The following is a 72,089-nucleotide window of genomic DNA, read 5'->3' on the forward strand; positions in this document are numbered from 1 at the left end:
ACCATATTGAGTACAAAAAAGAAAGAAAGAAGTGATAAGCTCTGAGAGCAATTTGAAGCATAGTTTTTATCTTGCTTAATTTTTTTTCTTGTGTGTATGCTACATGACTAATATGAAAATATGCTTTACATGACATCACTCATACAATCAATATCATATTGTGTGTCTTCTCAAGGGGTGGAATGGGGTATGAAGGAGGGAAAGAATTTGAAATTCAAAGATTTCTAAAATAATTTTAAAACTTTTTAACGTGTCATTGAGAATTATTTAATAAATAAAAATAGATTTTAAAAATCTCCCAAAACAAATAAACAAATTAATCTGCAGTTAGGAAACAAGTTCATATACAACATCTGTGCTCTTCCTTAGGAGCTGGGAAATAAAAAAACTCCATATGGTGCATTTTTCTCATAAGTTATTTTGGATCAAAGCTGCTGGGATATTCTGCAATCTTTGGTTAACAAATGTTTCATGTCAATCATCAGGTGGAGATTGAGTTTTAGTATTTCTCTTTTATAACACCTACCTGAGATAACTGCAATTTAATGCACTGTGAAGACTTGTCTGGGGGATAAAAAGCTGAGTAGTCAAATGGAAATTGATGTGTTACTCTTATAAAATATATGTCATCTCTAAAAAAAAATCAGCTGTATTTTGTTCTTATCCTTTTTAGTTTAAAAAATGATTGAATATTAAATATATACAATTTTGAACCACAGTCTTGTCTAAAGCCTAATTTTTAGTCTGTAGCCTAAGAGAGAGAAAAAAGCCCTGTAAACTCATGGGGAAGAAATAGAAAGATCTGAAAATGATGAAATATTTCATAAGCAGAAATAACATTTCTCATGCCATCTTTAAAAGACTGTTTACATGAGGCAGCTAGTTGACACAGTGGATACAGCACAGTGTCTGGAGTCATGAAAACATGAGTTCAAATCTATCCTCAGATACTTATTAGCTGTGAGATCCTTGGCAAGTCACAATGCTGTTTACCTAAATTTCTTCATCTGCAAAATGAACTGGAGAAGGAAATGGCAAACTATACCAGTATCTTTGCCAAGAAAAAAAAAAAAGCTGGATAAAACTGAAAGGACTGAACAATGAGTCCCAAAGCATTATATTAGGTTCATCCCCATATAAAATTATGTCTTTGATAACATTTCTAATATGCATTCTGTACATAGTTTACATTTTTTTCTGAAATCCTATTATTCCCTCATTGACTAACATATAGCATCCTTGGAAGGATATTAGGGTTTAAAGGCAGTAGAAATATTCAAAATATTCCTGAATGTGATCCAACTACATCTATAATTTCTATTCAATTATAGGCCCAATTCATGGTCCATGTATAGTATTTACTCAAGACATATCAAATATGTTGTGATATGATATGGTGTGTGTGTGTGTGTGTGTGTGTGTGTAAGTTTACCCAGAAAGTTTGCAGACCAGATAAAAGTTTTAATCTGGGCAATAGATAGCATTCATCCAATTTGTTTTTCTCATATGGATAATTAAACCGGTCTTTCAACAAATATGGATTACACTAAAAAGAATTTGTAACTTTCCAAAGTTCAGATAAAACAGCATATGCAAATATGAGCATTTGAAGACACCAGCCATCAATAGGATAGCTAATCTTCTTTATTTTTGTATTTGTTTTTAGCTTGTGTGGATATCATCTTTCTTTTTTTTTTCAGGGCAATGAGGGTTAAGCGACTTGCCCAGGGTCACACAGCTATTAGGTGTCAAGTTTCTGAGGCCGGATTTGAACTCAGGTTCTCCTGAATCCAGGGTCAGTGCTTCATCCATTGTGCCACCTACTTGCCCCAAATATCATCTTTCTGGTGAATATATCAACATACATCATCCTGATTCAAACTTTCCCTGATGTTAAGACTTTATGAGTAGCTGAAAAATGTTACCTCCATAAATGTATCAGTCATAGCTTCTATTATTTTTAATTTTTTTTTAGTATTTTAATTTTTTATTATATTGGAACTATAAGTACTGAATATTCTTTTTTTTCTTTTTGAATAGAATTTTATTTTCTAAAATATATATGAAAACAAATTTTAACATCAATTTAAAAAAAAAATTGTTCCACCTTCTCTTCCTCCTCCATTCCCACCCCCCACCCACTAGAACTCAAGCATTTCAAAATAAGTTATAAATCAGTAGTCATGGAAAACATTCCCACATTAGCTAGGTTGTGAGAGAAAACAGTCAAAAAACTCCCAAAACTTTAGACTGAGGAATTGTCAAAGAGAAAAAATTATTTTTTTTTTAAATGTGTTTCCAGGGGCAGCTAGGTGGCACAGCGGACAGAGCACCGGCCCTGGAACCAGGAGCACCCAAGCCCAAATCCGGCCCCAGACACCCAACACCCACCAGCTGCATGACCTCAGGCAAGCCACCCAACCCCAATTGCCTCAGCAAAAAAGAAAAAAAAAAAGAAAAGAAAAAAAATGTGTTTCCATCTATTTTCAGATACTATCACTTCTTTCTCTGTAGATGGGTTGCCATTTTCATAAGTTCTTCAGGGTTATATTGGACCATTGCCTTGCTGAAAATAACGACATGCTTCCCAGCAGATCATCTTACACTATTGCTGTTATTTTGTATACAGTGCATTTCACTCTGCTTCAGTTCATGTAGGTCTTTCCAGGTTTTTCTAATAGTATCCTGTTAATCATAACCTAAATAAAGTACCTTAAACTTGACAAAGAATTTTCTTCATATTAGTCCAGCAAAGTCATCATAACTATTTCCCTCCATACTATTCCCTTCCCATGATATTTACTCTATTTTCTATCTTCTTTTAACCCATTCCTCCTCAAAAGTGTTTTACTTCTGACTGTCCCCTCCCCTACTCTGCACTCCCTTTTTTTTTCACCCTTCCTTCCTTATCCTCTTCCCCTCATACTTTCTTTCAGGGTTAAATAGACTACTCCTCCCAACCAGGTGTGAATGTTATTCCCTCCATGAGCCAACTCTGATGAGTTTAAAGTCTTTGAGCTAATTCTATGTTCCAAATTTTCTTCCTCCCTCTCTCCTCAACCCTCCCTATGAAATCAAGCAATTCAATATTTCATACTTGTGCTGTTATGCAGAACATCTTTACCTTCCTTGAAAGTAATTTGCTTTTTACTACTCTCTCCCTGAATCTGCCCTTCCCTCCTTCCCCCCGCCCCTTATCTCCCTCCCCTCCTTCAGGGCAAAAATATATTACTATACCCACTTGGGTATGTATGTATGTTAGTCCTTCTTTGAGTCAATTCTGATGATATTAAGGTTCACTCACTCCCCAATTCCTTCCCCCTCTTCCCCTCCCCTCCATAAGCTTTTTTCTTGTTTCCTTCATGTGAACAACCTCTCCCCAGACCATCTCTCCCTTTCCCCCTCCCCCAGTCTATTTCTCCTACACCTCAACCCTATTTTAAGGATGTCATTATGGGTTAGTTAGGTGGCACAGTGGACAATGCACCAGCCCTGGACCCAGGAGGCCCCAAGCCCAAATCCGGCCCCAGACATAAGACACCCCACACAGAACAAAACACAACATCCCTTCGTATTCAGTTCAGACCTGTGTCCTCTATTAAATCCTTACTACTATAGTTCTTATGAGTTTGAAGTATTATCTTCCCATGTAGAAATATAAATAGTTTGATCTTTTAATATCCCTCATGAAGTCTTTTTCCTGTTTATCTTTTTATGCTTCTCCAGGGTCTTGTATTTGAAAGTCAAATTTTCTATTCAGTTCAGGTCTTTTCATAACAAATGCCTGAAAGTCTTCTTTCTCCTTGAAGTTCCATGTTTGCCTCTGAAAGATGATGCTTAGTTTTGCTGGGTACATGATTTTTGGCTGTAGTCCCAGTTCCTATGCCCTCTGGAATATCATATTCCATGCCCTCTGGTCCTTTAATGTAGAAGCTGCTAGATCTTGCTTTATCCTTATTGGAGCTCCAAAGTATTTAAATTTCTTTTTTCTAGCTGCTTGCAATATTTTCTCCTTGAGCTGGAAGTTCTGGAATTTGGCTATAATATTCCTGGAGGTTTTCCTTTTGGGATCTCTTTCAGGAGGTGATCGGTGGATTCTTTCAATTTCTATTTTAGCTTCTGCTTCTAGAATATCAGGGCAATTTTCCCTCACAATCTCTTGGAGGATGGTGTCTAAGCTCTTGTTTTGGTCATGGTTTTCAGGTAGTTCAATGATTTTCAGATTATCTCTCCTAGATTTATTTTCTAGGTCAGCTGTTTTTCCAAGGAGATATTTCACATTGCCCTCTATTTTTTATTTCAATTGGATTTGCTTTACTGTGTCTTGGTTTCTCATAAGGTCACTAGCTTCCATTTCTTCATTCCTAATTCTTAGGCAATTATTTTCAGCAGACAGTTTTTTAATCTCCTTTTCCATTTGGCTTTTCAAAGTGTTGACTTTTTTCTCATGACTCTCCTGCATCGCTCTCATTTCTCTTTCCATTCCTTCCTCTCTTTCTCTACGTCTTCGTTCTATCTCTCCTACTTTCTCTTCAAAGTCCCTTTTGAGAGCTTCCATGGCCTGAGACCAGTTCATATTTTTCTTGGAAGCTTTGGATGTTGGAGCTTTGACCCTATTATTATCTTCTTCTTCTGAGGATGTATTGTGGTCTACCTTTCCCCAAAAAAAGTTTTCGATGGTCTTCTGCTTTCTCTGCCTACTCATCCTGGCTTACTGTTTCTTGACTTTTTACTCCTTAAAGTGGAGTGCTGCTTCCAGGACACACTGTTCATGCTACAGCATGGCCCAGGGGGTAATTGGGCTTCTTCTCAGCCAGCCTGGCTTGTGAGTAATCACAGCAGCTTTCTCTTTGACCCGGAAACAGAAGTCTGATTGAACTCTGATTCTCTATGGTCTGAAGCTTGGTGTGCTTTTACCCCTCCCCCACTGGGCTACCACCACTCGATTTAGCTCACTGATTCAGACCCAGGGTGCTTTGCTCCAACTCCAGTAGATACTGCCTCCACTTCACCCCGGCCTACCGCCGAACCCCCTCACCAGTCCGTTATCAGAGTCTCACAAGCTGCTGGTGCTTAAGACTCTGACATGCGCTGGAAGCAGTGTGCCTGGCTGGGTCCGGACCGCATGCTGAACTGTTCAGCCTGATCAGTAGGTAATCAGAATTGCCCTATTTTGCGGAGAAATAGTCTCACTCTGTCCTTATGTGCATTAAGCTGTTCTGGGTTTTGATTTTTACTGCATTATTTGGGTGTGAATGGACGGGTTTATCTGGAGCTTGTGGGAGTCACAGCCTCTCCTCCGCCATCTTGGCTCTGCCCTCCTATTATTTTTTTTAATGAGTATGGAAGATGTCTTCTATTAGGAAAGTTTTAAAACTGTGTTTTGTTCTACTTAAGGATTTTGCTTAAATAAATAAATAGATAGATATATGGATGGATGGATGGATGATAGATAGATGAATGAAGGAATGAATAAATAAATAGGTGATTAAATAAATGCATATATATATATTCATATTAAACAAGGTAGGATATTATATTTTCTTTCTTCATTAAATTATATCTAAAATATATTTGGTAGTATAAAATCAACTGTAGAAGCCTATTTCCCTGTCATATTTTCTTTAAGGATACTCTTGATATATGAATAAACCATTCTCATAGTGATTTTATAGAGATATTAAAGTAGGCATATGGTTTATTAATTGTTACCTTCTTATTTGCTTTTTAAAATGCCATCTGTCATTTTGTATTTCTTTGGATATTTTCCCTTTTTAATATATATTAAAAATCCATTCTCCAAGGGGAAAAATTCCCTGTCCAAGACAACTCAGAAGGTCAGTAGGAAAGGACTGTTACTCCAGGGTTAGAGTGGTATACAGTCCAACCAACACAGACCTGTCCTAAGCAAACCAGGAGCAGGCATTTGGGGGCAACTGAATTAGTATCTATAGTGCTGGTTTCTAGACTTCTCAGACTGCAGATGGTAAGAGGGTTAGACAAGTAGTCAAAAGGACATAACAGAGGTCTCTTTGCTGGCATTGGAGGGAGGGGCAGACCTTTGTTGTACTGTCAATACTTGGATCTCGGTCACGGTCCTGAGTCATAGTCCCAGTTTAAGGAGCACTATTACACCAGAGCTTGTGGCTGCAGGGGATCTAAGACCCTATTCACTGTTCCAGGGTGGAAAAGAGTGCTTGTGGCTGCTCAAAAAACAGTAAACAATATAAATGAATTAAAAAGAAAACACCTCTCTCTAGGTTTTACCACCTTGGAAGAATCTAAAGCTTACAGATCCTCAGAATTACCTCTGAAAACAGCTGAACAAAAAAAAAATCTCTGAAACTTAGGACGATGTTCTCTCCACTCCAGAATTAGAGAGCACCATTATAGCATAGAGTTAAGAATAGGCAGGAAAATGAAAAGATTCTGACTATAGAACGTTATTATGATAAAAAGGAATATCAAAACACAAACTCAGAAGACAACAAAGTCAAAACACTTACATCCAAAGTCTCAAAGTAAAACATGAGTTATCCTCAGGTCATGGAAGAGCTCAAAACATTTTAAACATCAAATTCATGAAGTAAAGGGAAAATTGGTAAGAGAAATGATAGTGATGCAAAAAAACATGAAAAAAATTAACATCTCAGTAAAGCAGGTGCAAAAAGTACTTAAGAAAAAACACCTTAAAAACAGAATAGGCTAAATGGCAAAAGGGGCACAACACACCAATTAAGAGAAGAATGCCTTGAAAAGCAGAATAGAACAAATGGGAAAAAAGATATACAAAGATTCACAGGTTAAAAGAACTCCTAAAAAAATAGAATTCGCTAAATGGAAATGGAGGTACAAAAGCTCACTGGAGAAAATAATTCCTTAAAAATTATAATTGGGGGGCACCTAGATGGTACAGTGGATAGAGCACTGGCCCTGGATTCAGGAGTACCTGAGTTCAAATCCGGCCTCAGACAATTAACACTTACTAGCTGTGTGACCCTGGGCAAGTTGCTTAACACGAATTGCCTCACTAAAAAAAAAAAAAAGCAAGAAAACAAAAATTATAATTGGACAAGTGGAAGCTAAAAACTTTATGAGACATCAATAAACAATAAAATGAAATCTAAAGAATAAAAAAATACCAAGAAATGTGAAATGTCTCGTTAGAAAAACAACTGACCTGCAAAATAGATCCAGGAGACATAATTTTAAAATTATTGTACTGCCTGAAAGCCATCATCAAAAAATATCCTAGATAAAATTTTTTAAGAAATAATCAAGAAAATTCCTCTCATAATCTAGTACCAGAGGATAAAATAGAAGTGGAAAGAATACACCAATCACCTTCTGAAAGATATCCTAAAATTAAACCCCCAAAAATTTTGTAGCCAAATTCCAGAGCACCCACTTCAAGGAAAAATTGTTGTAAGCAGCTAAAAGAAAACAATTCAAATATCATGGGGCCATAGTCAGGATGATATATGATTAAGAAGTTTCTGCATCAAAATATCAGAGGGGTTGAACTATGATATTCTGGATTGCAAAAGAGATAGGATAACAATCAAGAATCACCAATACAGCAAAGCTATAATCCATCAGGGAGAAAAAGAGATATTCAACAAAATGGATGATTTTTAAGTATTTCTGATGAAAAGACCAAATCCAAACAGAAAATTCAACTTTCAAATATGAAAGACTATAAAGATTTTTAAAAAACCTTTATCTGCAAAATATTTATAGCAGCCCTTTTTATGGTTGCAAAATATTGGAAATTATGGAAGCCTATCAATTAGGGAATGACCAAACAAAGTTTTCTATTGTGTGCTAAGAAATGATGAGCAGGAAGATTTCCAAAAACCTGGAAAGACTTTTATGAACTGATGCAAAGTGAAATGAGTAGAACCAGGAAAATATTGTACACAGCATCAGTGACATTGTGTGATGATCAACTATTAATGACTTATCTCTTCTCAGAAAAAGAATGATCAAAGAAAGTTACAAGGAACTCACAATGAATATTCTATCCACATCCAGATTAAAACAAACAAGCAAACAAATGTTGGACTCTAAAAATAAAAACCATAAATAGGAAAGAGAAATCATAAGGCATTAGGTAAGTTTAAATAGTTTATATTCCTTCATGGGATAATGATACTTTTAACTCCTAAAAACTTTCACATTATTAAGGCTGTTAGAAGGAGTATACATAGACAGAAAGTATGGGTATAACTTGATTATGATGGGATGATTATCTTTAAAAATAAATTTAAGGGGGGCATCTAGGTGGCACAGTGGATAAAGCGCCAACCCTGGATTTAGGAGGACCAGAGTTTAAATCCGGCTTCAGACACTTGACACTTACTCACTGTGTGACCCTGAGCAAGTCACTTAACCCTCATTGTCCTGCAATAAATGAATGAATAAAATGAATGGATAAATAAATAAATGGATGAATAAATACATATAAATATATATACATATATAAATGAGTGAATAAATAGATAAATGAATGAATGAATAAATGATGTGATAGATAAATGAACAAACAAATGAATGAATAAATAAATAGATGAATGAATGAATGAGAAAATAAATGAATGAATGAATGAATGAATTTAAGGAGTGAGAAAGAAAAATTCACTGGGAGAAGTGGAAAAGTTGAAGTAAAATGGGGTAAATTATCTGACATAAAAGGGGCCTGAAAGAGATTCTATAGTAGAGGGGAAAATAGGGGAAGAGGGAAGAAGAATTTATGAGCCTTACTCTCATGGGAATTGGCTCAAAGAAGGAATAACATACACACCCAGTTGGATGTAGCAAACTATTTTACCATACAGGAAAAGAGGAGAAAAAAAATATAAGAGCAGAAGGGGATGATAGAAGGTCAGTTTAGAGGAGGTAAACATGAGAAGCAAAACATTTTTGAGAATCGATGGGGTAAAATGAAAGAAAGTAGGATAAATAGAGATGAAGGATGAAAGAAAATAAACAGTTGTTCATTATTACTATGAAAAAAGTTACAGGAAATTACTCTGATAAAGACCTTTTTTCTCAAATATATAGAGAACTAAATCCAGTTTATACAAATAAGTCATTTTCCATTGATAAATGAGCAAAAGATATGAACAAATAGTTTTCATATAAAAAAACACAATCTATAGTCATATGAAAAATGTTTAATGACCTATGACATATGAAAATAATAGATGTTGGAGGTGGTGCTGGAAAATTAAATTTCTAATGGACTCTTGTTGAAGTTGTTTATTGATTCAATCATTCTGGAGTGTAATTTGGAACTATTTACAAATGGCTATAAAACTATGCATACCCTTTAACCAAGGAATACTACTATTATATCTGTATCCCAAAGAGTTAAAACAACAACAATAATGAAAATGTATTTATAGTAGCACTTTTAGTGGTGGCAAAGAATTGGAAACTGAGGGGATGTCCTTCATTTGAGGATGACTGAACAAGGTATTGTATATTATTGCGATGGAATACTATTATATTATATAAGAAATGACAAGCAGTATGCTCTCAGAAAAACCTAGAAAGGCTTACATAAATTGATGCAAAATGAAATGAGCAGAACCAGAAGAACATTGTACACATTAATAGCAATATTTGTGATAGTCTATCGTCAATAACTTAACTATTCTCATTGATAAAATGATCCAAAACAACTCCGAAGGACTTAAAATGAATGGTCTTGTCCATCTCAAGAGAAAGAACTGGGAGATCCTGAATTCAGATTAAGGATAATTTACATTAATTTATTTTTCAGAAAACCTACAATTAAACAAAGAAAAGTTAGGCAACTTTGAAAAGAAAGTATAGTATTTATTATATAGGTTTTCTTGAAATGGAAATTTATTATTTCATAGTGAATTCTCTCATGTTCTGCTATGTACATGGCAATGCTGTTTTTCTTTTCTCATTTTGTGTTTAAGCTTAAAAAGATTCTAAAATTATAAAAAAATAAATTTTTCCCCTTGGGACTTTTTGTGTTTTCTTTCACAGCATGGCATACATGAAAATGTGCTTTGCAAGACTACACATGCGTGAACTAAATCAAACTGCTTTCATTCTCAAATGGGGTGAGTGAGAGAATTTGGAACTCAAAATTTAGAAAAAAGGAATGTTAAAATTTTTTTGCATGTAATTGAGAGAAAATAAATATTAAACTAATTTTAAAAAAAGAAAATCAGTTCTTCAAAACTGACAACTTTATCACACATTTCTTCTGTATGTGTTTGATCAAGTCCAAATACTTGTTTTTAATATTAACATAAAGTATAGTTAGCAATGCAAATGTTGTGGGTAAAAGAAAAATATTGTAATTCATACTTTATTTTTTTGTGAGGCAATTGGGGTTATGTGACTTGCCCAGGGTCACACAGCCAGTAAGTGTTTAGTGTCTGAGGTCAGATTTGAACTCAGGTCCTCCTGACTCCAGGACTGGTGCTCTATTTACTGCACAACCTAGCTGCCCCATAATTCATACTTTAAATGCACAGTGATCTAAATTATATAGGTATTTCTTCTATTGGTGCATAGTTCAATACATCCTTCCCTTCTAATCCTGTATGATTCTTATCCACATATTCTGAAATATTCTTCAAAGATGATCTACCCAGCATGCTAGATCCCTTCATTTCAGAATTCAATTTCATTTAATAATCACAATATTCTAAACAATAAAAAGTGCATGTATGCTTTAATACTTTTATATAAAAATGATCTTAGTAATAGAAGTATTCCCATTCAATGCTGCATATAACAGTCCATACTTCTATGTAATCCCTATACCAAACCCCATTAATATGGGACTCTCTCCTTGTAAGCGGAGATGTATATGTATAGGTGTATTGTATGTGTATGTGTATGTATCTATGTATCTGTACATGCAAATATGTGTGTATGTGTCTTCTCTGATTTCTATTTTGCTATGATTTGAATTACTTATTTAGCATTTTATTTCCCCCAATTACGTGTAAAAATATTTTAAGCATCCATTTAAAAAACTTTGTGTTCTAAATTCTCTGCCTCTATTCCATCCCTCCCTCTCCACCCTACCCCTTTGAGAAGGCAAGCAATTCAATATGTTTTACATGTGTTGTCATGCAAAAACATTTCCATGTAAGTCATGTTGTGAAAAAAAACAGAAAAAACATCTCAAGAAAAATATATTTTTAAAATTATGCTTCAATCTGTATTCAAACACCATCAATTCTTTCTCTGGGAATTAATATCATTTTTTGTCATAAGTCCTTCAGAGTTCTTTTGTATTATTGTATTCCTGAGAATAGCTAAGTCATTCATAGCTGATTGTCTTACAATATCTGTTTTGCTAGAATTTGGAAATAATGTACTTGTTAGCTCTTCTTTATGTGTGTTCATTGTGCAACTGTTATTAGGTGGTTAAAGAGGTCAAGGCTTGGATATAGAGTCATCAAAAGCTAGATGGAACATGATCATATCCCCTAGACTTATAATATTTAAGGGAGCAGATACCCCTCCTCTGAGGAGTACAGTGATTACAAGTCAAACCTCCTGCAAGAAGGATAGACTCTCTTAGAAAAGGGAGGTGGGTGGAGAAGAGGATAGAAATAACTATTCTGTCTCCCTTAGAATTACACAGGGACAGGTTTGTTGCCACAGATGAGTTTACATACATCTGTGGGATGCCCATGCTATCAATACACCTGTGAGACTATGCCATTCCATACTTCCCCCACAGATATTCCACCCAATGTATTTTAGACTTTCCTCTTAAGCTCTCAATATTTCATTAATAGTAATGGAACACAGCATACAGGATATTCAACAGTTACCCCTTACTCTCTATATGACTGGTCCTCCTCCTATTCCAGTCATATGCTTCTCTGATGACATTTTCATTGTTTCTCTTCTTTGTTAAGGAATTGTAACTTGGTCAGACTTTCCATGTACCTCTCTATCACCATTTGACTGATTTACAACATTAAGTCTTCAGAGACAATGGTATTCCATGACTTGCAGCCATATAGTACCTCTTCAGTAATACTGACATGTAAAAGAAGGCTCATAGTTTCAGAGAAAACTGGTGATCTTGAAAAAGAAAGGTAAATTAGTGTACTTTTTGCTCTTTCAGTTTTCACTTAGAACAGTGTTGATTTATATTGTCTGTCTGATATATTTGTAGTAATTGATCAGATGTATGGACTATGTGTCAAAGTGTATTATTACAGTCTTAACAATTAGCATTCTTTTTTCCACTTCAGTTTTCCTGTATAAATAATTAAGCTGAAATATTTTAATGTTTCATGGATCTCCTTTAGTAACCTTTGTATCACAAATCCTGGATTCACATTTCAGTTTCATTACTTACTACTTTTGTGTCCTTGATTAATTCACTTAAATACTCTGGCCCTCTGGTATAAATCTGGGCTCTAATATGCTTTCCAACTCTAAATCTATGATCCTATGATACAGTAGAAAACAAAAGCAACTGAGTGACCTCATATTTTGTAAGTAATCCCATTTTCATTTGGACTCTTAGCTAGACATTCTGTTATTATAATAACAAACTTTTTTTTTGGTGACCATACAAATGTCCGTGGTATGCCTCACTTGATAATTCTAAAAATCCCCAAGTTGTTGATCCATTTTTTGATAGGTATCTGATTTAACAGATCTATCTTTTAAGAAATCATTTGTGGGTTTTTTATCTTTTTATGTAGTAGTAGTAGTAGTAGTAGTAGTAGTAGTAGTAGTAGTAGTAGTAGTAGTAGTAGGCCTCCACCAGTCACAGAGGACCATGGCTCAGCACCTCGAAGAGCCACAGGCCACAGTGTGGCTGTGCAGTTCCGATATAGGAGCCACAGCTCCTGGGTGACTTATAACCAGTAACTGCCATATCCCATGGTTGTATCTACCCCATGAAGAGTAGCTGGAGTATCCTCTCCAGGGCGCTGGCCTGGACAGATCAATATGGAAAATAAGCTGTTGCCCATGAAGCCGGCTTTCCCTCTCCACAACATTGGTGGATCCAAAGGAGAGGCATAGCCAATACAATTTGGCACCAATGCCACCGTAGGAATTGCCAAAGGGATGTGATGTCCAACATCCAACTGCCTAAGGGACTCCGACTCTGGATTTTTCCTCAGGGTTAACTCCCAAAGCCTTTCCCATATATGGGTATAGCCACAAAGCAGCAGAGGTTTAAAATCAGGGTTTCCTTCCCGTAGGTGGGTTGCCTGCCAAGGCTAATGAGCCCCACCTGTAGGTTTTTATATATGTAAAGCCATTAATGTTCCATTTTTCCTAACAAATCAAAAATGTAAATAGACAAACAAAAATTCATTGAGAAATATTAATCTTCTTATTCCAGACACTTGTGTTATTAGAAAGTTGTGCTTCACCATAAAACTTTGCAAAAGCCTGGCTCTTCCTTTCTCATATTTTATCAAAAATGTATAATTTATTTTTGTTCTGAGTTTTAATATTTTATTGATATATTTTTGCTTTAAAATTAGTTATATTTTCCTCATATTCTTCCTCTCTCTGTTCCAAGTGAGTCAAATTTTATAAGGAATTTTCTTTTTCAAGAAATAGAAATTCAGAAATCTAAATTTTTGTTCATAGAAATTTCCAATTATCTACCAATTTCTTTACTTTGAATAAGCAGATTAGTTATAGTGAGAAGAAAATAGCAATGGAAGAGTACCAGATCTGGTACCATGTGCCTCCTTTCTCTCTCTCTTATTCATAGACCTCTTTTCATCCTTCAGAATATGTTTCAATAATGAGAAGCAATTTTTTTAGGTCAAAAGGGACTTTTTAAAAAGTGGCATAGAAGCAAAATCACAACAATTAATTTCAAAATATAATTTGTTAACAAAGAAAAAAATTGTTGAAGCAAGTATCTTTCTTAAAGGTATCATCTGAAAGTTCTATTAAGGAACTTCAAATTTATAAGAACAAAATCTATTCTCCAATAGTTAAATGGTCAAAGGATATAAATAGACAATTTTCCAATAAAAATGTCATCTATAGTCATATAAAAATACGCTAAATGAATATTAATTAGAGGAATCCAAATAGAAACAAATAAAATATTCTACCTCATTCCTATGTGATTGTCAAAAATGATGTAAAAGGAAAAGGAAGATTGTTAGAGGGGTACATGAAGATAGGTACAGTATTGTTTGAATTGGGAAGCAATTTGTTACAATGCCCCCAAACTCACTAACTAGGGTTATACCTAAAAAAAAAATCAAAGAAATGGCCATATATACAAAAAAATAACATATCAACTCTTTTTGGTGGGAAATAATTGGAAATCATGAAGTTAACCACCAATTTAGGATGGTTGAACAAATTACAGAATATAAATACAATGGAGTAACATTGGGCAATAAGAAATGATAAATGGGAGTCATGATTCAGAAACAAGATGGTGCAGTAAGGACAGGGACTCACCCAAAATTTCTCATATTTCTCTCCAAACAAGTTTAAAATAATACCTAAAGGGGCAGCTTAGGTGGTGCAGTGGATAAAGCACTGGCCTTGGATTCAGGAGGACCTGAGTTCAAATTCGGCCTCAGACACTTCCTAGCTGTATGACCCTGAGCAAGTCACTTAACCCTCATTGCCCTGAAAAACGACGTCATCATCATCATCAACAACAACAAAAACAACAAAAACAAGTAAAAAATAATAATAATACGTAAAACTCAATTCTGGAGAGGCAGAGCCAACAAAATGAAGGATTTGAAACAGTTTTTAGCCCAAGAAAACTTAGAAGGTTGACAGAAAATCCTATCTCACTAGGGTGATAGTGGTCCACAGGCTATATCTCAGTAAACAAACAGCAGGGTTATGGGGTGACTAAATCATCTGTGACAGCTTCCAGAAGTCTAAGCCCACAGAAGTTAAGCAGGTCAGACAATTTGTCAGGAGATTACAAGGACCCTTTGCAGGCATTGGTTACAGGAATCTATTGTATTGTCCATATGTGGTCCTGAGCTCCAGGCCTATGGCTGGGAGGAACACTAGAAGTATCAAGGATCCTGGACACATTTCCAAGGTGGAAAAAAGTGGTTATGGTCAATCACAGACTATAGCACAGTCCAGGTAAACAGTGACTACACTTTTCCTTGGCTCATACCACTTTGGAAGAATTGAACACTTTCTGCACACTAACAGCAGTATTGTACAATGATCAACTGTAAATGACTTTATTATTCTCAGAAGTTCAATGATTCAAGAATTATAAAAGTACTTAAGATCAAATTATACTTTTTTTACCTTATTTTCCTTCTTTTTAAGATTATTTTGTCATAAGCTGACTAATATGTAAACATGTTTTGCAAGTATATGTCAAATTGTTTACCTTCTCAATGAGGGGGGGTGGGAAGGTAGGGAGGAAAAGAGTTTGGAACTCAAAAGTTTTTTTTTTTACAGAGATGTTAAAATTGTTTTTATATGTAATTTGATCAAAATTTAAAAATATACCTATTCCCATCTAAATATGAATGAGTTCCTAAACTTCCTATAAAACAGAGGTCTTTAACCTAGGGGGCATTTACTTATTTAAATATGTGTGTTCTTACAATTATTTCAATATATATTTTTCCCTTTGGTAATCCTTTGCATTTTTTTCTCTAAAAAATATTCTGAGAAGCATTCTATAGGCTTCAAACTGCCAAAGGGTTCCATAATGCCCAGAAAGAAAAAAAAAAGTTAAGAACCCTGGCTACTGAGAAATTCAATAAGGAAGTTTTGGTAGGAAAAAAAATAAATGAAAAATGGGATGATTTCAGAGGAAGCTGAAAGTTTAATGAACTCATGCAAAAGAAGAGAATATAACCAGAAACACAATTTATCCTATAAAAATATTTTAAAATGGAATATTTTGGAAATTCTTAAAAACTCTGCTCAAAGCAGTTACCATGATTCCAGGAATCAACTGATTAAAGCTACTTACTCCTTGAAAGAGAGGTGATTTACCCCCCCAAATATGCAAGATATAGAGGTAGAGATATAGATAGAAATAGAGATAGAGATAGATGATACAGAAATAGAGATAGAAATACATAGAGATATGTGTACATATGTATGTACACATATATGTATGTGAAAGTGTATGTGTATATATATGTGCAGGTATATCTATATGCATATATATATATATATGCACACACATACATATTATATATAATGGTTTATGTGGATTTATTTTCACTTGGCTATACTTCTTTATTAGAAAGATTGTTTTCCCCCATTTGGGGGAAAATACAAAAAATTAAAAAAGAAATGAGGGTCATTGAAATACCTTTTGAAATGCACAGAAGAAACATAAAGTTCTGATGGAAACACAATTAACATTGACTTTATAACAAACAAGGTACAAAAAAAGTTTCAAATATCTAATCTTAATTCTTTATATATGGAGTTGTACTCTTTTGGAGCAGTTTAAGCTCAGATTATTTTTTTAAAGCAGAGGCAATAATTTTATATGTTGCACTGTGATGAATTTAATGGATAAGTTGTTGAACATAATTACCTTTATTTTAGAATAAATTATATCTACAGAAAACCACTCCTCTGACTCAAAAGGCATGTTCTAATATGAAATGTATTCTTAACATAATTTGCTGTAAGTTTATCTAATCTTTTTTTTAACAAAAAGAAGGTAAAATTTCACATGCTAAATGATTGTGCTAAAAATGTTTTTGGTCTTCAAAGCTATCACTAACATAATGCTATAAGAAAATTACTCATTGTGCCTACCCTGCTCAATCTCTAGTCTTCCAGGCTGTCAAAATAAATCACATCTGTGTATTCAAATCTCAAACGGTCACAAAAGGAGATATTGGATTGTCTAGGATGTGACAAAGTTAATTAATTGATGGGAAATAGATGCTAAGGAAGAAATATTTTTATTGTTCAAAAAAGTTGACAAGAAAAATATGATAACCATTTTACAGTGGTAGAGGAAAAATGGAAGGGTAGGGACTATTCATAAATCAGTGATCAAGAAAGTAGCTATCCATAAATAAGGAGTGCAAAAATAATTGTTGCTTGGGGAAATTAGTGTAAATGTCACCTTCTCCATAGTGTAGAGATTTGGTTGATTGTGGAATGTAGTACATAGTTCATCCATGTTACCCCAAATTTCCAGATTACTTGTGTCCCTCTTTATTCCCCATTCTTAATTATTAAATGTCTTCCACCTTTGCTTTTTGACCTTGATTTTCCCATAACGTGTCTTCACAATCATGATGGTATCTTTAAGAGGTGTGCTCTATACAGATATGGAAATTGTCCCTGTCATTTATTTTGCTATTTAATTTAATTTGCTATTTTGTGATTTATTTCTTTTTTTGTTACCTCTGGGTGTCCTGGAAAAAAGAAATACATTGGTAAGAACTCAGAAGCTACTATTTTGAATGATTTCTGACCTATAAATTGTCCTTAAACTGGGATAAATTTCCAGGATCCCATGTGCAAGAAATACTCAGGGCACAACCTTTTATTCAGAATTACTTATTCTAAAAATATGATTAGGAAACATGAATGATGTTTGTTTTTAGTGGAATTGATGTACTGTACCTTTTCAAATCTAATGGCATCATCATTGATGGTTATATGATCATTTTGTGAATGCTAAAAATAAAAATGGATTAGTGACATACAACTGTGTCTCTTTTATGTATGAATTTTGGAGATAATTATAGGCAGATCCCAATTCCCATAATTAGCTGATGTCACAGGTATTCTAGTCCATTCACTTATTGCCATGCCAATAATTAACCATCTGCGGTAGGAATTTTTTATTCCAATATGCTCATTCAGTCAGGTATCAATAACATTGCCATTAATTCATTTAGTCCTAACCTTTCTGGTGCCCAAGCTAGCTCTTAGGAATCTATAGAAATATATATGATGATAGATAACACTCAGTCCATCCTTTCCATCCAACCTTTCATTAATGACAAGACAGTTTCTCTTCCAAGAACCCTATCCTAGTCCCCAATCCAAATCTACAGTTATTTAACCTTTAGACTGGATATTTTTTATTCCTGTAGCTAAAAGAAGTTTTCTCCATTCATTCCCCATTTCCCAACCCCAGAATCTTTTAATGTGTAATAAAAGGAAAAAAATTACTAAAATCTTGTTCATCTTTTTATTATTCTGAAGAATATTTATACAGAAGTAAGCAGTAATTAATCTCAGATATTCTATAGAGTGAGACAAAGAAGAGAAAAAAATTGGCTCTTTTATGTTAGCAGTAGTAGCATCATCATTATGATTATTACTTGATAAGAATTAACATTTGTACAGAAATATAAGGCCTGTAAAGCACTTTACAAATATCTTATTTAATACTCTCAACAACCTTGGGAGAGAGGTGCTATTATTATCCCCATTTTATAGATGAAGAAACTGAGGTTAACAGAGGTCTAGTGACTTTCCCAGGGTAGATGGCTAGTACTCATCAGATTATCATGAGAATTTGACAGGTACTTAAATAAATTATTAATTTAAGAACCATTTTACATAGTACATTGCTGTATTTTATTTTATTTTTTAACAAAAACACTGGTTCTGCATTTCAGTCTCAATACCATCTCTGAGGATAAAGGGTGATGTCCCTATCTATCTGCATTTTAAAAAAAAATTCTGAGGTAGGAACAGTTTTGTATCAGAGATTCAACCCTGTCAACCACAGACCAATATCAGTTTAGTAATGTGTTTTTCCAAAGTAGCAGAGTTCTGGAATAAAACTCCAGAAAATAATGTTTCAAATTTCACCTCTGACATTGTCTAGCTGTTCAGCTATGGACAAGCCACTTGGTTTTTACTGAAGCTAAATTTCTTTATATACAAAATAGGAGCAAGTAAATTTTTAAAAAGCCTCCCTCATAGGGTTTTTGTGACATTATAATGAGATAGTAGTATGTAAGGTATTTTCCAAATTTAAAGAGATGTATAAAGACATTTCCAAAGTCCTATTATCTAATTGAAACTGAGTGGAGGTGGGGTAAATTAGTATAACCCCCATTTTTAGGCACCTAGAAGGTAATGGATTGTCAGTTGATAATTATGATATTACCAAGGAAGGTTAAGCAAACAGACTTCTAAAAAAGCAAATTATTATTGCCAACATGATACTCAGCAAAACTCTTCCACAGTAAAATGACACCAGTAGTTATGATTCTCACGTTCACCTTTTTTTGATTCTTTATGGCCCCTTCCCATAAATTGTTGAGGTCTCCTATGTTCAGATATTGGTTTTGCAGTGATAAGAGATATCCAAATATTAATCAAATAGGATTTAGCTGACCTTTAGGAAATTCCTAACACCAATATACTAACCTACGAAACATTACATTTTTAAGGTAAGCACAAATCTTATGTAGAAAGACTTACCTGACAGCACAGAGAAGACTTAGCTATTGTAAAACAGATAATTATGGAAGAAGAAAGTAAAATAAGTAATACTCCATCTCAGAACTAGAAGAAACTTTTCATTATTATGTAATTGACTAAGATGGAAGCAGAGGCTTTCTCTCACATTAAGCATCCCTAGCTCTTCAGGCACTATCCTTAAACATAGATGAGGCTAAGGCCTCTAAAGGGATAAGATGTTGCAATATTTGTCTTTGGAACTTTCTATCCCACAACCTAGAACCCATGGGAATTTTTTTTTCTATCATAAAATTATTTTATTATTTTTTAGTTAAATGTAGAGATGGTTTTCAAAATTTGTTTTTATAAGATTTCTAGTTCCAAATTGTTCTCCTTCCCTCCCTCTCCCCTCCCCAAGACAGCAACCAATCTGATATAGTTTATATATGTACAAGCAAATTAAACATATTTCTTAATTAATCATTTTGTGAAAGAAGAATCAGAACAAAAAGGGAAGAACTCAAAAAAAGAAAAAAAAACAAAGAAAGTAGGAACATTATGGTTCAATCTGCATCTAGATTCCACAGTTCTTTTTTTCTGGATGTGGAGAGTATTTTCCATCATGAGTCCTTTGGAATTAGCTTGGAGCATTGTATTGCTGAGAAGTGTCAAGTCTATCACAGTTGATCATCACACAATGTTGTTGATACTGTGTACAATGTTCTCCTGGTTCTGCTTATCTCACTCAGCATGATTTCACGTAAGTCTCTCCAGGTTTTTCTTAAGTTTGCCTGCTCATTGTTTCTTACAGTACAATAGTATTCCATTACATTCCTATATGAAAAATTGTTCAGCCATCCTCTGAATTTCCAATTCTTTGCCACTATAAAGAGAGCTGCTATAAATATTTTTGTACGTGTGGGTCCTTTTCCCATTTCTATGGGCTCTTTGGGATATAGACCTAGTAGTGGTGTTACTGGATCAAAGGCTATGCACAGTTTTAAAACCCTTTCAGGATAGTTCTAAATTCTTCTCCAGAATGGTTGGATCACTTCACATCTCCACCAACACTAGTGCAGTGTTTCAATTTTTCCACATCTTCTGCAGCATTTATTATTTTCCTCTTTTGTCCTATTAACCAATCTGATAGGTGTGATGTGGTACCTCAGAGTTGTTTTAATTTGCATTCCTCTAATCAATAGTGATTCAGAGCATTTTTTTTTTAATATGGCAATAGACAGCTTTGATTTCTTCATCTGAAAACTGCTTGTTCATATTCTTTGACCATTTCTAAATTGAGGAATGACTTGCATTCTTATAAATTTGATTTAGTTCCTATATATTTTAGAAAAGAGGCCTTTATCAGAAACACTGGCTATAAAAATTGATTGCCAGCTTTCTGTTTCCCTTCTAATTTTGGATGCATTGCTTCTGTTTGTACAAAACTTTTTTAATTTAATGCAATCAAAATCATCCATTTTGCATTTCTTAATATTCTCTACCTTTTGTCTGATCATAAATTCTTCTCCTCTCCATGGATCTGAGAAGTAAACTATTCCTTCCTTTCTTAACTTACCTATGGTATCACCCTGTATTCCTAAATCATGTACCCATTTTGACCTTATTTTGGTATACAGTATAAGATGTTGGTCTACACCTCATTTCTGCCATACTGTCTTCCAGTTTTCCCAGCAGGTTTTGTCAAATAGTGAGTTTTTACCCCAGAAGCTGGAGTCATTGGGTTTATCAAACAGTAGATTACTAAAGTTATTTCCTACTGTGTCTCCTGTGTTTAAGCTATTCCATTGATCTACCACTCTATTTCTTAGGCAGTACCAAAAAAAATTTTTTTTTTGGCAGGGCAATCGGGGTTAAGTGACTTGCCCAGGGTCACACAGCTAGTAAGTGTCAAGTGTCTGAGGCCAGATTTGAACTCAGGTACTCCTGAATCCAGGGCCGGTGCTTTATCCACTGCACCACCTAGCTGCCCCCCAAATAGTTTTTTTATGACTGCCACTTTATAGTATAATTTCAGATTTGGTACAGCTAGCCCACCCTTCTGTGCATTTGAAAATCATTTTTAAAGCTTAGGTTTGCCTTATGTTTGGGGTTTCTCAAGAAAGCAAAAGGAAAGTACTTATTGTATAGTGCAGATCAAGAATAGGACAACTATATATTTCCTTTACATAAAAATAAGTCTTAAACACAAGACTTGTAAGTTTACAATGAAAAATATTTAAAACATGAAACATTAAGCTATAATTACAATTACACTCTCCTAGGAGTCTAATGCTTAAAACATGAAACAATTAAACAAATCATTTAGTAGGCATTTCACCTTCCCCTTTGCTTTGTATTTTCCTGAGCACCTTCTGCAAGGTAAATGTCTGCTGATCATTAAGTATATGGCTTATTCTTATCTTTCTGTCAGATGGAATCTTCTCTAAGAAGGGTATAGTTCTGGAATATTCCTCCCCAGAGTTAGTCAGCTTTATGTAAGGATAACAGAAACTCCAAATCTCCCAGTCCATCTGTTAGTATCACTTTTTGTTTACCTATAGTCAGGAAAGTAACACCAAGCAAAAAAAAAAAAATTCTAGGAAGCACATGTGATTGCTTCTATGCATGAAAATTTGACATAGCTACCAGAATGTTATGAAATATTCCCCTATCTTTCCTCATAGTAAATTCAAGTCAAAGTCTGATTGAGTATAGAATTGGTTCTTTTAATGTCTACCGAGTCTATTTTCTTCTTTCCCATCCCACACTGTCATCATTTGGACCAAGGGATCTCTACATTATCTCAAAGCAAGATGTCCTTTAGACAGAACACAAATGAAACACCAAAAGTGTCCAGGGGTCTCACCTCCACTCCAAAAAAACATTATGTGGAGTGTCTGAGAACATGGGTGTGGGTTATAATTAGCCCCATTAAACCTCTAAGTAAAACAAAACCTTCCAAACCAAAAATATTATTCTATCACTATTAACCTTTCTTTTTGTCAAACTGTTCTACAAAATATTTTTATTATTCCTGCTTTCCTTATTTGCCAACAAGCTAATTTATCATTTGTTGGGTATTAAATACTTGGTCACATATAGAATTGACTAGATAGATTTTGAGGTCCTTTATAACTGTCAAATTATATAACTTTGCTGTAGCAGTTCTTTACAATTCAAAATCCTATTACATTAATGAAAATCTAACCACTGTAATCACAGACATTTATATAAAGCTCTAATTCTTTGATAGTTTACATAAACATTAACTTATTTGAGCCTGATGCCAACTGCATTAAGCAGATTCTACATGTATTATTTATTATCCCCATTTGAAGAAAGAAGAAACTGAGGCTCAAGGAAATAGTTATTTGTGGAGAGTTATAAAAAGTAAGGTGGAATTTGAACTGTCTTCCTAAGTCAGTGTTCAACAATTTGCACCCAAGACCATACTGACTTAATACCCATTTTCCAAGACCCAGTTCAAATGCTATATTTTCACCTCAGGAAATTTTCCCTCATGAAAATACTATTTTTACCTCTTTTACATTCTTTACAAGACTTTCTTTATGCCTTTATCATGAACTGACCAAGTTCTACCATGTACCCTGTTATATCAGCTAATCAATCATTTATTAAGTGCCTATCATTAAGTTGGCATTATTTTTGGAATTAAAGATGAAAAAAGAGTCTTTAACCTCTAGGACATTGTGTGTGTGTGTGTGTATATATATGTGTATATGGGTGTGTGTGTGTGTGTATATATATATATACACACATACATACATATGTGTATATATGCATGTATAAATGTATGTATGCACATACACATACCTATATGTGTATATATGTATAGATATACACACACATACATGTATGTATATGTATATATAGTGTGTATATATGTAATGTAATATATTATATATATGTAAAACATATACTGAACAAATACAATGCATTTTTGTATGAGCTGAGGAAGAGAGAAACTGGGAATGTCATTAGGGAAATAAAAACAAATTTAGGATGGGGCATTTACTCTGAGCTTTGAAGGAAATTATTGGTTTTAAGAAGTTGAGGAGAGGAGGGAATGCATTAGGGACATACAGAAAAAGAAAACCAGGGAAGAGGTCATTTTAAAGGGTTTCAAATGGTACTGGAGTTGTTGATGCACATGTCTAATCTTCCAAAGCATCTGTAGGATCCTTCAAAATATGGTACTATGTGCTACTTATCTTTATGTCCCCTGAAGAATTAGGATACATTTTTGCACAAAGGAAGTATTCTATTGCCATTTTTCAAGAATGGGCAAATATTTAGATATGTTGTTTTCAATATTTGGAAATTTAAATAAACAGAATTTGAATGAATACAATGAATGAAATGAATGAAAAGGTACTATAGTTTTTTTTTCTAATTCTGTTTAGTTTTAATGTAATTTTTTTCCTTTAAATCTGGAATTGGAAGGCATATTACCAATTTGTATATAATGTATAAAAACAATGGTTAGGGTACTACATCGTGGTGAAAAAATAATGCTAAGACACTAAAATAGAATAAAATTAGGATTAAATAAGTGCCTAGTACTAAATGATGTTTGCCATTTTTGGATATTTAAAAACAAAGTAATATAAAAGTAGCCAATGATTTCTTTTCATGAAAAGCTTTTTTTAACCACATAAAGTAGAACTCTTTACTAGCCCTGTACATGGTACTTTGAGTTTTTACATCTTTGTTAGTGAGAGATGACCCCAAACATTTATATTTATAAGAATAATATGAGAACTAGCTAGGATAATCCCTAAATCTTTCCATGGCATAAAGCTAATTTAAATCAAAGTAAAGTGCAATTAGGTTTTGAGAATTTACTGACATCCTGAGATTTATAGTTCAGAGAGACAGCCTTGAGTGTGATATGTACTAACAACATGCCTGAGCCAAAAGGGAGGCTTGATTCATGCCCAGAATATTTTGAAATGTACAGAAATAGTATGAGAGAGAAAACTGAGGGAAAGTAGTTAGCATTACAGTGATTGAGTAGCAACAAAAAAGGGGGGATATAGTATCCATAGATGACCTTTGTACTTAATGAGCTAAGTTGAAAGTTTTTAGAGGACATGGACATTTGGAAAAAAGAGAAAATTAAAGAAGCCCTGAGCAATATCTGAGAGAAGCGAGATTTAGTAATTCCATTAGACCCTTTTAGAAAAATGAGAAGAGAGGACTTTGAATAAAGCTATTACTGAGCAGCTAGATGGCACAAGGGACAGTCTAATCAACTTGGAGCTAGGAAGAGCTAAATTCAATTCCTGCCTTAATTACTTGCTAGTTGTGTGACCCAAGAAAAGTCATTGATTCTCTTTTTTGAATTTCCTCATCTCTAGCAATGTAAATAGTTACAGTGCCTACTTCTAAAAGTTATTATGAGGATCAAATGAGACAATATTTGTAAAGCACTTTATAATCCTTAAAGATAAATGGTGATGGTCCTGCACTGAACTTCAATGACTTTGGAAGGAGTGCTGCTGAAAACTTTGCCTCACTTAAATCCAATTCAGATACAAATCAAAATATCATCTGTGACATCAATGGTCCTCTTTAAAAATGAAGGATAAACAATAATACAAATCTTATAGCAGTATATAAATGTTACTACTTTGCCACTACTATCACTACTACTGCTACTCCTATGACACACCATGATTATGATGCCAATGCCAATGCCAATGCCAATGATGACTACTACTACTACTGCTGCTACTACTGCTGCTACTACTACTACTACTACTACTACTACTACTACTACTACTACTACTCACCACTTAGTGGTTGATGGAAAAACTTCCTCTTCCCATGACTACCTACTAACAGGAACTTTATTATATTATTTTTTAAAAATTTTTTACCTAAGCATTTCCTGCATCCAGATTTTTGCTTCATATGTGTAGAAGTCAAAGTTCACCTGGAAATAAAATTTTAATTAGAACCAAGAGTCAAATCTTCTTTGAATGTTAGATTTTTTTTCTAACTGGGGCCTACGTACAAGATTTTTCTGGTAGTTACTCTTCCTATGAGAGATATTTAACTACAGAGATCTTATGTCAGTGTCTATCTTGACAACCTTGGGCAGGATCTAAAAAATAGAAAATCCAATTAGGGGGAATATAAAATCTTATTTGTTTTCAAAACAATCTTCATAGATAGAAAATTGGAGGAAGTATACATGGGTTAAACAGTAGTTCTTGATTTTTTTCTTCCCAAAATATGATCTGATAGTTTTAATACTTTTCAGTCTCACTATCACTCTGCAGTTTTATGTAGCAGCCAAGAAAGTGGTATTTGGGGCTTAATTAAGAATGCATGACTTGCAGCTAGGTGGTGCAGTGGGTAAAGCAGCAGCCCTGGATTCAGGAGGTCCTGAGTTCAAATCCAGCCTCAGACACTTGATAATTATTAGCTGTATGACTCTGGACAAGTCACTTAACCCTCTGTGCCCCACAAAAAAAATACATGACTTTCAGGAATAGGAAGGTGATAGTCCATCTAAAATCACATGACTTCTGGAGCATTATATTTATTTTTGGACATCATAATCTAGGAAGGATATTGATAAGCTACAAGAATATCCAATAGAGGGGTTCCAAAATCATGAGAAGTCTACCAGTCCATGTCATAAAAGGATTGATTAATGGACCTAGAAGTGATTAGCCTGGGAAAGTAAAAGTTAAGTAGGAGCAAGAGATTGTTTTTAAATATTTGAGTATATAATATTAAGAGAGATCATACTTTTTTCTATTTGGCCCCAAAATGCAAAATAGGAGTAATGGATAGATTTATGCAGACAAAAAGTTAATGCTGATTTCAGGAGAAAAAAAACCTTCCTAAAATTAAAGCTGTATAAATGTGTCTGACTCAAATTGGAGTGAAAGATAGGGTGCTTTGCACCCTCTTTCAGGGTTTTCAAGGAGAAATTTGATCATCACTTTTCAAGTATATTATCCTAAGGATTTCTTTCAGACATGACAGACTAGATAGCTACTGAGGTATATTCCAACTTGCAGGTTCAGTACTGTTCTGATTCAGTGACATATTTCTTCCCTTAAATCTTTTACAGAGATTCTATTTCTCATGTGAAAAGCCTTGATCTAGGCCTAAACATTGCATGAATATCAGTAGTTAACAAGATATTTAAAAATTCAATACTATATTGAAGCATTTGGAAAGTATTTATTCCACTTTTGTCACCTGTCAACAAGTCATCTATAATCTCTATGCTTCAGGTTTTTTTTTCCCACATGCCATGAAATCTGAAAAAGAAAAAAGAAAAAGAAAAGATCATTGACAGATCTAAGCTATAAACAATGAGATAAAGTTGAACATGGCTGAATAGATACATAATCTCCTAGACAGTCAATTATACATAATTGTTCACAAATGCATTATGTATCAATAGCAAGACAATTATCATTTACAATGATCATAATTCTAATGAATATTCTAAAGTTGCTTCAGTAATTTTTGTGAAGATTGGATACTTTGGGAAAAATAAAGGTGACTAAACATGAATTTTTGCTGTTATTTAATCATATCAAACTCTTTGTGACCCCCTGTACCATAACACACCAATGCTTATCCATTTTCTTGGCAAAAATATTGAATTTGCCATTTCCTTCTTTCGTGGATTAAAGAAAATAAGGTTTAAGTGATTTTTCAAGGAACACACAGCTAGTAAGTGTCTGAAGATAGATTTTAATTCAGGTCTTCTTATCTCCAGTTACAATGCTCTATTCACTTAGACACTTCGATGTCTTGAAAGAAAGAAAGAAAGAAAGAAAGAAAGAAAGAAAGAAAGAAAGAAAGAAAGAAAGAAAGGAAGGAAGGAAGGAAGGAAGGAAGGAAGGAAGGAAGGAAGGAAGGAAGGAAGGAAGGAAGGAAGGAAGAAAGAAAGAAAGAAAGAAAGAAAGAAAGAAAGAAAGAAAGAAAGAAAGAAAGAAAGAAAGAAAGAAAGAAAGAAATTACAAAATCACAAGTACTTGATTCCTCTCTACTGAACTTTATGAATCATATTCTCCTCTACTCCATTTAGAGAACCTCTTAAGCTTCTCTATTTTCTCTCATGATATATTCTATTTGAAAGAAATAGCCTTAATAAGAGAATACCTAGAGCAGCAGAACCCACAAAAGAATGAGGTAAGATTATTTTATAGCCAAAGATAATTTGGAAGGTTGGCAGAAAGGGTCTGCTGTGCTGTGGTGGTAGTGGAACTCCAAGGTTCAGCCAGAACAGATTCAGCCCCAGGCAGGCTGCACCAGAGAAAGAGGCCTCCAGAGCCTCTGAATAGGCTGAAGTGCTGGTATCTTCTGGAACTAAGCTCAAGGTCTGGCAAGAGGGCTGAATGTTTGGCTAGGGAGAGATTTCAGGTGTCACTGCTAGCACTGAGAGAGAGCTCAATTATATTACCCCTATTGGGAACCAGGAACCAGACTTGAGTGGTGGCAATCCAGTTGGAGAGGTGTGCCCCTCTCACCAGAGTTATCAATCCAGGGAAATAAAAAAAAAATTCCTGGTTGAAGAGCAAGTAGGTGTGGGGTTATTTTCAGACCAGAGCATAGTTCGGACAAGTACAGACCAAGCCTCTCCTTAAACTGTACCACATGGGATGCCCTGAAACTTAAGAGAGTACAGCCTGGAAGCAGTGCCCAACTTTAAGAAGGAGTTAAAAGTCAAGTAAAAGAAAGGCAAGATGAGAAGACTGAAAAAGATGCGGACCATAGAAAGTTTCTTTAGTGACAAGGAAGATTGAGGTGCACCCTCAGAAGAGGATAGCAACATTAGGGATGCTACATCCAAAGCTTTCAAGAGAAATATGAATTGGACTCAGGCCATTGAGGTGGTCATAAAGGACTTTGAAGATAATGTAAGAAAGCTAGAGGTAAAAAAATGAGAGTGATGAAGGAAAGTCATGAGAAAAAAAGTCAACAGCTTGGAAAGCCAAATGGAAAAGCTCTCCAAATAAATTAATTGACTAAGAATTGGGATTGAACAAATGGAAGCTAATGACTTTATGAGAAACCAAGACACAATAAAGCAAATCAAGATGAATAAAAGAATAGAGGGCAATTTGAAACATCTTCTTGGAAAAACAGCTGACCTGAAAAATAGATCCAGGAGAGATAATTCAAAAATTATTGTACTACTTGAAAGCCATGATCAAAACTATACCTTAGATATCATCTTTCAATAGATTGTCAGGGAAAATTGCCCTGATATTCTAGAAGCAGAAGGTAAAATGGAAATTAAAAGAATCCATCTGTCACCTCCTGAAAGAGATCCCAAAACGCAAACTTCCAGGAAAATGATAGCCAAATTTCAGAGCTCCCAGGTCAAGGAGAAGATATTGCAAGCAGCCAGAAAGAAACAATTCAAGTATTATGGAGCCACAGTCGATATACCAGAAAATCTAGTGGCTTCTACCATAAAGGATGGGAGGGCATGGAATATGATATTCCATAGGGCAAAAGAATTGGAACTACAAACAAAAATCACCTACCCAGAAAAACTGAGTATAAACTTTCAGGGAAAAAATAGGACTTCAGTGAAAAAGAGGAATTTCAAGTATTTATGATGAAAAGACCTGAACCGAATTGAAAATTTGACTTTCAAATTCAAGATGCTAGAGAAGCATAAAAAGGTAAACAGGAAAAAGAAATCAAGAGAGATGTTAAAAAGTTTAACTGTTTACATTCCTACATGAGAAGATGATACATCTAACTCATAAGAACTTTCTCAGTATTAGGGCAGATGATAGGAATAAATTTAGACAGAGGGCAGAGGTGGGAATTGATTATGAAGGGATGATATCTGGAAAGCAATTTTTGTGGGGAAATCAGGGTTGTGTGGCAAGCCTGGTGTAAAGCAGTGAGTGAGAGTCCTTTGTCTGAGGCTAGATTTTGGCTCAGGTCCCCCTGGGTCCAGAGTGGGTGCTTTATACACTGTGTCACCTAGCTGCCCCACGATGACATCTTCAGGGTAAAATTGAGGGGTGAGAGGATTGCACTGCGGCAGGGAGAAGGGGAGAAGTAGAATGGTGGTGAAATCCCACAAGAAAGAAGCATAGTGGACAGACATATGGGTGAGGAGCAGGGCAGTGAATTGGCCTTACACTCATCAGAATTGGGTTAAAGACCTTAATTTCATCAGAGTTGGCTCAAGGATGTAATAACATACACACTCAATTGGCAGAGTAATCTATCTAACCCTGCAGGAAGGTAGAACAGAGGGCAGGTCAGTGGAGGAGGCAGTCATAAGCAAAACACTTTGGAGGAGGGATAAGGTGAAAGAAGATCAAAAATATATTAAATATCATAGGGGAGGGAATAGGATGGAGGGAAACAGTTAACAATACTGACTGTGGAAAAAAATTGAATCAGAATCAAGAATAATGTAAGATGATGGTTATGGTGACAATGAAGAAGATTGATTGATTAATGGATTGGTGATTGGATGAAGATAAGAATTGCTTGAGGAGATTTGACAGATGATGATGACTGATTGATGATGATAATAACATGGTATTTACTTTTCTGGGCTACTGTGAATAAAATTCTTTCTTGAGTACATAGTACTATATAAATGTTATCTATCACTGTTGAAAGAATCAATCTCATGGGTTTGTTGTAAGGACGTATCTCTTTAAAGTACTCTATAAATATAGTTTACTATAAAAAATGATGAGCAGGATACTATCAGAAAAACTCAGAGAGACCTGTATGAGCTCATGCAATGTGAAATGTGCTGTATACAAAATAACAGCAATACTGCAAGATGATCTGCTGTCAATGATTTGGTTATTTTCAGTTTTTTGGGGACAACTATGAAGGTCTTATGAAAAATGCAGTCCATCTATAGAGAGAGAACTAATGGTGTCTGAATATAAATTGAAGCATAATTTATTTGTTAGGACTTTTATCTGAAGTTTTGTTTTTTGTTGTTTTCTTTCACAACCTGGCTAATGTGAAAATATTTCCCATGACTTCTCATGTCATGAATTGCTTGAGTTTGGGGGGAGGGGGAAGGAGGGAGGAAAATAATTCGGAATACATAGTTTTAAAAAACTATGTCAAAATTTATATTTACATATAATTTGAGAAAAACAAAATTCTAAATAAACAAACACAGATTTTCAAAATAGCATTTCCCCCAGAAGTTATAAATAAGGCATGCCCAAAATGCCTAAAGTTGTTTTTTTTCAATATATGCATGGTTGAAAAAGACTGAGACTGACATGGTTTCCTCCATTTTTTCAATTATACTCTCCAAATTTCAAACCAAATGACTATTTAGAAGTTAATCAGGGCGTGGCCAAGATGGCAGAGAGGAAGCAGCAAGCTGCCTGAGCTCTCCTTCTGTTCCCTCAAAATGAACATTAAATCAAGCTTCTGGACGGATTCTGAAACTACAGAACCTGCAAAGAGACAGAGAGACACAGTCCTCCAACCAGAGATAATTTAGAAGACTTCAGGAAAAGGTCGGTCTGACTCGGGCAAAAGGGAGGCCCAGCGCAGGGCAGCAACCCAGCGCCGAGGGGGTCGGGGCAAGTCAGCAGGAGCTGCGGGCCACAGCCGAACAGCTGAGGCTCCCAGAACCTGGTTCAAAAATCTGGTGGCCAAGAAGGACAGTGGAAAAACCTACCTGCACCGGCCGGGAGGGAGACGAACGGGTCAGGCGGGATCAGACGCCGGGGTCTGGCGCCTGGCTGGCCGAGCGCAATCAGACAGGAAGTGCAAGGCGGGGGATCTCCACACACCATAAAGGCCTCAGAGTAAAAGCCCGGTCACACAGCACCTATACCCCTGCACAAGAAGCCCAAAACAGGGACCCTGGTGCCCCCAGAGCAGACCTCAACTTAAAGAATAAATAAATAAGCTGCAATAATGAGTAAGAAGCAAAAAAGAGCCTTCTCCATTGAGAGCTTCTGTATCAATAGGGAAGAAGCCAACACAAACTCAGATGAGGACAATAGCCTCAAATTGTCTACATCTGAAGCCTCACAAGGGAAGGTGAATTGGTCGCAAGAACAAAAAGCCTTCCTGGAAAAGCTCAAAAAGGATTTTAAAAATCAATTGCGAGGAGCCAAGATGGCGGAGAGGAAGCAGCAAGCTGCCTGAGCTCTCCTTCTGTTCCCTCAAAACGAACATTAAATCAAGCCTCTGGACGGATTCTGAAACTACAGAACCTGCAAAGAGACAGAGAGACACAGTCCTCCAACCAGAGATAATTTAGAAGACTTCAGGAAAAGGTCGGTCTGACTCGGGCAAAAGGGAGGCCCAGCGCAGGGCAGCAACCCAGCGCCGAGGGGGTCGGGGCAAATCAGCAGGAGCTGCGGGTCACAGCCGAACAACTGAGGCTCCCGGAACCTGGTTCAAAAATCTGGTGGCCAAGAAGGACAGTGGAAAAACTTACCTGCACCGGCCGAGAGGGCCACGAACGGCGGGATTAGACGCCGGGGTCTGACGCCTGGCTGGCCGAGCACAATCAGACAGGAAGTGCAGGACAGGGGATCTCCACACACCATAAAGGCCTCAGAGTAAAAGCCCGGTCACACAGCACCTATACACCTGCACAAGAAGCCCAAAACAGGGACCCTGGTGCCCCCAGAGCAGACCTCAACTTAAAGAATAAATAAATAAGCTGCAATAATGAGTAAGAAGCAAAAAAGAGCCCTCTCCATTGAGAGCTTCTGTATCAATAGGGAAGAAGCCAACACAAACTCAGATGAGGACAATAGCCTCAAATTGTCTACATCTGAAGCCTCACAAGGGAAGGTGAATTGGTCGCAAGAACAAAAAGCCTTCCTGGAAGAGCTCAAAAAGGATTTTAAAAATCAATTGCAAGAGGTAGAAGAAAAAATGGGGAGAGAAATGAAAGCAACACAAAAAAACTATGAAAAAAGAATCAGCAGCTTAGAAAAGGAAGCTGAAGAAAACAAAGCCTTAAAAAATTCATTTGGCCAAATGGAAAAAAAGCTGCATAATCTCACTGAAGAAAACAATACCTTAAAAAATTCACTTAGCCAAACGGAAAAAAAGGTACATAATCTCACTGAAGAAAACAATACCTTAAAAAATTCACTTAGCCAAATGGAAAAAAAGGTGCATAATCTCACTGAAGAAAACAATGCCTTAAAAATTAAAGTGGGACAGTTGGAAGAAAAGGAATCCATGAGACACCAAGAATCGGTCAAGCAGAATAAAAAAAATGAAAAAATAGAAGAAAATGTGAAATACCTCATTGGAAAGACAACTGATCTGGAAAACAGATCGAGGAGAGACAATTTGAGAATCATTGGACTGCCTGAAAGCCATGACCAGAAAAAGAATCTAGATACCATATTCCAGGAAATTATTAAGGAGAACTGCCCTGATATCATAGAATCAGAGGATAAAATCATCATTGAAAGAATCCATCGATCACCTCCTGAAAGAGACCCCAAAAGGAAAACTCCAAGGAATATTGTAGCCAAATTCCAGAATTATCAGGTGAAGGAGAAAATACTCCAAGCAGCCAGAAAGAAGCAATTTAAATATCATGGAGCCACAGTCAGGATTGCTCAGGACCTGGCAGCTTCAACATTAAAGGACCGCAAGGCTTGGAATATGATATTCCGGAAGGCAAAGGAGATTGGATTGCAGCCGAGAATCTATTACCCAGCAAAAATGTGCATTTTCTTTCAGGGGAAAAGATGGACATTTAATGACATTGGGGACTTTCAATCTTTCCTGGTGAAAAGACCAGAACTGAATAGAAAATTTGATCTCAACATACAAGACTCAAGAGAAGTTTAAAAAGGTAAACAGAGGGGGAAAAAAAAGTTACCCTATTAGGTTAAACTGTTTATATCCCTACACAGGAAGATAATACTCATAACTCTTAAGAACTGTAAATGTATTTGGGCAGAGAGAAGGACTTTATATAGAGGGTATAAATATAAATTGTCTTTGATGTGATGATACAAAAGAATTAAGGAGATAAAAAGGGAGTCTATGGGGAGGAGAGGAAAGGGGAGGTGGAATGGGATGAATTATATCATATGAAGAGGTGGAAAAAAACCTATTATAATAGAGGGAAAGAAAGGAGGGGGGAACATGGTTTCAACCCTATTCTCATTAGATTTGACTCAAAGAGGGAATAACATATACGTTCATTGGGATAAAGAAACTTAACTCACTCTTTAGGGAAACAAAAGGGGAAGGGAAAGGGGGGGACTGAGAAGGGAGGACAAAAGCAAGGGAGAAAAGGGTAAAGAAAAGAGAGGGGGGTGATAAAAAGGGAGGGCAGATTGGGGGAGGCAGGGGTAAGAAGTAAAACGTCGGTGAGGAGGAATAGGGTGAAAGAAGGGGGGAAAAGTACAAAGGGGGTAAATAGAATGGAGGGGAATAGACAGTCAGTAATAATAACTGTGAATGTGAATGGGATGAACTCTGCTATAAAACGGAAGCGAATTGCAGAGTGGATTAAAAACCAGAACCCTACAATATGCTGTTTACAAGAAACACATTTGAAGCAGAGAGATACACACAGAGTAAAGGTAAAAGGCTGGAGCAGAATATATTATGCCTCAGCTAAAGTAAAAAAGGCAGGGGTAGCAATCCTTATCTCAGACAAAGTGCAGGCAAAAATAGATCTCATTAAAAGAGATAAGGAAGGAAATTACATCTTACTTAAAGGTACTATAGATAATGAAGTAATATCAATATTGAATATGTATGCGCCAAGTGGTATAGCATCCAAGTTCTTAGAGGAGAAGTTAAATGAGTTACAAGAGGAATTAGATAGTAATACTATACTAGTGGGGGATCTGAATCTCCCCCTCTCAGAATTAGATAAATCTAGCCAAAAAATAAATAAGAAAGAAGTGAAAGAGGTGAATAGATTACTAGAAAAGTTAGACATGATAGATGTCTGGAGAAAATTGAATGGGGATAGAAAGGAATATACCTTTTTCTCAGCAGTACATGGCACATTTTCAAAAATTGACCATGTATTAGGGCACAAAAACATCATAGTCAAATGTAGAAAGGCAGAAATAGTAAATGCATCCTTCTCAGATCATGATGCAATAAAAATTACATGTAAGAAAGAGCCAGGGAAAAGTAGAATGAAAATCAATTGGAAACTAAATAATTTCATTCTAAAGAATGAATGGGCCAAACAAGAAATCATAGAAACAATCAATAACTTTATCCAAGAGAATGACAATAATGAGACAACATACCAAAATCTATGGGATGCAGCCAAAGCAGTGCTTAGGGGAAAATTTATACCTCTAAATGCTTACATGAATAAAAAAGAGAAAGAGGAGATTAATGAATTGGGCATGCAACTTAAAAAGCTAGAAAAAGAACAAATTAGAAATCCCCAATTAGACACTAAATTAGAGATCCTGAAAATTAAAGGAGAAATCAATAAGATTGAAAGCAAAAAAACTATAGAACTAATCAATAAAACTAAGAGCTGGTTTTATGAAAAAACCAATAAAATAGATAAAATACTGGTTAATTTGATTAAAAAAAAGAAAGAAGAAAACCAAATTACCAGTATCAAAAATGAAAAGGGTGATGTTACCACCAATGAAGTGGAAATTAAAGCAATAATTAGGAAATATTTTGCCCAACTGTATGCCAATAAATTTGACAATCTAAATGAAATGGATGAATATTTACAAAAATACAAACTGCCCAGGTTAACTGAAGAGGAAATAAAATCCTTAAATAAACCCATATTAGAAAAAGAAATTGAACAAGCTATTAATGAACTCCCTAAGAAAAAATCCCCAGGGCCAGATGGGTTTACGGGTGAATTTTACCAAACATTTAAAGAACAATTAATTCCAATATTATACAAATTATTTGGAAAAATAGGTGAAGAAGGAGTTCTACCAAATTCGTTTTATGACACAAATATGGTGGTGATACCAAAACCAGGCAAAGCAAAAACAGAGAAAGAAAATTATAGACCAATCTCCCTAATGAATATTGATGCTAAAATCTTAAATAAGATATTAGCAAGGAGATTACAGCAAGTGATCACCAGGATAATACACTATGACCAGGTGGGATTTATACCAGGAATGCAGGGCTGGTTCAACATTAGGAAAACTATTAACATAATCAACCACATCAATAAGAAAACCAACCAAAATCATATGATTATCTCAATAGATGCAGAGAAAGCTTTTGACAAAGTACAGCACCCATTCCTAATAAAAACACTAGAGAGTTTAGGAATAGGGGGAGCTTTCCTTAGAATAATAAACAGTATCTACCTAAAGCCATCAGCAAGTATTATATGCAATGGAGATAAATTAGAGGCCTTCCCAATAAGATCAGGGGTGAAACAGGGATGTCCATTATCACCCCTATTATTTAATATTGTCCTAGAAATGTTAGCTTTAGCAATCAGAGAAGAGAAAGGAATTAAAGGAATTAGAATAGGCAAGGAGGAAACAAAACTATCACTCTTTGCAGATGATATGATGGTATACTTAAGGAATCCTCGAGAATCAAGTCAAAAATTACTTGAAACAATTAACAACTTTAGCAAAGTAGCAGGATATAAAATAAATCCACATAAATCATCAGCATTTCTATACATGACCAACAAAGTCCAGCAGCAAGAGATAGAAAGAGAAATTCCATTTAAAGTAACGGTAGGTAATATAAAATACTTGGGAGTCTACTTGCCAAGACAAACCCAGGAACTCTATGAACACAACTACCAAACACTCTTCACACAAATCAAATCAGATCTAAATAATTGGAAAGATATCAATTGCTCATGGATAGGCAGAGCTAATATAGTAAAAATGACAATACTGCCTAAATTAATTTACTTATTCAGTGCCATACCAATCAGGCTACCTAAAAATTATTTTATACAGCTAGAAAAAATAATAACAAAATTCATCTGGAAAAACAAAAAATCAAGAATATCCAGGGAAATAATGAAAAAAAATTCACAGGAAGGTGGGTTAGCGGTACCAAACCTGGAGCTTTACTATAAAGCGGCAGTCATCAAAACTATCTGGTACTGGCTAAAAAATAGAGTGGTAGATCAATGGAATAGGCTAGGCTCAGGAAATGCAGTAGTAAATGACACTAGTAATGTAGTGTTTGATAAACCCAAAGACTCCAGCTTCTGGGATAGGAACTCAGTATTTGACAAAAACTGCTGGGAAAACTGGAAGATAGTATGGCAGAAATTAGGCTTAGACCAACATCTTACACCTTATACTAAAATAAGGTCAAAATGGATACATGATTTAGACATAAGAGGTGATACCATAGGTAAATTAGGAGAGAAAGGAATAGTGTACCTATCAGATCTTTGGAAAGGAGAACAGTTTTTGACCAAACATGAGATAGAGTATATTATAAAATGCAAAGTGGATGATTTTGATTATATTAAATTAAAAAATTTTTGTACAAACAGAAGCAATGCATCCAAAATTAGAAGGGAGGCAGAAAGCTGGGAAACAATTTTTGAGGCCAGTGCTTCTGATAAAGGCCTCATCTCTAAAATATATAGGGAATTAAATCAAATTTATAAGAATCAAAGTCATTCCCCAATTGAGAAATGGTCAAAGGATATGAACAGGCAGTTTTCTGATGAAGAAACCAAAGCTATCTATTCCCATATGAAAAAATGCTCTAAATCTCTAATGATTAGAGAGATGCAAATTAAAACAACTCTGAGGTACCACCTGACACCTATCAGATTGGCTAAAATGACAAAAAAGGAAGATAATAAATGTTGGAGAGGCTGTGGGAAAATTGGAACACTAATGCATTGTTGGTGGAGCTGTGAGCTGATCCAACCATTCTGGAGAGCAATTTGGAATTATGCCCAAAGGGCGATAAAGCTGTGCATACCCTTTGACCCAGCAATCCCACTTTTAGGTCTTTTGCCCAAAGAAATCATGGAAGGGGGAAAGGGACCCACATGTACAAAAATATTTATAGCTGCTCTTTACGTGGTAGCAAGGAATTGGAAGTTGAGGGGGTGCCCATCAATTGGGGAATGGCTGGACAAGTTGTGGTATATGAATACAATGGAATACTATTGTGCTGTAAGAAATGATGAGCAGGAAGAGTTCAGAGAAACCTGGAGGGTCTTACGTGAGCTGATGATGAGTGAGATGAGCAGAACCAGAAGAACATTGTACACAGTATCATCAACATTGAGTGTTGACCTACTGTGATGGACTATATTCTTCTCACCAATGCAATGGTACAGAAGAGTTCCAGGGAACTCATGATAGAAGAGGATCTCCAAATCCAAGAAAAAAAAAGAAAGAAAGAACTGTGGAGTATAGATGCTGATTGAACCATATTATTTCTTTTGTTTTGGGTGCTGTTGTTTTTTTTTTTTCTATTTTGAGGTTTTGCATCACTGCTCTGATTCTTTCTCTTGTAACAGGATTAATGCAGAAATAGGATTAATGTTATTATGTGTGTATATATATGTGTGTGTATATATATATCTATATGTATATGTATAGATATATATAGATATAACCTATATCAGATTACCTGCTGTCTAGGGGAGGGGGGGAGGGAGGGGAGGGAGGGAGGGAGAAAAATCTGAAATTGTAAAGCATGTATAAACAAAAGTTGAGAACTATCTTTACATGTAACGGAAAAAATAAAATATCTCATAATGTAATAAAAAAAAAAAAAAAAAAGAAAATAAATCAAGCTAATAAGACTAAAAAAAAAAATCAATTGCAAGAGGTAGAAGAAAAAATGGGGAGAGAAATGAAAGCAAAACAAGAAAACTATGAAAAAAGAATCAGCAGCTTGGAAAAAAGAAGCTGAAGAAAACAAAGCCTTAAAAAATTCATTTGGCCAAATGGAAAAAAAAGCTGCATAATCTCACTGAAGAAAACAATGCCTTAAAAATTAAAGTGGGACAGTTGGAAGATAAGGAATCCATGAGACACCAAGAATCAGTCAAGCAGAAGAAAAAAAATGAAAAAATAGAAGAAAATGTGAAATACCTCATTGGAAAGACAACTGATCTGGAAAACAGATCAAGGAGAGACAATTTGAGAATCATTGGACTGCCTGAAAGCCATGACCAGAAAAAGAATCTAGACACCATATTCCAGGAAATTATTAAGGAGAACTGCCCTGATATCATAGAATTAGAGGATAAAATCATCATTGAAAGAATCCACCAATCACCTCCTGAAAGAGACCCCAAAAGGAAAACTCCAAGGAATATTGTAGCCAAATTCCAGAATTATCAGGTGAAGGAGAAAATACTCCAAGCAGCCAGAAAGAAGCAACTTAAATATCATGGAGCCACAGTCAGGATTGCTCAGGACCTGGCAGCTTCAACATTAAAGGACCGCAAGGCTTGGAATATGATGTTCCGGAAGGCAAAGGAGCTTGGATTGCAGCCGAGAATTTATTACCCAGCAAAAATGTGCATTTTCTTTCAGGGGAAAAGATGGACATTTAATAACATTGCAGAGTGGATTAAAAACCAGAACCCTACAATATGCTGTTTACAAGAAACACATTTGAAGCAGAGAGATACACACAGAGTAAAGGTAAAAGGCTGGAGCAGAATATATTATGCCTCAGCTAAAGTAAAAAAGGCAGGGGTAGCAATCCTTATCTCAGACAAAGTGCAGGCAAAAATAGATCTCATTAAAAGAGATAAGGAAGGAAATTACATCTTGCTTAAAGGTACTATAGATAATGAAGTAATATCAATATTAAATATGTATGCACCAAGTGGTATAGCATCCAAGTTCTTAGAGAAGTTAAATGAGTTACAAGAGGAATTAGACAGTAATACTATACTAGTGGGGGATCTGAATCTCCCCCTCTCAGAATTAGATAAATCTAGCCAAAAAATAAATAAGAAAGAAATGAAAGAGGTGAATAGATTACTAGAAAAGTTAGACATTATAGATGTCTGGAGAAAATTGAATGGGGATAGAAAGGAATATACCTTTTTCTCAGCAGTACATGGCACATTTTCAAAAATTGACCATGTATTAGGGCACAAAAACATCATAGTCAAATATAGAAAGGCAGAAATAGTAAATTCATCCTTCTCAGATCATGATGCAATAAAAATTACACATAAGAAAGAGCCAGGGAAAAGTAGAATGAAAATCAATTGGAAACTAAATAATTTCATTCTAAAGAATGAATGGGCCAAACAAGAAATCATAGAAACAATCAATAACTTTATCCAAGAGAATGACAATAATGAGACAACATACCAAAATCTATGGGATGCAGCCAAAGCAGTGCTTAGGGGAAAATTTATACCTCTAAATGCTTACATGAATAAAAAAGAGAAAGAGGAGATTAATGAATTGGGCATGCAACTTAAAAAGCTAGAAAAAGAACAAATTAGAAATCCCCAATTAGACACTAAATTAGAGATCCTGAAAATTAAAGGAGAAATTAATAAGATTGAAAGCAAAAAAAACTACAGAATTAATCAATAAAACTAAGAGCTGGTTTTATGAAAAAACCAATAAAATAGATAAAATATTGGTTAATTTGATTAAAAAAAAGAAAGAAGAAAACCAAATTAACAGTATCAAAAATGAAAAGGGTGATGTTACCACCAATGAAGTGGAAATTAAAGCAATAATTAGGAAATATTTTGCCCAACTGTATGCCAATAAATTTGACAATCTAAATGAAATGGATGAATATTTACAAAAATACAAACTGCCCAGGTTAACTGAAGAGGAAATAAAATCCTTAAATAAACCCATATTAGAAAAAAGAAATTGAACAAGCTATTAATGAACTCCCTAAGAAAAAATCCCCAGGACCAGATGGATTTACGGCAGAATTTTACCAAACATTTAAAGAACAATTAATTCCAATATTATACAAATTATTTGGAAAAATAGGTGAAGAAGGAGTTCTACCAAATTTGTTTTATGACACAAATATGGTGGTGATACCAAAACCAGGCAAAGCAAAAACAGAGAAAGAAAATTATAGACCAATTTCCCTAATGAATATTGATGCTAAAATCTTAAATAAGATATTAGCAAGGAGATTACAGCAAGTGATCACCAAGATAATACACTATGACCAGGTGGGATTTATACCAGGAGTGCAGGGCTGGTTCAACATTTGAAAACTATTAACATAATCAACCACATCAATAAGAAAACCAACCAAAATCATATGATTATCTCAATAGATGCAGAGAAAGCTTTTGACAAAGTACAGCACCCATTCCTAATAAAAACACTAGAGAGTTTAGGAATAGGGGGAGCTTTCCTTAGAATAATAAACAGTATCTACTTAAGCCATCAGCAAGTATTATATGCAATGGAGATAAATTAGAGACCTTCCCAATAAGATCAGGGGTGAAACAGGGATGTCCATTATCACCCCTATTATTTAATATTGTCCTAGAAATGTTAGCTTTAGCAATCAGAGAAGAGAAAGGAATTAAAGGAATTAGAATAGGCAAGGAGGAAACAAAACTATCACTCTTTGCAGATGATATGATGGTATACTTAAGGAATCCTCGAGAATCAAGTCAAAAATTACTTGAAACAATTAACAACTTTAGCAAAGTAGCAGGATATAAAATAAATCCACATAAATCATCAGCATTTCTATACATGACCAACAAAGTCCAGCAGCAAGAAATAAAAAGAGAAATTCCATTTAAAGTAACAGTAGATAATATAAAATACTTGGGAGTCTACTTGCCAAGACAAACCCAAGAACTCTATGAATACAACTACCAAACACTCTTCACACAAATGAAATCAGATCTAAACAATTGGAAAGATATCAATTGCTCATGGATAGGCAGAGCTAATATAGAAAAATGACAATACTGCCTAAATTAATTTACTTATTCAGTGCCATACCAATCAGACTACCTAAAAATTATTTTATACAGCTAGAAAAATAACAAAATTCATCTGGAAAAACAAAAAATCAAGAATATCCAGGGAAATAATGAAAAAAAATGCACAGGAAGGTGCATTAGCTGTACCAAACCTGGAGCTTTACTATAAAGCGGCAGTCATCAAAACTATCTGGTACTGGCTAAAAAATAGAGTGGTAGATCAATGGAATAGGCTAGGCTCAGGAAATGCAGTAGTAAATGACACTAGTAATGTAGTGTTTGATAAACCCAAAGACTCCAGCTTCTGGGATAGGAACTCAGTATTTGACAAAAACTGCTGGGAAAACTGGAAGATAGTATGGCAGAAATTAGGCATAGACCAACATCTTACAACTTATACTAAAATAAGGTCAAAATGGATACATGATTTAGACATAAGAGGTGATACCATAGGTAAATTAGGAGAGAAAGGAATAGTGTACCCATGAGATCTTTGGAAAGGAGAACAGTTTTTGACCAAACAAGAGATAGAGTATATTATAAAATGCAAAATGGATGATTTTGATTATATTAAATTAAAAAATTTTTGTACAAACAGAATCAATGCATCCAAAATTGGAAGGGAGGCAGAAAACTGGGAAAACATTTGTGAGGCCAGTGCTTCTGATAAAGGCCTCATCTCTAAAATATATAGGGAATTAAATCAAATTTATAAGAATCCAAGTCATTCCCCAATTGAGAAATGGTCAAAGGATATGAACAGGCAGTTTTCTGATGAAGAAACCAAAGCTATCTATTCCCATATGAAAAAATGCTCTAAATCTCTAATGATTAGAGAGATGCAAATTAAAACAACTCTGAGGTACCACCTGACACCTATCAGATTGGCTAAAATGACAAAAAAGGAAGATAATAAATGTTGGAGAGTCTGTGGGAAAATTGGAACACTAATGCATTGTTGGTGGAGCTGTGAGCTGATCCAACCATTCTGGAGAGCAATTTGGAATTATGCCCAAAGGGCGATAAAGCTGTGCATACCCTTTGACCCAGCAATTCCACTTTTAGGTCTTTTGCCCAAAGAAATCATGGAAGGGGTAAAGGGACCCACATGTACAAAAATATTTATAGCTGCTCTTTACGTGGTAGCAAGGAATTAGAAGTTGAGGGGGTGCCCATCAATTGGGGAATGGCTGCACAAGTTGTGGTATATGAATACAATGGAATACTATTGTGCTGTAAGAAATGATGAGCAGGAAGAGTTCAGAGAAACCTGGAGTGTCTTACGTGAGCTGATGATGAGTGAGATGAGCAGAACCAGAAGAACATTGTACACAGCATCATCAACATTGAGTGTTGACCTACTGTGATGGACTATATTCTTCTCACCAATGCACTGGTACAGAAGAGTTCCAGGGAACTCATGATAGAAGAGGATCTCCAAATCCAAGAAAAAAAAAGAAAGAAAGAACTGTGGAGTATAGATGCTGATTGAACCATATTATTTCTTTTGTTTTGGGTGCTGTTGTTTTTTTTTTCTATTTTGAGGTTTTGCATCACTGCTCTGATTTTTTTCTCTTGTAACAGGATTAATGCAGAAATAGGATTAATGTTATTATGTGTATATATATGTGTATGTGTATATATCTATATCTATATCTATATGTATAGAGATATATAGATATAACCTATATCAGATTACCTGCTGTCTAGGGGAGGGGAAAGGGAGGGGAGGGAGGGAGAAAAATCTGAAATTGTAAAGCTTGTATAAACAAAAGTTGAGAACTATCTTTACATGTAACGGAAAAAATAAAATACCTTATACATTAAAAAAAAAGAAGTTAATCACTTAAATATAAATAAATTTCATGTGATCAAAATCATACTGATTCCTGGGCTTCCCCAAAATAAGGTATTCTACTATTATACTCCCCATAAATATATTCCTTCACATTCTTTCTTCTTTGCATGCAATTATCTGGTTTACAAAGCAACAAGATCATAGAAGTTTATTGTTGTCTTACATTTGTTCAATTTTTGAATTTTTCATCAATTTCCCATATGAAAGAAGCTTTGACTCTTCAAATTGTTCTCCAGAATATCTGGATGAGTTCACAACTCAACCAATAGTGAATTGGCTTACTTATTTTCCACATCTTCAGAATTTGTTATTTTCCTTTGCCATTATGTAAGTCTATGTGATTGGTAGCTCAGATTTGGTTAATTTTTTCATTTCTTTTATCACTATTGATTTAGAGCATTTTTATGTGACAATAACTGATTTTTTTCTTCACAAAACTAGCACTTCATTATAAAGAGAGTTAAAGAATAATTGCCTATGGTTCTGGACTCCTCCTTTGCATGACAATGCCTAGAAATATAGGATGCTAAAGACAGAAGGAAGCTTAAGGGTAAACAATCTGGAAAAAGTCCCATTTTATAAATGAAGAAACTAAGGAAATGAAGGAATAAAAACAACTCATCCATAGTCATGGCACATGGAAAAAAAAATGACCTAAATAGGGTTCTTCTCTATTCATTTAATACTCGATCCACTGAATCACAATCATAGTGCTTCAATGAAGTATGAACCAATAAACTAATCCAAATATGAGCTTTTTCATAATATTTCCCTTTCCTCTATAAAAATAAATGAATTTACCTTTTGAAATTGTCCACTGAAATGCTATAATTACAATGATTATACAATAGTATACTATTTACACACACACACACACACAAATAACAAAACAAAGCATTGAATTAATTGTCTAAATTCTTTTTTCAGCTCAATATCTCTATTCCAAAATTATTATTCTGATCAAGGATCTAAAATTCATCATATCCTGGAACATATGCTACAATCCATTTTATCCAACAAATATTTAGAAAACAATAAGCACTTTGTGCAGAATGCTGCTCCTAGTAGAGAAGGCTATAATGAATTATAAAATATGAAATGCAAAATGCATTGATAGTGATGCTAAAAAAATTAACTCCCTCAAATCTAACTTATTCTACTTTTAAAATAACTCCCTTAAGTCCAACTCATTATATATGTTGGGTGCAGTCATCAATGGTGCAATGGAAAATTAAAGGAATGATAGATAGAGGGACCTACATTGGAACTTTTTAAAAGTGGAAAATGTTTAATATAAAGTTTTGCAATTTTTGAAATGTTGAATCTTTTTAAACTGTTGAGTTATTTCTTAAGTTGAAACTTCCATTGTCAAAAAATTCTATTTTATATAAATTTGTTACAAGCATTTGCAGAAGGAGAAAACCCTGAGTATGGCATATTGCATGTAAGTCTGATTTTTAAAATATATCATTTAGTTTTTCAGAACTCTTTTTTCCCCTTTAAGGGATGATATCACTTCCTACTCTAATAGCAAGTAGGGGAAGGTGAAATATATGTGATGTATATGCATGTGTATGTAATATGTAAGTGTACATGTATATGTATGTGCATGTGTATGTATATACATGTGTGTGTATATTTAATTTTTTTTAACTATAGCAACAAAAATCCACTAAAAATGGTCATAGGAATAAAGTCATTAATTTAAAGGTGAATGGTACTACATATGTAATCTGAAAAAACAATCTCATTTTGTATTTGCTGAAATTAAGATACTTAGATGTGAATTTTCTTGGCTAAAAGCATAGTTATAGAGCTAGGATAAGTATGCAAACAAAGGGGGGAGCAACAATATTTATTGATAATATATCATATCCAGCATTGAGAATTTGCTTGAGATCTCAGAATCTAAGACAGTCAACTCTCCCTCTCCTCTTTCAATTACTGGTTTAGATTGGGTTGAATTGTGGGGATCCCTACTACTATTCAAAGGAGGGTTTCTTCTCTCATTTTCATTGGTTAATTAAATCCTCCACATTAGCTATCAGAAGCCATTTTAAACTATGGTTCCCAAATGTATGTCTTCCCTCAAAAAGGAGGGAGGGTAGAAAAGGGTGCCTAACATGAATCAGGCAAGGTATAAGTAGTTTCTTCGCAGAGAAAAATAAATGCTAGTATAGAAGAAACACAAAGCACATTAACAGAATTAAACAAATTAAATGAAATAGTAGCTGATTAATTTAGTTAAATTTATTAAGTTATTTATATTCAGATGAAACTGTCCCATGAGCAAGGTATTTTACCTTCAAAGTGCGCTTCTCTGCCAGTAAAATCCATGAGGTTTGAGCTAATTCTTTTAGTTGTGGACATCTACTCTTATATTTTTAGGATTATCAGGAACTTTGGTCCTTTTGAATTAACACAGTCAGTTACAATACTAAATATATCCACCACTGGATACTTATTGTCTCAGGATTAGTAAAGAATGTCTTCATATGCCACTGGGTATCATATTGTTTGCCTTTTCAATGAATGAGGGAGGTAATGGATGAAGGAAGAAAATTTGGAAATGAAAAAGAAATGAATGTTAAAAAAATAGAAAACAAAAGAAAAACACAAAATGGAGGAAGCAAGTGGTAACAGTCATATGGAGGCTGGGTGACAAATAGGCGATTGTTCATTCTCTCATCCCCTTCAAGGGATAGAGCTTGAAATAATCTTAATGCTTTGCATCCAGAAAGAAAGAAAAAGAGTGGAATAGATTGGTCCTTTTTAATGCATGTACTGAGGTATAAAGCATATCTTACTACTTGTTAGCCAATTAGGAGGCTCTTTGTTATCTGCTTTTTACAAGGACTTTAGCAGTGAATCATGCTGATAGCAGAAACTTCTAAGTTGTACTAAAACTATGAAGTTTTCACCTGAGATTAAAAATAGTGATTGAATATGCTCAATGTGTAATGTGGGAAGGGAACCCTATAACAGAAAAAAATAAGCATTTACTACCTTAATTTTCTGACATGATTGGAAGCATTTGATGGTAAGGATAAGCTTCTAAAAATATACTTCAAATGTTTTTTTTTCCTTCTTTCTGTGTAAAAGCAATAGTACATTAAAGTTATGCAAATCATAACAGATAACATTCTCAATTGGGTCAAAGATCTGCTATTAATTAACAGAAAAACATAAATTATATTTTAATCCTAAAACACAATGTTAACTAACATCAATATTGTTATTTTATTGATATTTCATTCAAAATGTCATCTTTTAAGACATATCACTTCCCAATGGAAGGAAATCTTATGTTTATATATCACAGCTAAATTAAGAGAAGGCAGAAGTAGTGGAAATAGAAAGTTCCACAATAATTCCTTCAATCTTCCACACATACACTATTGGAATTTCATATGGCTTAGTTTTGTTTGTTTTCAGAAGTATCATCCTCCATAACTGACAATAATGCTTCCTATCTGACATGAGCAGGGTATATACCAAAGAACGTGACAAATCTACATTATAGGATAAACATGACATATGCTGCTTTATCGGTTATGTTTTTTTTTGTTGTTGTTGTTGTTTTTAATTTTAGTGAGGCAATTGGGGTTAAGCGACTTGCCCAGGGTCACACAGCTAGTGAGTATTAAGTGTCTGAGGCCGGATTTGAACTCAGGTACTCCTGAATCCAGGGCTGGTGCTCTATCCACTGCACCATCTAGCTATCCCCTATCAGTTATGTTTTAAGAACAACCATTGGAGTGTGGTACAAATCAATAAATGTCACAAAGTTCTTCTGAAGTTACAAATACAACTATCACCATGATACCTAAAAGAGTAAGACCTTTCTTAATGTTAATAACACCCCTTCCATAAGGCTGGTGATGTTTATTCTCCCATTTTTTTTTATCCACATCTGCAATACACATGATTGAATTTGAATATTGAATTTGCTTTTTTCTCCTTGTCTAACCAAACTATAATCTATACAAATAAATGGATTAAGAAAATAGATAGTAGTTGAGGAAATTTTATCTTATTTATGTATTAGAAACAAATGGATATATTCTCTTTTCAGTGGGTGAAGGAGGGACAAGATGGAGAGAAGAATTTGGAACTAACATTTTAAAAGATATTAAAAATAAATATCAATAATACCCTCCCCAAAATAAGTAGAGTATTTTTTTAAATTTGATAAACATTTTTTTCTCATATTTAATAAAAATATTATGTAAGCACATTTTTCATAATTTTACCAGTATGGGTAGCTTGCAAAGACATGATAGGTATTTAATAAATATGAACAAATAAGTCTTCCTCTGATGACCTTTATTTATTATAACTAATATCCCCTTTCTTTATCTTTCCTTATTTACTCTCTCTGTTGTTTAGTTATGTAACAAGGAAACCAAACAAACTCAGGAGCACAATGTGTTCAGCTAATGCACTGTAATCCCTACATGTATGAAATTGGGGAGCTTTTGTTTTCTTCGAAAGGCATATGTAATGAAAGAACCCTGCTCTTTTATTCAAAGCATTCATTGGGATGATTTCTGGTCTATTTAGCAAATGAAGAAGAAAAGCATTTTGTATTGCTACTAAGATAAAACTGAGAATTCATTCAAATGTCACCAGGTCAAGGTTGTTTTATTTTCTAGTTGCAGTTATTGCTCTTTCATTTTTTTTTTGTCTCTTCCTTGCCTTGCTATGACAAAATTGTGACATGATGAAATATTCTCTCTCTCCTGGTGGGGAAAGAGTCTTCCAAGCAATCTCCTCAACCTGAGCTGAAGTCATTTAATCTCTCCAGTTCTCATTTTCATTTGTGAAATAATGGGGTTATGCCAGATTAGGGGTTTTTAGACTTTCATCCACAGAATCCTAACACCTCCATGAATAGATATTTTGAGTATCTGTGCATTTATGTGGAAAATAAAAATACACATTTATTCCTCATTAATGTGTGACTAAAATGTAGCTTATCTTTCAATTATGAAAATATAAGACAAAACTTTATTTTAAAAGGAGGTCAATAGAATTCAAAACAATGCTAAAGGGGGTCAGTGACACAAAACAATGATTAAGAATTACAGGAACAGATAAAATTCACAAGTGAATTCTATTAAAAATGTAAAAAATAAGTAATTCCAATATAACATAAAGTGTTTTCAATACTAAGAAAATGTGACAATTTTTATACATGTTGTAAATCTAGTTGTGATACTTAAACCAGGGAGAGTCAAAGTCAAGAAGGAAAACTATAGACTACTATCTCTAATCAATAGTAATATAGAAAATTGAAATATTAACAAGTAGGCTATGATAACATAGTGGAAAGAAAATGACCAGGTTGGAAATTTACCAGGAATATAGGTTTCTTTCAAAATAAGGACAATATAAATAAAATAAATCATAATAATATCTTTTTGTAAATTATCAATAGATATTTAAAAGATATTTTGATGAACTACAACACTCAATAATTTCTATTAGGTACTATAAAATCATGAGATTAAATGGATAGTTCACTAATATAGAAAATAATATGTATATAAATCCAGGATCACATGTTATATGTAATGGATAAAAATTGGAGGCCTTTCCATTACTGCTAAATATAATTCAAGATACGAGAGCTACATAAAACTGTACATTGTGCATATGACCCAGCATTACCATTACTAGGTCTATACCCCACAGAGAGAATTTAAAAAAGGAAAAAGGGCCCACACATACAAAATATTTATAACTGCTCTTTTTGTGATGGAAAAGAATTAGAAATTGAGGGGATGCCCAACAATTGGGGAGTGGATAAATAAGTTGTGGTATATGAATATATTGGAATACTATTGCACTCTAAGAAATACTAAGCAGATGGATTTAAGAGAAACCTGGAAAGACTTATGTGAACTGATGCTCAGTGAAATGAACTAAACCAAGAATTCATTGTACACATTGTCAACAACATTGTGTGGTGATCAACTGTGATAGACTTAAGACAATGCCAAAAGATTCATGGTGAAAAATGCTTTCCACATTCAGAAAAAGAACTATGGAGCTTGACTGCAGATTGAAGCATACTATTTTCAATTATATTGTTGCTTTTTTGTTTTCATTGTTATTTATTATTTCTTGTTTTTTGTTTTCCTTTTTTTCTGCTTCTTCCCTTACAACATGTCTAATGAGGAAATAGGTTTAAAATGATTGTAATGTATAACCTGTATCAGATTGTTTGCTGGCTTCAGGAAGGGGGAAGGAAAGGAAGGTGAAAGAAAAATTTGGAACTCAAAAAAAATCCTAAGATATAATTGGAAATATATATATAATACAATTATTTTTAAAAGATTTTAACTAAAAAAAAGATGAAATCTCCAGAAATAAAACAAGAAAAAATTAGTTCATATACAAAGAAAAAACAAATATTGTCTTTGTAGATATTATGATACAATCATATTATCTGAAAAATCAATATTTTTGAACAAAATAGAGATAATTTTAAAATAGGATGATTAAGAATTTCATCAAAGTTGAAAGATATAAGATAAATATGTATAAAGCATCAATATCCCTACCACCAAAACTTAACAGGAAGGGATAGGAAGATAAATTTCACTCAAAAGTATTGTAGAAGCCACATAATATTCAGGAGTATATCTACTATTATTATATGAATCAGTTTTACATAATACCTTTTTAACATAAATAGAGATCAAAATGCAGACAAAAAATTATTCTTGTATAGGTCAAGGAATTGATATTTTAAAAAAAAATGATTATACTACCTAAATTACTTTATCTACTCAATGTTGCAGTAATCAAACTTGAAAAAATATTTTATGAAGACATAAATGATAACAAGAAAATTCATATAGATGAATAAAAAGTCGATAATTTAAACCATAATGATGAAAATCAAAGGAGAAAGGAAAGGGATTAGTCAATTAGCAGATTTCAAGGTGGAATATAAATCAATACTCTTTCAAATTATTTGTTTCTAGCTAGTGAGAGAGGGCAGGAGTCAATCTGTGATTTATTCATTTCACAAAATATAGGAGCAAACAAACACAATAGCATTGTGTGCAGTAAACCCAAAAATACTAGATAATGAGGGAAGGATTCACTATTTTGAAAAAAAAACACAAAATAAAACAGAGGAAAACTCAATGATAATCTTGCAAAAATTAAGTAGAGTATAAAACAGCCTTCTCTAACCATGCCAACAAGATAAGTTTCCCATTAATATAATACTTAGATATAAAAGTTTTATCATAAATTGTTATTTGTTCATTTTACTTGAAAGAGGACACATAATATTGCATAACTGGCACTAAATTAGATTTTAAAAAGCCCGGACTGGGCAAAGTCACCAACTTTACTCTCTCCTCTAGAGCCATCTGGATCCAATGGCAAGATATAGATGAAGATGACTAGAGATGGCCCTGGATGTTTAAGGCAATTGGGGTTAAGTGACTTTCCAGGGTACATACCTACTAAGTTATATGAGGTAATATTTGAACTTGGGCCCTTGACTCTAGGGCCATAACTCTATCCATTGTGCCACCTAGCTGTCCCTTACATCATAAATAAAATATGGATTAAGGAAGAAATAACCATTCAGATATATGTAAATGGAATAGTTATGAATAAGTTCATGATTAAACAAATAATAGAAAGGATTGCATAGGCTAAATTCTTTATATATATATATATATGATTCAAATACATATGATTTACATATATATATATATAAATCATACAAAGTTTTTAAAATTTCCCAAAACAATCTAATGTATTTAAAATGTAGAAGGTAGCAGGCAGTTTGTTAAAAAAACAAAAAAAAATTACAACTTTCCTTGATAAAGGTTTCATCTACAAGGTATCATTTCTAAGATATTTGAGGAACTGATGCAAAATTTCTTAAATTAAGAATCATTCCCAATACATAAATGGAATTGGATAAGAGTGGAAGACATTGAGTTATCAGCAATCATTTGAAAAAATGATAAAAGTCATTATTTTTAGAGAAGTATAAAATAAAGCAATTTTCAGATTCTCACACCTATCAGACTGGAAAAAATAAAAGAAAATTGAAAAATGTTAGAGTGATTATGGGACAGTGTATATACTAAATCACTCATTGTAGAGTTGTGGTTGGTTTAACCATTCTGGAAAGAAATTTGCAAATATTCCAAGAAAGTTAGGACATTTTGCATATCATTAAGCCTATATCTAGTGAGAAAAATATAAGAAATATATGAAAATCCAATTAGTTATTAAAAGTTCTACATATACTAATTTATTTATAGTGGTTCTTTTCATGATAGCCCAGAATTAGAATTAAAGGGGGTATCCTATTGTAAAATAACTAAACAAATTATGTCATATGATTGTAATAGGATGTTATTGTTCCATAAGAAAGGATGAAATGGACAATTTCAGAAGGAACTAGGGGACCTTAGGGAATAGATACATAAGATAATGAATAAAACTAGAAGAATAATTTATAGAATGAAAAGAAATTATAGAGGGGAAAAAAAAACTCTGAAAGATTTTGGAAGTCTGATCAATACAATGAGAAACCATTAGCCCTAAACAATGAAGATGAAAAATGTCACATTACCTAATAAAGAAATGATGAACTTAAAATTGAGAAAGAGATAAAAATTTCCAATATGGCTATGTGGGATTTAAAAAACAAAACAAGGAGCAGCTAGGTGGCACAGTGGATAAAGCACTGGCCCTGGATTCAGGAGGACCTAAGTTCAAATCCGGCCTCAGACACTTAACACTTACTAGCTGTGTGACCCTGGGCAAGTCACTTAACCCCAACTGCCTCACCCCAAAAAACAAAACAAAACAAAACACTATACCGATATGTATGATGGTATTTTTTTAGTTGGTTCCTTTTTTTTTTTTAAACTTCCTCAGTTTGGGGTAGGGGTAGTTGAAAGGACCAAATGGTTTAAACATTTTCACTTGAAAAAATAAAATATTAAAATACTCAATGTAGTCTCCCTTTAAAAGTGTTTTCCCTTGTTATTGAATAGACAGATAGATGGCAACAAATAACTGTAGCAAAAGTCAGGTGTTACAAACATTGTTTACTTCTGCTACCATGTAAAATTTTGAGGGGTAGTTAGTCTTCCCTAAGTGCCTATATTGTTATATGCTTGGGCCTTGTGCTGATAAGTATGCTGTAAAAATGTACAGATTGCTTCTATTTTCCATGCAGCTCCTTGAATGACAGGACCATTTTCTGAAAATAATCTAAAGTCTCTGTGTGTAAGAGACTAGCATGTGCCTTTGCCCTTGGCCAAGATTAAATATGCTCCTAGTCCATGAAAAAAATCTTGCATACTTTTTTCCCTGAGGCCAAGTTATGAGTTTTATTATGTTGGGAAAAATTTACTTTGGTGCATGATGAATATGACAAAAAATATTCATGCTCACTTCTCATTCAAAAAAATGTGTTAATTATGCTGTTATGCTTTCACAGTACTTCCTTTGCAAAGTAATTGAAATTGGACCCATTTCCTCTTCAGTTCTTATATTGCTTCTTTTCTACAAGTTTTCATGAAATTAAACCAAATTACCATAAATAGCAAGTTTTCTGGTATCTGCTTTCATTGACAAAATTGAAAATTAGATTAGCCTATACAAGATCATCATTCCTTAATTCATACTTTACTCTCCTAAGACTAGAATTAAATTCGTGCCTGAAGCATTAGTAACTTGAAGTGTTAGATAAAACATCTGAATATAGTAAACAAGTAATGTCTTTAAGAAAACCCTAGTGCTCACAGATTAAATAGCATCTACTTGAGGGCTTTCCAGTGGAAGAGTGGGCATGGATGGTACGGTTCCAGGCCTCTAGTCCCATGAAAACAGCTAATCATTTCCAGGCAGAGGCACTGTGCTTAGCCCATAAGTAATGACAGAATTATAGGACTTTAGTGCTAGTAGGAACCTAAGAGAATACTGAGGTCATCTTCTGAAAATTACAGAGAAGGAAAGTGAGGCACAAGGGAGATTAAATGACTTATTTAATGTAGTGAGTATGCTCTGACTTATTCCTCCAGAGCCTGGAGATTTATATCTCCCTCCCAAGGCTGTCAAGGTATCCTGAAAGAGGTGAAGATTGTCTCTTTTCTACAGCTATTGGGTTGAGCTTCCACTGTTTTGTTCCACCCCAACATAAACTTTCTTCCCGTTCCTTAGGTGTCAGTGTGTAGCACTCAAGTTCTATTTAACCACTTTATACCTAATAGCTTTTACAAAGGGACATTTAATTCAAAGACATAATAAGAAAATACAACACCCCCTCCCCCCAACACATTGTAAGTACACTCTCCTCTATCTTAACCGGTGGGGTCAGGGATGAGCTCAAATTTAACTCATTTCATACATATCCTTAGTCTCACAAAGTTAATATCCATATTTGGCATTGCTGCTAGATGAACCTTGAATTGGCTACCACTGAGCTGAGTCATGGTACACTGACCATAAAATTCAAATATAAAGATGCTGTGTTGATGTTATTCCATCTTTTAAAATGAAAGGACAAATAAAAGAACCAGATTTGCATTTAAAGAGCCACATTGCAAGAAAGGTTTTTATAGTCATATCTCTATGTGCTGTGAGCAAAAATGTCAAAGAGATTCATCTACTAAGATTTAGGAAGTGAATAGAATGAATGAGGCCCTTATTGCTAGGGCCACTTTTAAAGGCACCTCCTGTTTTCAGTCATAAAGTCATTTGACAAAGCTCTTCTTATCTATATAGTTAGTAGTTACAGAACGAGTTATAGAAAATCTATGCATGATCCAAGGTCTCTCCAAGGAACTTCCATTATATATCATTGCAACTTTCCTGGAAGCAGGCTTCCTATACTTTTCACATAGGAAGACAGTATCAGAGGGTCTTCATATATACACCAGACTCCCAAACCTCCATTACAATTGAAACACACAGAGCTCAGCAAAATCAAAACCCTGGAAATACCTTGGTTTCCAGTCTTCTTTCCTCCCTCCCTCCTTCTCTTCTTTCCTTTCATTCTTGCTTCCTTCTTTCCATCTTTCTTTTTTCTTCCCTTTTATTTAAATATCTCTGTAATATAAATTTGGAGCTTATTGTGAAATATTACTTGAAATGCTTATATCTATTTGACTTGTTTTATATGCTTTCCAGATTTCTGAGGAGTTTGTGTTGAATAGTTATTATTTGCCCAAGTAGTTTGAGCCCTAAGATTTACTGAAAATCATAGTACTATGTTATGATGCTTCTGGGCAGCAGTGTACTGGCGCCAGCCCTAACCAGCTTGTGAGAACACCATTGTTAAATTTTCAGTGTGATCATTTATACCTAATAAATTGGCAATTGGTACAAATTGGGGCTTGATTTATTGTTTTATTGGTTTTCTAGGATTATGTTAATAATGAAGATTAAACATAAAAGTGAGTGTATATTCATTCCCAAGAGCCCAGGTGTTAAATATTTGCAGCACACTCAGGTAGTACTCTAAAGTTATTGCTTAAGTTCAGCAATAGCACAGTAGGTAGGCACGGCAAGTACCATCGAAAGTTGATAGGGCAGACGTTCGAATGGATCATCGCCGCCACGGGGGGACAGTGCGATCGGCCTCAGGTTATCTAGAGTCACCAAAGCGGCCGGGGAGCTCCCGCCCCTGGTTGGGGGGTGAGGGGGAAACCGCCGGGTTGGTTTTGACGGGACACTCAGCTAAGAGCATCGAGGGGGCGCCGAGAGGCAGGGGCTGGGACAGCCGGTGGCTCGCCTCGCGACGGACCGCCAGCTTGATCCCAAGATCCAACTACGAGCTCAACGGGTTACCCGCGCTTGCCGGCGTAGGGTACGCATGAAGGAATAAAAAATCATCAGCAGATTGCAGACCTAGTGACTAGATGCTGCTACTATGATGACATTATTATAATCATAATGATTATCTATCTCTCCATTTTATAAATTTGACTACTCATCTATCATCTATCTATCTATCTATCTATCATCTATCTATCTATCTATCATCTATCTATATATTCAGTTATCTCTTCTATATCATGATATTTCCCATTGTGTTTTTGATATATTGCAGGATGTTATAAGAAATTAAATGGAAATTTGGGGGGAGTTTTGTGGAAGCTGTAGATGATACATGAAGGTGAGTAGCCTATGAACAAATACCTAACCCAATTGACAATAAAATACTGTAAACACCCCATAAAAGAAAATGTAAAATAGGAGACTTCTTTTCTGGTGAGAAAGAATGGCCAAAAAATTTATGCAGATTTTCCAGATTGCAGGGACACTGTAGCCCTAACCTCTATGATGTGGAAGGGATAACTGTATATATAATCATAATCCTGACACTTCTGTAGTGCTTTATGATTTTGATTTATGTAGCACTTTTATTTTTAAAAAAAGTTTATATCTATTACATTGTTTGAATCTCACCACATCCCTGTTTAGTTTTTAACTAAGCTACTCCACTGACATATATGTGTATATGTGTGTATATATATATATATAATATATACATGTAAATGTATATCTATGTGTGTATGTGAATTTATATTTTTTTTAAACTAAGCACAACTTAGTTCTTATAATTATTTCTTTGTAGCATAATTTGATATCATTTATGGCTAGTCCCCATTAACTGCCATTATTTTACTATTTCTCTTGAAATTTGAGATCTTTTGTTCTTCCAGTTGAATTCTGATATTTTTCAAAGTTACATAACATAACTTTTTTATAATAATGGAAGTTTCCTTGTTTGTCAAGATCATTAAGATTCATTAAGATCTTTGGCCTTTCTTTGTATCTACATTTCTTATCACAGACCTGTTATGTAGTATGTACTTAATACCTTTTTATTGATTGACTGCTCAATAACCCTTTGATAGTAAACATTAGTCAAGGAATAAAAAAAAAGACATATACTCACTGAAGTTTTTGCCAGTGTCATAGAATAGAACAGATATGAATTACAGATCAGGGAAAGATACAATGTGGATAGTAAGGTTCTCTAGAGGTTTCTATTTGCAGAAAATACTGTGGTAATTGTATCAATCCCCAAGTATTTTTTCCCTATCCATTCTCAAAGCAAAGACAAAGAAAATGAAGAATGTTTATTGTCCAGATTTCAACATTCATTTAGATTGAGAGCTTATAAAAGTTGCTATATGCATATCTAGGACACAAATTACAGATAAAGACCCACTAGTGTTATTACAACACCAAAGGGTATGCAAAATTTTATAGCATTTTTGTGCATATTTTCAAATTGTTCTCCAAAATTATGGAATCAGTCCACAACTCCACCAAAAATGTCTTAATGTTACAATTTTCTCACTTCTCCAATATTTGTAATTTTCCTTTTTTGTCATATGAGCTAATCTGATAGGTGTGAGGTAAAACCTTAGTGTAGTTTTAGTTTATATTTCTCTAGTCAAAAGTGATCGAGAATTTTTTTTTTCATATGGCTACAGATAGTTTTAATTTCTTCATCTGAAAACTGCCTATTTATGTCCTTTGCTCAGTTAAGGAAAGACTTGTATTCTTATATATTTGAGTTCTGTTCTCTAAATATTTGAAATGTTCTTTATCTCATCTATGGTTACAAATTATTCCCCTCTCCATAGGTCAGACAGGTAAACTATTACTTCGTTTTCTAATTTGCCTATGGTATCACACTTTATGTCTATATCATGGACCCATTTTGACTTTACTTTGGTATACAGTGTAAGATGTTGGCCTATGCCTACTTTCTGCCTTGATGATTTCCATTTTTCACAGTATTTTTTTTTTTTGTTAAATAGTGAGTTTTTAATCCTAGGAGTCTTTGGGTTTATCAAACAGTAGATTCCTCTAGTCATCTAGTATTGTGTTTTATGTCGCTAATCTATTTCACTGATCCACCACACTTTTTCTTAGGCAGTACCAAAAAGCTTTGCTGCTTGCCACTTTATAATATAGATTTAGATCAGGTACAGCTGGCTCACCTTCCTTCGGATTTTTTTTTCATTAATTCTGAAGTATCCTTGACCTTTTGTTCATCCAGATGAATCTGGTTATTATTTTTTTTCTAGCTCTATAAAATAATTTTAGTGGTTTTGATTGGTATGGCACTGAATAAGTAAATTAATTTAAATAGAATTGTCATTTTTTATATTAGCTTGGACTAACAATGAGCAATTGATTTTTTTCAATTTTTTATATGTGATTTTATTTTTGTGAAAAATGTTTTGTGATTCTGTTCTTATAGTTCCTAGGTTTGCCTTGGCAGGTAGACTCCCAAATATTTTATATTATCTACCATTATTTTAAATGGAATTTATCTTTCTATCTGTTGCTGCTGGGCTTTTTTAGTCATTTATAGAGGTTTTATATCCTGCAACTTTTCTAAAGTTGTTAATTGTTTCAGGTAGCTTTTTAGTTCATCATTTAAGATTTTCTAAGTATACCATGATATCCTTTGCAAAGAGTGAGAGTTTTCTTTCCTCCTTACCTATTCAAATTCCTTCAATTTCTTTTTGTTCTCTTATTGCAAAGGCTAACATTTATAGTACAACCTTGAATAATAGTGGTGATAATAGACATCCTTGTTTTACCCCTCACCTTTTAAAATACATAGTCTTTTATAAAACTATGTCTTATAAAATAAGTTTAGTAGGGCATTTTCTTTCCCAATTTTTGAGAATAATTTGCGAAACACAAATTTGAAGCAAGCAGAGAGTAGAGTAAACTGCTCAACTGGCAGGTAGTGGCTTGGTGGTAGTTAAATCAGGTCATAAAGAACAACAAGTACAAAGGCTGAAAGGAATGTCATAAGAAAGAAATAGCAAGAAGGATAATTTGGCTAAACCATACATTTAAGGAAATGAAGTATTATAGAATAATATTTAAATGGTATGTTAGTGTGTCAGTTTATAAAGGGCTAAAAGGAGGAACTTTTATATTATCCTAAATCAAAGAGAAAGCCATTAAAGTTTATGATATAGGGAAATGCCATGGTCACACCTGCAGTTTAGGAAAAATTCTGACAGTTTTGTAAAGGATGTATTTGAGAAGGGAGAGACTTAAAGCAGTGAAGACAGTGAGAAGGCTAATGCAATAGTCCAAACAAAAGCCCAAAGTTTTTAGAAATATGATGTTTTATTATATGTAATCTACCCCACAAGAGAAAGATATGATAGACTAATAAGGGTAAAGATACACACAAACATATAAACACACATAATAAATATATACACATAGAGACTCAAACACATACTTACATAGATACATGTATGTATGTATGTTTGTGTATATTTATAAATACACACAGAGATATGTCAATATATTAATATATAAAATATGATCAATAATTATTTTAGTTTTCTTGACTGTGCATATTTATTACAAGAGTCTTATTTTTCTTTCTTTTGCAATGAAGTGATTGAAAGTGGGAGGGAGAGAAGATCCATTGTTTTTAAATTGAAAAGAATTAATTTTCAAAGGATAATTTTTCCCTTAAACATGAAAGAAAAAAGAGTTAACTGGTTTTTTTTCTTAATAATTATATGTATTCGGGGGCAGCTAGGTGGCTGAGTGGATAAAGCACTGGCCCTGGATTCAGGAGTTCCTGAGTTCAAATCCGGCCTCAGACACTTGACACTTTACTAGCTGTGTGACCCTGGGCAAGTCACTTAACCCCCATTGCCCTGCAAAAAAAAGCCAAAGCCAAACAAACAAACAAAAAAAAATAATTATATGTATTCTTGTATTTTTCCTGTTCGGTATTTTTGATAGTCAAATGTACTGCTAACCTCCATTGCCTTCTTCCTGGAATACTTTAAGCCTTTCTGTTTGGTAAAAGGGTTATATTTTCTTTTTCATTAGGTTCAGTATTGTTCCTTAAGTAATGTTCTTTAAATTATTTCATTGCATCTTCCCTTAAAAATCAATTGTTTTGCCTTTTATTGGAATCATATGATCCTTCAGTTACTAATTTTTACTTCTATTCTGCCAAATTATTTTCTATTTCCATTTTTCTTTCATTCTATCATTATATTTCAGAGCTCCTAATCCTTTAAAGAAATTTCTAAACAAGTGATATAACTTTTCTATATTATTATTTTTTTATATTAATTTTATTTGGAGAGTTTTTATATTTTATTTAATTTCCAGTATTGCCTTTTAAAAAGTTTAATTTTCATTAGAAAAATTCTATAATTTCTTTCTGTTATTCACTATGCCCAAGGAGTACATAGAATTGTCTTTTTACCTGGGGATTTTGGGTTCACATTCCATTAAAAGTTTATAATTATACTATTTGTATATCTTTCCTATTAATTTGTGTTGTTTTTCTTTTCCTTCTGCCCTTATACATATCTCTGTTGGTTTATTTGCATAGGATTTGAGCCTTACATTGTTTTCTTCCTTAGAATGTTTTTTTCAGACTTTTTTCATTTTTATTTATTATTGATATCTTCTCTTTTTTATACCACCTACATTTTTTCAAGATGACCCTATCTCTCCAAAAGAGACAGATTTTTTATTTTATTTTAATTCAGTAAGACTAACACATGACTTATGTTTGACATTAAATCTAGAATCCCATACACACTTTTTCTAACACTGGTAAAGAAACAAATGGGTACCTTGTCATATTTCTTCTTTGGATCCAAGATTAGTTATTTTACAAAATTAATTTTGTTGTTATCTTGTTATTATTCCTGTTTATATTGGAATTTCTGTAAATTTTAAGTTTTTTTTAGTTCTGCTCACTCCATTTTTCTATTAGTTACTGAAGGTTTCCATTAGATTTTTGTTCCACAATTTGTTTAGCCATTCCCCAACTGATGGACATTTACTTTGTAGGCTTTGCTACTTCAAAGAGTGGTATTTTTAATAATTCAGAATACCTGAGGCTTTTCTTTTTATCATAGACCTCCTGAAGATGTATACAAGCAAAGATATCTCTAGCTCTAAAGGTATAGGTGTCTTAATAAGTCTCTTAATGAAATTCCAAACTACTTTCCAGAATGGTTGGATAATTTTCCAGCTGTACCAACAGTGAATTACTGTACATACCTTTTCAACAATGATGCTTCTTATAGTCAATGTTATTGGGTATGGGATGAAACTTCAGGGTTTTTATTAGAATTTATATTTTAGTGATTTGGAACATTCTTTCAGAAGCATGTTAATACTTTGAAAAAAATTGAGAACTATATATCTATATCCTTTATCAATTATTGAATGGATTTTGTTCTTATATATTTCTTTTAGTTGTCTATGTGGGACATCAGAAATTCAGCAGACATATTTGGTGGAAAGTATTGTTTTTTTTCTTTTTTAAAGTTCCACTTCCCTTTTAAATCTTTGATGTATTAATTATATTTATGTAAAAATTATTCAACTTTATGGAATAAAAAAGATTCATTTTTTGGTTAAGAATTCATACCAGAGACATAACTGCAGTAGATGTATAAAATTGTTCTTCTATTTTATTGAAAATCATATGATATTTCATATTTAGATCACATACCTATTTTTAGGTTTTGTGGGAAGATATCGTTCTGCAATTATAAGCTCTCTATATATTCAGGAAACATGGATCATATAGCCTTTTCAAGATGCTATTATTTTTTGATGATTTCTAGAAATGCCAGCAGTTTAAAAAATTTAAAAAAATAAATCAGTGGAAGACAGCGTTGTGAAATGTTCCACCTGTTTATGAAGAAAAAATACTTGGAATAATGTGTGAAAATTTAGTGAAATTATTTTATTATTTTGAACCAGCAATTTTACTGTGCAATCCTATTAGTGAGTTCACCAAGAGGTTGAAGACAGAAAGTACCCATATACCCACCAAAATGCTCATGGCATCACTTTTGCACTAATTTTGTCCCAACAATTAATGCCAAGAAAAGTGGTTCTCTATTCACCAGCATTGCATCTCCCATATGTTGAAATATTGTTTATATCCAATAGAGAAATTTCCAATGCTGCCAGGTTCACTTACTTTGGCAGTATACTTTCCAGTGATATACAATTGGCAGAATTAGCTCAGTGTGTGGGATGCTCCATGGAAAGTATCGGAGAGATAGGTATTAAGCTGCTTACCAAAATGAAGGTGTATAGCATCATTTTATTGACTTAATTGTTGAATGCCTATGAAACCTGGACAGTATACCAGTGACATGCCAGGAAACTAAACTAATTCCATTTGAATTCTCTTCTGAAAATCACATGTCAAGACATGGAAATTCTTTTTCAAGATGAACTGCTACATATTCAAACTCTACTACAGGGAGCTCAACTCTGATGGGCTGGCCACATTGTTCAAATATCAAATGCATATCTGCCTAAAAAGACTTTTAAAGAGAACTCACACAAGGCAAGTGTTCACATGGAGGCAAGAAGTGATACAAGGAGACTCTCAATGTTTCTCTGAAGAACTTTAGAATTGATTGTAAGACATGAGGGTTGCTGGCTCAAGAGAGACCAGCATGTCATCAAAGGAGTGCTTTGCTCTATGAGTAAGGCAGAACTCTAATAGTTCAAAAGAAATGTGAAATGTGGAAATACAGAGATATCTCCACTTCAAATGTTCATGTGAACTATTTGTACCCAAACTGTAATAGAGTTTTTTGTGTTTATATTAGTCTGATCAGCCACAGTCTGTACTTTGACCCAAACATAGTGATGTCATTTTGGTCTTCTTTGAGAACAGATAATGAAGGACAACAACAAAAAATAACTGAAAATATATCAGATTGTGTTGACTATGGAATGGCTAAACAAATTGTTATACAACAAGCACCGAATGGATTATTACTCTGCTATAAGAAATTATGAAAATGAACATTTCAGATACATATATGGACTAATGTGAAGTTAAATAATTAGAACAAGGAAAGAGACACAGTGCCCTCAGCAATATAACATGAAAAAAACAGAACAAAAGAAAATGAGCACTGCTGAGAAAACAAAATGCTCCCCTGCATGCTGTTTGTTGCAAGAATGGACTGTGGGAATGGAATACTGCATTTAAGGTCAGATATAGTTGTGTTTCTTGGTTTTGTTGAACAGACTAGATAAAGAGAAATCAGAAATAAATGAACTCAATAAGAAAGACTTAAAAAAAACTAAATTACTTAAAGAACAGCTTTGGGGATTAAAAAAAAACCCAGGGGGCAGCTAGGTGGCACAGTGGATAAAGCACCATCCCTGGATTCAGGAGGACCTGAGTTCAAATCCGGCCTCAGACACTTGACACTTACTAGCTGCGTGACCCTGGGCAAGTCACTTAACCCTCATTGCCCCACCAAAAAAGAAAAACAAAAACAAAAAAAACAAAAAAAAACCCCAAACAACAACAACAACAACAACAACAACAACAACAACAAAACCCCACAATACTGGGAAAATGCAAAGCAGCCTTTCAACCTATTTTCCTCCATACATTGCTGGTAGCTGGTCTCTGGCTTCCCTCTTTCCTCCTGAATTATTTCCTTTCCACTGCTTAGACCTCAAAACTAAATCCTCAGCCTCATCAGTTCTACAGGTATGGAAGCTTGTCTAGTTCCTGAATTAATTCTTTGTGAAGATTAAACCTACATGAGTTTCACATCCCTATTCTTTCAGTCTTAGAAGTCTTTAAGGGCTTCCCTTTCAGCCATGTCTATATTGTCCCCTCTAACCCTCCCCAGTCATCCCCTTATACTTCCTTCTCTTTACAGAATCAGCATTTTATGCTTAAGTTTTGGGTAAAATAGGGTTCTTATTGAATTGCTCCAAACTGGGAACCATGTATAAGGGCCCCTGTGTCACAATCTCGTTAAATTAAATATACTCCCTAGGTTGGTGGCATTGACTTGGGCTTAACATAGGGATCCTGAGTGGAAACTTAAAGTCAGTGGTTTGATATTATTTAAAGAGTTTTATATTTTTTATAATACATCATATTGTGATGTTTTTATATTTTGTGCTTTTATCTTTGATTATTTTAAATTTTGCACATGTATTTCTTCTTTTGACATTTTGTTAATATTGACATATAGTGGCTACATGACTGGACAAGTTGCTATCTTACAGTCTTACAATTCCCTAAGACTATAAATTACAGAGAAGGAACCAAGCTACATTGGCAGGAGGATATTCCTCTTCTGAATGTTCTCTGCAGCACTGCTATCACTTGTTAAGGGGAAAATGACTACACCAGCCATCTTGATGATCATGTTCATTTCTTTTTAAAAATAGAATCCATTACATACCAAATATCACAGAAGAAATATGAAGGCATACTGTAATGTAAATTTCAGATTAAATCTCATATAATAATTGCTACAATCCAGCTGGATATTCTTCATATATCATCTTGCCTATTTTCCTACATCCTGGAAGGTTTACTATAACTATCTTAGACACATGAATGTCACTTCTCTTCCTTAAAATCTCTCTTGAACAGCCTAGTATATTATTCACCACCCAATAAGTCAGGATATTTTTATTTATATGTGTTGATTTGTCCCTGCTACAATTTAAAACTTTAGCATATTCTCTTCTAACTGTAGATGGGGAAAAATGTTACTTGCCAACACTTTCTCCTTTCAAAGGTCCTATTAACCCCAGTGATTCACCAATGAATTATCATGATTTTTTCCATAACTCCTATAAAGACAGTGCTCTTGTAGGAAACATTAGGATTCTTAGAAGGTTTTAACAAATAGTTATTATAAGAATTCTTTTAGGATGTTTACATGCTGTTATCATTGGTTTATCCCAGTATAATAATATTTCATAGGTATATGACCTTTTGATTCTGATATTATTTTATTAATATAGGACCACACCAATAGAACATTCATCTTGGCATTATTTGTAGAGATCTGCTTATATTAATCTTAGTGTATTAATCTTAAATGTTATTCGTAGAAATCAGCCTAGGGAACTGGGAGATCAATTGATATGCTATTTATCAAATATCTAATATGTTTATGACTTGAATATATTTCTTTTTTTGTTTTGTTTTGTTTTTGTTTTTGTTTTTTGTGAGGCAATTGGGGTTAAGTGACTTGCCTAGAGTCACACAGCTAGTAAGTGTTAAGTGCCTGAGCCCGGATTTGAACTCAGGTCCTCCTGACTCCAGGGCCGGTGTTTTATCCACTGTGCCACCTAGCTGCCCCTGTCTCAACTTCAAGGCAAGGTTTATTTTTTCTGGTTTTCTTTTTTTGGCTACAAGATGTAACCTCTAGGCATAGAAATATATGGAAGGAAAGAACTTAGCAATAACCCAGTCAGTCTGTGTCTGTCTATCTCTGTCTCTGTCTCTCTCTTACACTCTGTTTCTATTTGTTTCTCTCTCTGCCTGTCTCTGTGTGTGTGGGTGTGTATCTTTGTCTTATTTTCTATCTCTCTCTTTTATAACTTTAAGGACTTTTAGGTCTGGTGGCATTAAATAACTTTCTCTATATCTCATGGCTAGTTAACAGAAGAATTAGAAACAGAATAATTGTTTAATCAATTTTTAAAAAAAATTTGTTATTTCTGACATGTTCAGCTTGTAGTACAGCATGGCTCTCTATTGATGAATTTTTCTTTCTTATTCATCTTCCATTTTGAATGGGGAATATAAAATACTCTCTAAATACATAATACATATGCATATATTTCTTACTCAGAGTTGTCATGATGATAATATATTTCCTCATGGTATAGGAAACACAATACCAACATGGTGTCTTCCTCTGTTATGCAACAGGGGAAGCTATGTGATGCAATGGATAGATCACTTGACCTGGAGTCAGGAGAATGTGAGTACCAACCCAGCCTCAGGCACATACTTTTTTATGTGAACCTTGCCAAGTCATTTCATCCTGTTGCCTCAGTTTCACCATCTGTAAAATAAGCTAAAGAAGGAAAGGTAAACCAATCCAGTATCTTTGACAAGAAAACCCCAAATGGGGGTCAAAAAGAGTAAGACAAAATTAACAAAAAGACTCAACAATAACAACATTCTGCAACAAGTTTGAATTATTCAAAATTATATTTAAGAAATCATTATTCCAAGGGTCAAAACTTCCTTCACAATATATGGAAGCCTCCCTTTCTCAAAGACACCTTTTCATTTTTTTTTACTTTAAATTACTTTTAAATATTTTTAAGTATCAAGGTAAAGCTTCAGAAAAATTCTTCCTTGCATATGGCAGGTTTATTAAACTGTTTTCTAGTATAATTTGGAAAATGATTCTATAGTAGTAGGTACTTTAAGGTTTTCTGTTCATGTATTTCTATTTACTATGGCACTGATGATAATTGTCCTAGTGAATTATAGTTAACCCTCACTAAAGAAAGTATACAACCAGAATTCTAAATTTAACTAAATCACAAATTGGGACAATTTTAATTTTTTTTCAATCTTAACAGTATTTTATTTTTCCGGTTACATGTAAAGACAGTTTTCAACATTTATTGTTATAAGATTTAATTTTCAAATTCTTTCCCTTCCTCCCTGCCCTCACCCCACCCCAAGACAGAAAGAAATCTGATATATGTTATATGTGTACAATCACATTAAATATTTTTGCATTGTTCATGTGAAAAAAGAATCAGAACAGAAGATGAAAATCTTTAAAAAGAAAAAAAAAGTAGAAATAGTATGCTTCAATCTGCATTCAGATTCCACAGGTTTTTGTTTTGTTTGGGGTTTTTTTCTGGATGTGGAGAGTATTTTCTATCATGAGTCTTTTGGAACTGTCTAAGATCACTGTATTGCAGAGACAAGCTAAGTCTATCACAGTTCATCATCCCACAATGCTGCTTAACAATTTTGTTTACAATGTTCTCCTGGTTCTGGTCACTTCATTCAGTATCATTTCCCTTAATTCTTTCGAGGTGTTTTTGAAATCTCCCTCTTCATAATTTCATATAGCACAATCATATTCCATTATATTAATATTCCATGTTCCATATATTCATATACAGCCAGAATGGCTGGATCAAAATTATAACATGTTTTAATTTTCTTTAAAAGTATATCAAGAATTTTTTATCAGCTATCATCTCTGTTTTAATTGTTTAAGCTCATAACTGATTAGTATCAAAACAGAATAATATTTCTATTAGTCAATCACTAAGTCTTTATTATTTTTAGACATGATGGTAACTGCTAGATACAATAAAAATAGGAAAACAGTACCTGCCTTTAACAAGCTTGAGTATAACTAAGGGGGAAGCAACAACATGCATTGGACAGTCAGTATAAGAGAATAGACATTAGAGATGGATGTTACATCGAGGAACAGCAGTAAAGACTGTATGGCTTTATCTTATATTTCATATTTGGTAGTCTGGAAGAAAATTAAAGAAGGGATCAGGTTATTATGAGCTTTAAATGCAAGGTAGAAGCACATAAAAACCAGTTGTTTATGCTCACAACTCTTAATGAGGGGAAAAAAGTAAACAAATTATTGAATTATCTATAAAGCAAATGTAAAATTATACTCAATACACTTTAGCTGAGTCAACTATATGACATGGAGTCAATGGGGAAATCTTTCATTGCTAAACAATAAATGAACATAACATCTCTCAAGAGGTGACCTGAGCTAATGGATAGAGACAGCCTATAAGTCTTGGTGATATCAGATAGATCTAGGTTTAAGTTCAGATTCTAGAAGAAACTGTATGTATGACCCAAGAGAAGTCACTTTACCTCTTGGGCCTCCAGGTAACTCTATTATACAATAAATTGTTAAACTACATTGTTAGAAAATGCTCCCTCTCAGAAGTTCCTTATACTACTGAAATCACAAGTCTGGTAAAAACACAAATGATGCATTGACTTTATCACATCTCTCCAAAGTTACTACAGCAAATTGTACCAGTAGTAATGGACTGAAATGATAAAAAAAAGAAAGTTAAAAATATAAATATTATGAAATGGATTTTAAGTAAAAGAATTGTCTTAGATGTAAGTTAGATGTGGATCCAAGTGGAATGTCTTACCCTGTATGAAAGTCCTTCAGCTATATAAAAGACAGCTGTAATATGGGACCTGAGTCTCCTCTTCTTCAAGCAAAAATCTCTCAGTTCCTTCAATTAATACTCACATGTGGTGATCTTGATTCCCTTCACCATCCTGGTTATCTACCACTATCCAGTATCCAGTTTATCAGTAAACACCTTAAAATATGATATATTATAAAACACTTATCATATAAATAAAGTCATATTTAAATAATTTGATGAATATTAGTTGTTCATGGGTGGGCTGAGACAGTATAATAAAAATTGCAATTCTACCTAAACTAATGTTCTTATTCAGTGCCATCCCAAATAAATTACAAAAATAAAATATTTTACTAGGCTAGTAAAAATGCCAAAATTTATTTGGAAGAACAAAAATTCACAAATATCAAGGGAATTAATGAAAAATAATAATAAAGGGAGGAGCCTTAGCAGTACCATATTTTAAACTGTATATTAAGGCAATAATTATTAAAACTATCTGTTACTGGCTAAGAAATGAAAAGGTGAGTTAGTGGAACAGAGTAGTCATATGATACAGAGCAAGAAATGATTATAGTAATCTTGTAGTTGACAAATATAAAGATTTTAATTTGTGGGATTACTTCAGTATTTGGTTAAAAAAATTGGGAAAACTGGAAAGCAGTGTGGTCAAAATTGGATATAAACCAATATTTTACACTAATTACCAAGATAAGGTTAAAAGGGCTTGATAAATAAAATATGCACAGTATGGTTTTACATATATGTATATATGTATGTATACACACAAATATGTATACACCACATGTACATATATATTCTATAGATATATAAGTAAATATAGATAAAAGTCTTTTTAGTTGTGTATGTGTTTGTGAAATGATAGAATTCTCTAGTATGAGGTGAGAAAGGTGAGAAGGAGATAGTTTGAAGCTTAAAATATAACAAGAAATAAATTCAATTGTAGAAAAGAATATTTGTCTGTACCCATTTTATAGGCCCATTACAAAAGAGAACTTCAAATTCACCATAGTAATGAATATTGAATCTTGCTAATTGAAGTCTTATTTCTTTTTGATGAATTAATCACCACTTTAAGTATCTGCTACTGTTATACTAGAGAATTCATGTATAAGATGATGTGGTCTACTTGCTAAAAAGCAAATCTTTTGCTTTTTATTTTTGGTTTTTGGTTTTGCTTTGTTTTTTTTTTACTTTTGTTTCTTTTGCTTTTCTTTAAAAACACAATTTTGTAAACTAAGTGATTTTTCAAAGGCATTTTCCTCATGGTGGAGCTTTCCCACAGCAAGTCTCCAGTAGGTGGTGTCATTCCAATCATTACAGTATAAAACAAGTTTAGGTTTTTAAAGGTTTATTGGAAAATAGAAAGAAAAAGATTGAGAACAGAATTCTAACAGCCTGGCATTCCTATCTTTCCTCAAATTTCCTGTGAAGTCCTCTGCCGCCACCACCATCAAGTCAGGAAGCCAAAAAGGCCCAGCACTCTCCGCGCAGGCTCCCTTTCCTCTTTCCTGTCTCCTCCCAGACCATAGGAGGCTCCTCGAGTTGATTGGCTGGTAGCCTTGATAGACAGCACCCATGAGCAAACGTCATTTCCTGACGCCAAGGAAAAGCCACAATGCCTCTGAGGCATTTTCCTCATGGTGGAGCTTTCCCACAGCAAGTCTCCAGTAGGTGGCGTCATTCCAATCATTACAGTAAGAACCCAATATTAAGACTTAACTACTAAATGAGGATACTTAAACCTATCAAGTAGATGCAAACAAGAGTTTTTTGGAGTGGCAATGAGGGTTAAGTTACTTGCCCAGGGTCACACAGCTAATAAGTGTCAAGTGTCTGAGGCCGAATTTGAACTCAGGTCCTCCTGAATCCAGGGCAGGTGCTTTATGCACTGCACCATCTAACTGCCCCCTGTTTTGACCTTTTTAATCAATTCATAAGAACTTGAGACTCATGTACTGCTATGGGTCTTGCATCTCCCTAAGAGACAAAGCCAGTCATTTGAAAAAAATCAGAGACTAAAATAACCCAAAATTTTATCTCATCCAGTTTACCATGTTTTTGTGATAACAGCTTCTTGGCTTAATGCTCATTATGTTTCATCTCTGACCAAAGATAATTACATTCAAATATCTCAATACCTTTTACCAAATCTATCCAGAATCACTTGAGCTCTAAATATTTGTTATGTAGAAGACTAATCTCATTTATTTGTTGTTGTTTAGTTGTGTGCAACATTTTATGGCCCCATTTGAAGTTTCCATAGAAAAGATACTGGAATGGTTTGCCATTTTTTTCTCCTACTCATTTTACAGATGAGGAAACTGAGGCAGTGTTAAGTGTTTTGCCAAGGGTCACCCATGTGGTAAGTGTCTGAGACCTGATTTGAACTTAAGTTTTCCTGACTCCAGACCCTGTGCTGTATCCGCCATGCTGCCTACATTAGGGAACCCCAAACCCAAGAAAAAAAAAAAAAGGTCAACATTATATTTCTATAAGTCCATCTGTTTCATTTCAAAGTTACATTAATTATTCAGAAATGCTGAAAACAGACTTTAGATGTTATATCATTTTGAACTCAAAAACTTGAAAAACCCTCTGCTTTCTGGAATGTAATTCAATATGGATTTTCAGAGTCAACAGCTAAACTCTCAAAGCCCATGTTTGCAAATGCCTATTCAGAATCATCCCAAAGAATCAAGTTTTCAGTCAGGAGGTGGAGGACAGGGGCTAGGTTAATTTGTACTGTGAAATATTATCCCCTAAATACATTTATGCAGGTTAGTTTTTTTTAAATGGACAGCAAAAGCAAATTATTAAAAGGAAAAATGTCCCTAAAAGGCAGAAGGAAACCTTATGGATACTAGAGGATCAAGTTTGGAGCAACAGCTGTCAAAGCCACCTCTCTGGTTCCCAAGGGCTCCTTCTCTGAGTAAATAGTCAGACCCTATTTCTGGAATTCCAGAGATTCCACTCAATTCCTTCAGGAGACCATATTTCTGTACCTGAGAAAGGATTATCTATGGCCCAAAAGCTAAAACTATAAAAACAAATTAGAAATTTTAATAAAATTCCTCACAATAAGGGGGCAGCTAGGTGTCTCAGTGGATAAAGCACTGACCCTGGATTCAGGAGGACCTGAGTTCACATCCAGCCTCAGACACATGACACTTACTGCCTTTTCACTTACATACTAGACAAATAAGTCAGTATTGTATTCACAAATTAAGATGACTAGTGTGCTAAGGAGTTCAGTAAGATTTTGAAGGGGTTGTGAGGATCTGAAAAGCTGCTTAGAGGTAGTGACAAAGGGTCAGCAATAGGAAAGGGGTGAATTGGTTTCTTCAGCTCTTGAGTCTCATATTCATTTTTAACAAATCTATAAGCAATATCAAGATTATGATGGATAATAAAACACATTATCATGGTTCTGTTTGTGTGTTTTCATATGGTTTATGAATGTGAATTTAGACAATATCTAATAGTGATCAGAGGATTCTAGTATTGGGGCCCTGAGAATTATATAGAGATGATCATTTCTAAAAAGAAGTGTCAATTTCAGCTCATTTTACAGGATAATAAGTTTAAGTCTTCCATGGGGAAGATAAATGCATAAGTAAAAGGAAGTTTGGACACAGAAGGATAAGAAGAATGTGATGAAGAAACATCTGCCAATATAGGGGAATGATAGTTCCCAACAAATCTGATATGATCTCTTTTACTGCTGTTGCCACTGCCCTAACCAAGACAGATGCTACTGACATACAGTACTGTCCAATTTGGTGAGAACTAGAAAAGCTAAAATTACTATCTTTGTGTCTCTCAGATTGCCCTTGCCCTTGTTCTGAAACAAATTCTAGCATTCTGTAATTTATTTAAATAGGTTTCTTTCTGTATTTTGCCTTACATTTCTCAAAAAGAAATTAGATTCTATAAAATAGCATTCATGATGTGTTTTTCCTTGGGAAAAATTAAAAGTAGGTAAGCTTGACTATGGTTATTCTCTTTTCTAATATGTTCAAGTCAGTAGTGGGGGATTTGAGATGCATCAAAACAGAATTATTATTCTCCCAAAGAAGGGCAAAAGATTAAATCAATCCAGGCCATTTTGTATCTCCCTGGACAAAGAAAATGAGTCAGGTTTGTAGGGAGAAAGATTCTTAGTAAGGAAGTATTTTCTCTCAAAGTCCCCCTGAGGCAGCAACCTTGAGCAATTTTCCTTCTTGTTGTTCTATTTCTAAGGCAAGTTCAAGGAAGCATTTCAGCCTATGGGTTACTGCAGAGAATGTGACTAGAGAGAAACACACCTCTGATGGGCAGAGTGGCTCTGTGCAAAAAAAGTGGTACCCTGATAGAGGTAAAACATGGTTCATCCTCCTCTCCAACTAGATTACTATAAAGGATGCTATAAAACATGAAGTAAGGAAAGGGATAGTAATTCATGGGAAATCTTGGTAAAACAAATGATTTGGAATTTTTTTTTTTACAAAGATGCCACAAGTTCCTGCCAAAGTCAATTGTCTATAACTTTTCTCCATTTTTTACATATTTTAGAAATCTTGATACTTCTGATGACAAGTTTAAATCTGACTGCAATTTCTTCTTTCCACAAGATTGCTGCTTACCAAATAGAGAAAAGAAGGGAGGACTATTACTCAGCCCTGCAATAGAGTCTAGACCCTCTAGAATTGCAGGGCACCTAGGTGACTCAGTGAATAGAGTGCTGGGACATAAGACAGGAAGATTTCTCTTTGAACCTGAGTTCAAATCTCTCCTTAGATATTTACTAGCTGTGTGACCCTGAACAAGTCACTCAACCCTATTTGCTTCAGTTTCTCATCTGTAAAATGAACAGGAGATGGAAACAGCAAACAACTCCAGAATCTT

This window comes from Dromiciops gliroides, chromosome 1, assembly GCF_019393635.1.
Source record: "Dromiciops gliroides isolate mDroGli1 chromosome 1, mDroGli1.pri, whole genome shotgun sequence".
Taxonomy (NCBI): Eukaryota; Metazoa; Chordata; class Mammalia; order Microbiotheria; family Microbiotheriidae; genus Dromiciops; species Dromiciops gliroides.